General features: G+C 59.3%; 2 protein-coding genes across 2 annotated transcripts; both read left to right on the top strand.

The window, feature by feature from the left end:
* The first annotated feature begins 3,037 nt into the window (after positions 1-3,037).
* On the top strand, positions 3,038-18,038 carry TFAP4 (transcription factor AP-4). Its single transcript, XM_067306448.1, has 7 exons — positions 3,038-3,403; positions 10,819-10,984; positions 11,768-11,866; positions 12,455-12,625; positions 13,507-13,644; positions 17,254-17,412; positions 17,671-18,038. The coding sequence occupies exons 1-7, from the start codon at positions 3,039-3,041 to the stop codon at positions 17,863-17,865; spliced, it is 1,293 nt and encodes a 430-aa protein (XP_067162549.1). The 5' UTR covers position 3,038; the 3' UTR covers positions 17,866-18,038.
* Positions 18,039-21,524: 3,486 nt separating this feature from the next.
* On the top strand, positions 21,525-54,634 carry SRL (sarcalumenin). The gene is made up of 9 exons (XM_067306537.1): positions 21,525-21,588; positions 36,275-37,276; positions 37,370-37,597; positions 39,556-39,654; positions 40,595-40,690; positions 44,891-44,926; positions 51,407-51,523; positions 52,315-52,548; positions 53,619-54,634. The coding sequence occupies exons 1-9, from the start codon at positions 21,525-21,527 to the stop codon at positions 54,428-54,430; spliced, it is 2,688 nt and encodes an 895-aa protein (XP_067162638.1). The 3' UTR covers positions 54,431-54,634.
* The last annotated feature ends 13,650 nt before the right edge of the window (positions 54,635-68,284 follow it).

Raw genomic sequence — 68,284 nt, 5'->3', positions numbered from 1 at the left:
GCCTGCCGGGCATCTGCCACTGGCACCGTCTGGCGCCGGGGGTTTCGGCAGCTCCGGCCTGCAGCCGTTTTGTGCCTTGCTCCCGCAGGGAGCCTCTTCCAGAGCCTCCCTGTTCTGGCGGTTACAAAGCGGCTCCTAATTCCCAGCCTCGGCTCGTCGCTGGCCTGAGCCTCCCCGTTTGTTCTCGCGCCAACATTGTCAGCTTGCTTCGAGCGTCCCCCCGCCCCAATGCCTTGCGAGACAGCAGTCCCGGCGTCCCGGGCCGGGCTGACCCCGGGGACATGTCCTCCCCCGGGAGCCCTCTGCGCCCCGGCCCCGAGCTGGCGGGATGCCAGGGCTGGGCGCCCCTCCGGGCGAGCGGGGCCGCGCGCCGGCTGCTTTACGCCCTCGGCGGTGTCTCTGCCGGGGGCTGAGAGCAGCCGAGCCTCGGCGCGCGGCTCTGCGCCGGCCCGCTGCTGGGGTGAGGATGGGGCGTCTGCCCGTGTCCGTCTGTCCAGACGGCAGGTGAGCGGAAGGGGCTCCCAGCCCTGCTTCCTTGCCCCGTTCCCCCCCGCAGGCACGAGGAGCTGCGTAACGGGGCCCCAGCAAGGCTCCCGCTGCCCCTCGCGCACCGGCCTCCTCTGCGGCGCTAGAGCCGCTCCGGGGGCCGAGCCCCCCCGGGCTGGGGGCCGTCATCGGCGCCGTCCCCTCCATGCGTAACCCGCCCGCGCCGGGAGGCAGAGCGGGCGCCGCCAGTGACACCCCCCCGGGCTGCGCCGTGGGGCACCAGCTGCGGAAGCAGCCCCACGGCATGCGGAGCCGGCACCCGGCCGCCGCGGGGCCCGGCCGTGCCCGTCGCCCGTGGCAGGGCAGCCGCGTCCTTCGGGGCGGCCCCGGCGTGCCGGCAGCGTCTCCGCGCGGGGCTCCAGTGGCCCGGCGGGGGCCACGCGGGCCAGGGCCGAGGGTGGAGGCCTGTTTGCGCCCTCGCCTCTGGTATGCGGCTGATTCACTGCGCAGCAGCCGCGCGATGCCGCGGCCTCTCCGACATCTGGAGGGCTGAATTCCTGGAGGAGAGCGCCGAGCCGGCTGCCAGCGGAGCCGGCGGCCAAGGGCCAGCGGAGAAGCGGCAGGGGAGGAGGAAGGAGGAAAGCGAGGGGGGGACGGGAGTCCCCCACGTGCTCGGGGAAGCACGGCGAGGAGGGGGCCCGGCCCGCGGCAGGCCGAGGAGGGCGAGGAAAATCCGGGCGAGCTGAGCGCGCTGGGAGAGGCCGGGCAGAGCGCTCCACCGGCAGACGGGGCGAAGGGGCTCTGGGGCGGGGGGAGGCCCGCGGCCTCCTCCGGAGGGGAGGGCTGGGCCGGGGGCCCGGGCGGGGATGGGGAAGGGGATGGGCAGAGCCCAGGCGGAACCTGTCCCTCCAGCTCCGGGAGGGAAACGGGGCTGGGCCGGTGGTGGAGGCAGCCGGGCAGGGGGTGCCGAGGCAACAACGGGGCTGCACCTGCCCGCTCGCCCCGGACGGGGATGGGGTGCAGGCAGGGCGCCGGAGGCCTGGATGGCGCCCGGAGCCCCTGGGCCGTGGGGCTGGCGCGGGCAGCCAGAGCGGCTCCTCGGGGCAGGCGTCCCCGAGCCGAGGGGAGAGGAAGCAGGGGAGGAAGGGGAAGCTGGGGGGGGGGCAGTTCCCCAGCCAGGCCAGGCCCCGGGTGCCTGGGGGCTCGGACCAGCCGGCACGGGAAGGCCTGGCCATGAGGGGGTGCCCCAGCTGCTCTGGTCCCCGCCGGTGCCAAGGTGGGCCGGGACGGTCCTGCAGCGTGGGGGGCTGCAGATCCGGCCCCGGACGCGACTGCGGGTGCCTGCAGGGAGCCTGTCGTAGCGGGGGCCGCGGGGGGTCCCTGCGCTCTGCGCCAACGGGGCCGTTGGCAGAAAACGCCGAGCAGAGGGCGAAGACGCCTCCAACGAGCCGCGCCAGCAGCGGTGCGCGGCTCAGCCCCGTCGCCCGCCCGCGGCCCCGGCGGCTGCCACCCCGGGGCCGGGGCAGAGCTGGGCCACACAGCGGCAGCCCCGGCCGGCCCCGGCCTCCGGAGCTTCCCCCTGCGCCCGGAGCCCTGTGCCCGCACTGCTGCATCTCCCGATGACATCTCCCGCCAGCCCCGGGAGCCCTTGCCGACTCCGTTGCCGTAGCAGGCGAAGAGGAGGGAAGGCAGGAGGGAGCCCCCGCGCCGCGGCGGCTGCCCGCCCTGCGCTCCTCCGGCTCAACCGAAAACTACCGCAGGTTGAGAAACAGCCCCGCAGCGCCTCGCGCAACGCCGAGCGGATGCCGCCAGCCCGCCGAGCCCGGGGCGCACCCAGTCGGGGGGCGACCTCGGCTCCGAGCCGCGGCACGCAGGCCTAATCCTGGCGACACGGAGGGCGCGCTCGCAGGGCCGTTGCGAAGACGCCCGGCTCCCCCGATGGGGCGGGCTGCAAGCAGAGGCAGCAGCCGCAGGTTGCAGCCCGCGAGGGTCGGCTTGGACGTTAGGAGGCTCGTCCGCCCCAGGAGGGTGCTGCACCCCGGGTGGGCCCCCTGGGGGGGTCACCGGCTTTGGGGGTGGCGCGGGCTCTGCTGGACGACCCCACGGTGGCCCCACGTGGCACGGCTCCAGAAGCGCCTCGTGCCAACCTCTCGGCCCACGGCGCCGTGCTCGCCAAACGGGCTGCGCGCGGTCACCCAGGGTGACCCAACGCACCCAGTGGGGGCTCGCTGCCGCCCTAGTGGGGCCACGCCGGGCTGGGAAGGGGTTGGGGGCCTGGCGAGGGGGGGCGGGGGTGCTCGGCCGGGACGAGCACGGCTGCAAGGCGCCGCGGCCGAGCGGGCGGCGTTGCGTCCCCAGGCCCCTCTCCCCGCTGTCATCGGCGCGTTTCGCCCCGGCGGGCTTCCCCCCCCCTTTTCCCATTTGCCCCCCCCCCCCGGCGCCGGCACCCCGCGCCCCCCCGCGGGGCCCGGCGCCCCCCGCCGCCAGCTGCCGCGCGGCCCCCCCGCGCCCCCTCCCCTTCCCCGACGGGGCCCGCGCCGTCCTTTGTTTACATGGGCCGGTGGCTGGCGGAGGCGGCGCCGCCGGGGGAGGGAGCGCTGCGCTCGCACCAGCTGTTTCCCGCCTTGAGACACACACACACACACACACACACACACACACACACACACATACACATACACACACGCGCGCGCACTCACTCACTCACACACACACACACACTCACACACTCACACACAGACAGACGGCGGAGCCGCGCCGAGCCGCGCGGCGCGCAGCCCGGCCCGCCCCGTCCCGGCGCGTCCCGCACGCCGCCCGCCCCGCTCGGCATGGAGTACTTCATGGTGCCCGCCCAGAAGATGCCCTCCTTGCAGCACTTCAGGAAATCCGAGAAGGAGGTCATCGGCGGGCTCTGCAGGTGGGTGCCCCCGCCGCCGGCACTCCCGCCCGAGGGCCCCCCCGCGCCCCCCCCGCCAAGGGGAACAACCTCCGCGCGGGGCGGCGGCGGGCGCGGGCCGCGGCGCGGCGGGCGCGGCGCTGCCCGGGCACCCGGCGGCGGCGCCTCCATGGCCGGAGCACGTGGGTGCGCTGGCGGCGGCGCTGCCCGCGCGGCGCGGTGCGGTGCGGTGCGGCGCGGCGCGGCCGGGCGGCGGGCGCGGGGCTGGCGGGGGGGCGCGGGCCGGGCCGCGGCGGGGCGGCGGGCGCGGCGCTGGCGGGGGGGCGCGGGACACGGCGGGCGCCGCGCACATGGGCCGGGCGCGGCTCGGCGCGGCGCGGCCCCGCCGTGCGGCCATGCGGGCAGGCGGGCCGCGGTTGGCCGCCGGGGCCCTGCGCGCCGCGCCGCGCCGCGCCGAGCCGGGGGGCCGCGCCGGGGGCCGGGGGGCCGGGGCGGGGGGCCGGCGGCGGCGGCGGCGGCGCGGCGTGCGGCGGGGCGGCGGGGGGGTGTGTTTACTACCGGGCCTGGCCGTGACTCTGCAGCCCTCCTGGAGGAGGCGGGCCGGCCCGGGGCTGCCGGGACATGTAGTGCGGCGGCCGCGGCATTGTGGGCGCTGTAGGCCCCGCCGGGCCACGCCGCCCCGCCGCACAAAGCGGCGCCCGCGCCCGCCGCCGCCGCCCCGCGCCCGCCGCCGGGGCCGGGGCCGGGGCCGCGCCGAGCCCTGCCCGCCGGGGCCCTGCGGGGCGGCCCGCGCCTGCGGGGCCACCGCCGCCTGGGGGCCGGCCCGAGCCCCCGGGGCCCGCCCGGTGCTGTGGGGCAGCCCTCAGCCGGAGGGAGCTCGTGGGGCAGCCCGGAGCCACCGGGGCCGCCCGGTGCTGTGGGGCAGCCCTGACCACCAGGGCCCTGGGGGGCAGTGCTGACCTGGTGGGGCCTCTCTCCACCCGCGGGGCAGCCCTGACCTGCCTGGGCCCCCATGTGCCTGTGGGGCAGCCTGGACCTGGTGAGGCCCAGCTCCACCTATGGGGCAGCCCTGACCCACCACGGTACACCCCCTGCTGTGGGGCGGTCCTGTCCCAGAGGGGCCTTGGGGGGTGGCCCTGACTTTCTGGGTCCCCTCCATGTGCCTGTGGGGCAGCTGAGACTTGCTGGGGCCCTGTGGGGCAGCCTGGACCTGGTGGGGCTCACCCACTGCTGTGGGGTATCCCTGACCCCCTGGAGTCCCTCTGCACTTGTGGGGCAGCCCTGACCCACCCTGGTCTACTCGTGCCTGTGGGGCAGCAGTGACCCACCCGAGCCTGCCTGCTCCAGGGCAGCCCTGCTCCGTGGGGGCTTCTGTGGCCCTGCCACCCCCTCAGGGACACCCCATTCCACCCATCCCAGCACCAGGGTTCAGCTGCGGGATGGGGCCCCACGGCCACATGGAGCCAGGGCAGGCAGAGCCTGCAGCACGCCCTCACCAGGGATTTCCCTCCGGAGTAATCCCCGGCAGCGCCACGTTAGTCCTCAGGGCTGCCCCGTCCTGCCTGGAGCCGCGCTGCAGCGTAGCGCGGGCTCGTGCCTTGGGTGAGGAGCACCAGCGTCCTGCCTGGCAGCCCGTCGGCAGTCGCTGTAGGACTTGGCACACGGCACACTCTCCAGGATGCTCCTCCAGGAAACCCGGGGCAGGAAAATAGGAACCTCCTCTCCAGGCCTCTGTGCTCGCCCCAGGCATCGGCTAGTGCAGGGCAGAGCTGTACAGAGAAACTTAGCCTGTGCAGAGCTTGCAGGTCTGGTTTCCACCCACCCCTCGCTCGGGGACGCCCTGCCGCCTGTGGATCCATGTGTCTCCCTTGCTTGGGGATGCCCTGCCCCACGTGGCCACACTTCCTCTTCCCACCAACGCAAACTGTGGCACTTGTTCAGGACTGGTGAAAACAAGCTGGGGTGTCTGTGGTGGGTCTGCAGAGCTTGTCAACGTGCTTGAGGGAGAGAAGAAGAGAGGCAGGGTCAGACAGCTCTGTTACCTCCATGGTTTTGCTTTCCTTGAGATCTCGGGGAGCGTAATATCCCCTGCCAAATTGCACCTGCATGCCGGCGGGCAGCTTGGGAGGGAAGGACTAAATTCCACTTGCACAACCAAAAGCTCACATCCCTAGTGTGCCCATGGCAGAGAGGGCTGTAGAAACCCCGTGGCTTCTCTCTGCGGTAGCTTTTATGGCGAGAGAGCTTCCCGTGTCCAGGTGGACTTGCGCGGGAACAGCTGGAACCAGGAAGGGTGAACTTGAGTAACATGCCAGAGAAGTGAGTGAGTGGCAGGGTTACAGCCCGGAAGGCCGGCTACTGCTGAAGTCTTGTTATCATCGGTATCTTGTCTGGAGCCTGATATGCTGCGTAAGCAGGTCTCTCCTGGGGCAATGTGCTTAGCGTGTGGCTTTTGCAAGGCTGAGCTGAACTCGCTGCTCAGGAGTAGGGTCCTTCACACGTGTGTGAGCAAAAATTGCTGGTTTGGATGGATCTTCTCTAATCCCATTACAGCACAGCCCTGCTCTGCTGAGTGGCCCCTAGTGCTTGTTACCAGCAGGCACTTGATCCTGTGGTGAAGTCCACCAGGCTATGCTGGTGTGACTTGTTGGGCAGTGATGGGGGACCTGCGTGGTGAGTGCGACCCTCTCTCCGAGCCCTTTGCGGGTGTCTGCTCAGCCGGAGTGAGCAGAGACAGCGGTTCTGCAGGCAGGATCTCGGCTCGCGCTGGGCTGAGTTGTCTTCTGGCTTTTTCTTGTGCGTATGGGGCTGAACGTGAGATCAGCTGGGCTGCATTTGGCGGCAACCGCGTCTAAGTCTTCCCCCGGTTCCCAGCGGACGTAGCCCGAGGTACTTGGGTGTGTTGTTTGACTGCCAGGCCATCTTCTGAAACGATGCCTTTATTTATTCCCTTTCTGCGTTCAGCTCTGTCACTTTATAAGTCTCTTCCCAGGAAGAGCAGCTGGGGAAGGTTATGAGAGGTCTCCCAGTGAGGAAATGGGCTCTTCCTCCTTCTCTTGTATTTAAGAAACTGCTTCCTCACTGTCCGGCCTAAGATGTCTCTAATTCCCCTTGTGGGGCTGTGGCTGATGGGTGAAAATCCCTGAGCTGCCCTTGGAGGAAGCCACATGCAGCCACATGCTAGGGCCTGGAGAAGCATCGCTGCGAGAAGATGAGGGGCAGACCCTGCCCTTAAGAGGGGAACGGTGTCGTTATAACCTGCCAAGCTCAGCCTCTGGAGGGTTACTGTCTTGCTAAAGACAGGAACACCTGGGAGCCAGTAGCCGAATTTGGAGGGGCGGGTTTCCTTTGCCCAGCTGGGAGCTGGGCAGAGATCCCTGGCCTCTGGCAGAGCATCTTGGGCTGAGCTGGTGGGAGCTGTGGGGTTGCGGCGTGGGAAGGGACTAACCCTAGAGGCTGGGGCACTGGATGAGAGGGTCTCCCCTACCATATGGCAGGGCACCTGTGGTGCATTTTTACATGTTGTTTCCTGGAAGGAGAGAGAGAACCTTCACTCTCTGCCCCTGATCTGGGGGCAGCTGCTGGAGACAGGTCAGGGCTGTCCATCTCCTCCTGTTGCTTCTCCTCTACGCTCGTCTCTCCTGGTCCCAGGAGTGTTTTCCCCACCATGGCAGTGACGATGACCTGGCAGCAGTTCCAAATATAAACGTCAGTGCTGGTGGTCTCGACGGAGAGCCCTGGGCTGTGCTCCCCCCGCCACCTCGCTCTGAGCCAAGGTATGAACACGTGGCCCGGTGCCCTGGCCATGTGCTCTCCTTCGGGACGGGAGCAAGGGGCTGTCTCCCATGCAGGATGGTTCCTCATGCAAACGCAGCTGCAGGCTGCGACCAGAACACAGCCAGGCAGCCGTCCTCGAGGTGAGACTGGGATTTCTTACCTTGCTCCTTGCGCACTCTGGCTCATCCAGCTGCAGGGCGTTGAGGCGGCCGTCTGATATGAGATACTGGTCGCCTGATGCGATCCTGATGCGAGATTGCAAGGCCGGGTGTGGATACCCAAGGGCCTTGCCTGGCCTCCAAAGCATGGGCCTGGTGAAGTCAAGGCCAGAAGCACAAAGGTATTTGGGGGCTGATTTCAGCCGCCTTGGTTTGTCCCCCTATAGTAGAAAACTGTGGCTGCAATAGCCTCGTTGCTCTGGCAGAATCGCCATGTCTTCGCTGCGATTTCTGTTCCTACATGTATGCTCCTGCCCTGGTGATTTCAGGCCCCGTAACCCTTTCCCAGCTAGTGCTGGAAAGAGCAGAGGCTTGGTATGTTTTAACCCATGGGGGTTAGTCTTCACAGAGGTGTTTTGAGCGGCTGCAGGAACGCTGGCGAGAGCCATGAACGGATGCGAGCCCTGTGAGCTCTTCTGGGCTGCCCGGATGTCATGGTCTGTGCCAGAAGGCCACAATACCACTGCAGGCAGCTCTCAGCCCGTGGAGCTGGAGCCGGTGTGCAAGACAGCTGCTCTCAGCAAGTGGGGCAGACCCCCAGAAACCCATTACATCTCCAGACCCTCCCGGGGCACTTATTTGGAGCTGCACGGGAGAGGCCTAGTGCACTGGGTGCTCATCATCCTGTGCTCACCTGCACCATGACGCTTGGCAGTGGCAGATCAGGACAAGCGTCTTGCTCAGCCCTGCAGGTTGAGCTGGGATCCTTCCATAGGTGGATGGGGCTCGGAGGAATTGCAGTTTGCTCCCTGGCTGTAGCAGCCGATGGGTGGTCTGGGAGGGTCCCTGTGCTCCTAAACCTGCTTATGTCAAGACGATGGCAGTGAAGGCATGAGAAACCGTCCTGCCACGGCAGCATGAGCTGCAGCATTCCCAGCAGCGGACACAAGGCCTTGCTATCTGAACTGAGCATCTGTCATGTGCTGGGTGGGACGGGTCTAGTCTGCCTGTCCTGGAGCTGGTGCCCAGAGCCTCGTCGGGCAGAAAGTCCTCCCTTCTCCCTTCTGACCTTGAGCTGGGCTGTCTGGCGCACCAGCCCTGTTCCTTTCCTGCAGACAGCGTTTGGCCTCTGGGAGACTTTTGCTCATCCCAGCTGGCTCGGGTTATGCCAATCCTGTTAGAGGCTGCCTGAAGATAATCTGGTGGCCTCGTGCCTGCTTGGCGCCGCTGGCTGATCCCATTCCCACAGGGACCTGAGCGATCCTAGCGCTTTGCCCCAGCGCAGAGGAGGGGGTGAGATGCGGTCTTGGCTCATGGGGCCTGGGAGTCGGGGCGTCCCGGGGAGCGGCGTCAGCCCCTCGTACTGCTTGGCACCTGCACGAGTGTTACAAAGCAAGCTGGGGGCAAAGAGCCGTCCCCGCCGTCTCCAGATGAAGGCTGAAACCCATCTTATCTCACCTTGTGCTGGGAGGCTATGCCTTGTGTTTAGTCTTCGGTGTTTCGCAGCTTCCCCAGCCCCGGCAGTACATCCAGGCTTCACAACATGGTTGAACCATGTTATGGGGTAGCAGTGCCAGGGAACCGTGCCAGGACATCCCTGCGGGTGGGCGGTGCGTACCTGGGCCGGGAAGGGGCTCTGGAGGAGGCTGGGGTCCTTCTGGCGTTCAGATCCGTCCTGCTGGCTGGGGGCACGGGGACAGCGGGATGGCAGGTGGATGGATGTGCGGGTTTCCCTGCCCTGACCTTCCAGCCTGACTTTAATAGCTGTGTTCTCGTGGAGTCTTAATTATAGCATGTGCATGATAATGGCTTCTATACTCCGGGTAGGCTCTCGCTCCCTTAGAAATCTGTTTCTTGGTTTTTAATAGACTGGCTTCTAAACTCACGCCAGGAAACAAAAGAGAAGCAAGATAATCATCAGGATGGTGTGGTCTGTGGGTTGCGTTGTTTTGTTTTGTTTTAATGGCCAGCTATCTTGTGAACAGTCGGGGCTCAGAATTTGCTCGCCCGGCTTATTACTTGCAGTTGCCGGCTGCTGCCCGGCGTGGCTCGGGAGGGATCGGATCCCTCTGCAGTTGTCACCGGTCCTTCTCAAAGCAGCGGCTCCCCGGTTGCGCCGCAGGACTGTCCTCCCCAGCGCGGAGCCCCGTGCAGGCACCGCTCTCCGTCCCCGTGCCGCCCTCGTGGAGGTGGGGAGAAACGCAGGGCGGGCATGCTGCCCGCTTCGCCTCCCGGTGTAAATCCCTTCCCTCTTTATTCTGCGGATTTAACAAGTCTGTTGCGCGCTAGGATTTAGTCTTCCCGCTCCCCGCTCCGTCTTGGGGCCTCCGAAGAAGCTGAGCTTGGAGGAGGAAAAGAGACCCCCTTCGACAGGGGCTTTGCTCGGGTGCAGACGGGGACTAGCGCTCGGACCACGTGCAAGCTGGTGGCGGCCAGCCGGAGCCCGCCCTGTTGCCGCTCGGCAGCTCTTCCCTCCCCGCTGCCCGTCCCCACTTGCTGCCCGTGGCGCCGGGTCTGGGAAGCATTTCCCGGCCCATCTGCCGAGCGAGCGAGCGGGGCGTGAGGAGGAGGCGGCAGGAAGCAGGCGGGAGCTGCGGCTTCGGGTGGGACGGGGGCTTCTCTGCTGGGAGCTGTCATCTGGAAGCCATCAGCGGGAGTGGGAGGGAGCCGCCTTCCCGGGGCCACACACGCCGGCCGGCCCCGCCAGGACCGCAGCCGGCAAGCCCGCGGCCTCGCTCGCCCGGGCAGGGGGACCCGGACCCTCGCTGTGCCCCGTCGTCCCCTCGCCAGCCCGCCTGGGCGACGGCACCCGGCTCGCCGCGGGCCCCGCGCATGGGCTCGGCGGTGGTGGGGTGCGGTCCTGCTTTGCCGCCCTCGCGGCTCAGCCGGGATCGCCCAGGGGCCTCCCGACGCAGCGGTCGCTGTGTTCGCAGCCGGGACCGACCCGCTGGTGGGCAGTGGGTGGTAGCAGAGGACGCTCGGACACGGGGCAGGCAGAGGGGATGGTTGTGTCCGACTCCAACCAGGGCATCTTTGCTCGTGGGGTGTCCATGAGTCATCTCCTCTCTTTTTGTCTGGAGCTGCCCTACGGATACTGTAGGATTGCTGTTGGCCAGCTCCTGTCCAAGCCTGATGGAGCTGGTGGGCTGCACAGGGGCTGTGTTTTGGGTCAACATGTCCCCAAGCACTAGCTGAAGTTAGGATACTGGGGAGAGGGTGGAAAAAACCCACCTTCTCCCCACTGCTTTTTTACCAGCGTCTCAATCAGTGCCTGGAGACGAGGCACGGGCTGAGCCCCGCATGGCGCTGGGACAATCGTCCCCCGTGGTTTTTCCTGCCAGTCCCTTTGGCTGCTTGCCCCGTCCTTGCAAAGCAGGGCAGGAAACGGAGGGGGCGAGCCTGAGACACGGCGCTGGGGCTCCAAACGGAGAGTGAGCGGTCCCCGGGGTGCACACAGGGGTGCAGGCCCCGTCCCTCCCTAACTCCGGGTGTTTCTTGCAGCTTGGCCAACATCCCATTGACTCCGGAGACCCAGCGGGACCAGGAGCGGCGGATACGCAGGGAGATCGCCAACAGCAACGAGCGAAGGCGGATGCAGAGCATCAATGCTGGTTTCCAGTCTCTGAAAACGCTCATCCCACACACGGACGGGGAGAAGCTCAGCAAGGTGAGTGCAGGGAGCTGCCACGTGTGAGGTGGCATCTGCTCTGGGCTGCGAGGGACACCCAGCAGGGGAATTGGTTCTCCAGCACATCAACGATGTGCAAATCAGATGTCCGTCCTGCGCATTGAGGCTTTCTGCAATGCTTGTTGAGCAGGCAGGACGGGGCTGTAAGCGTAGTTGGGGATAACTGCATACGTTATTTCGCCGGTCGCTTCCAGGCTCCTTAGCGCCCGGGGACTTTAGAACTAGTGTTTTCATTGCGTCGGACAAAGCTGGTTTCCCCGAGGCCTGGTGGAGTTCCCTCTCTGGGGGAATTGCCTCTGTGGGGCTGTGTGCACGTTAAATACGGGGTGCGTATTTAACTCGGTGTCCCAGGGCCAGAGCGGAGGAGCAGTCTGGGTGCGTCTAACAAAACCCAGCCTCCCAGCGCCGGGACTGCGTGTGCCCAGGTAACGAGGGGGCCCTTTCACAGCGCGACTTTCTTGATGCTGCAGGAGAGTGGTGGGAGGAGGCAGCTCTAGGGAGTAGGTCAGGCACCATTCCTGCGAAAGATGGATCGGATTTAGTGCCATTCGTGTGGACTGGGTGGAGGGAAAGCCCAGGTGAGAGCACAGCCACAGGGTCTGGAGGTGAAGCAAAGCCTGGAGATGCTGGGGCCAGCAACGAGAGGTCCTGCTGCCTCCTGGGCAGGAAGGGAGCTCAGCAGGAGCAGGTCTCCTGCGGTTGGGGAGGGACCTTGCAGAAAAGTCTCCTGCCTCACTGGCCCCCCTCCCTGCTCTTCCCCAGGCGGCGATCCTCCAGCAAACGGCTGAATACATCTTCTCACTGGAGCAGGAGAAGACTCGGCTACTGCAGCAGAACACCCAGCTCAAGCGGTTCATCCAGGTAGTGCCTCCCTTCGTGCCCGACACTGCTGGGGTGGGGCTGGGCTGGCCAAGGAAGGGCTGGTTTCCTATGCCGCCAGCAACTCTTTCCATAAATTTGGGAGGCCTCAGTGCATCATTGCTTCTCCCCGGAGGTCAGGTGGAGACCCTCTGTCCTCCTGTGCCAGGGGAATGGAGGCATTTCACACCCTCCTGGCATCCAGAGGTGCCCAGCTTAACCTAACATCCCCTGCAGCAGGAGGAGAAGGGGACTAGGGCTCCCATTTCCCGTTTGGGTCAATGTATCCAGGCAGGACCCCGATCTCTCTTGCCCGTGGCACCTCTGGGTCTTGGGTAGCCCCACGGAGCTGCTCGGGCAGTAGGGCTCTGTCATGGTGTGAACTGGCAGGCGCTCCTGGAAGAAGTGGGTTTGCACAAGGCTGGGTTGGTGTGAAGCCTGGGAGGGTGGGCAGGCACGTCTCTGCCATCGAGGACCCTGTGGTCCTGTGCGTGGTCCAGATGGGGGGATCGGGGCAGCGGGAACAGAGGGGAAACTCCTGTCCTTCCCATACCGCCGGGTCTGGCCCCTGACACCACGTCCGTCCGGCAGGAGTTCAGCGGTTCCTCCCCGAAACGGCGACGGGCGGAGGACAAAGATGAGGGCATCGGCTCGCCGGACATCTGGGAAGACGAGAAGGCCGAGGATCTGCGGCGGGAGATGATCGAGCTCCGGCAGCAGCTCGACAAGGAGCGCTCGGTGCGCATGATGCTGGAGGAGCAGGTGAGGCCGGATGCGGATGCGGATGCGGATGCGGGGCGCCCGTGCGGCGCCGCGCCGGCTGTGCGCGGGGTGGGCTCGCCCTCTAGCGGGCAGCGCTCAGGGATGCTGGAGCGGCGCCGGAGCCCAGCGCACGTGGCCTGGCGGCTCCAGGCCGGCCTGCACCGTGCTGCGGCCCCCGTCCTGCCTGCGCTGCTCTCGCGCCAACCCTCCTTGGGCTCAGGGGGCCGAAGTCTCGCCTCCGAGCGGGCGGGAGCCCAGAGCGCTCCGGCCCGGCTCTGCTCTCCTGGCTCCCCTGCCCAGGGCTGCGCAAGGGGCCGAGTGGCACCGGGTTGCGTTTCGTAGCACCACAACCTGGCAGCCTGGGGCCTCTGAGGCCGATTTGGGCTGAGGCCCACCTCCAAGGCGCTGTCGCGGGCGTTTGGGAAGTCAGGACCTGCCGCTCCTGTGATGCCTCCTGTCTGACACAGGAGACCTGCAGGTCCCAGAGAGCTGCTGAACACCATTTTGGTGTCCCTTACACAGCGGCGGAGCAAAGCCTTGCTTTATCTCCTGCGCTGCTCTCTTGGTCTGGCACATCGAACGGCATCCCGATGGTCTGATCCGTTCTACAGAGCGGGTTCTGTTCAGGAGCAATTCATGGTTTCTCAGTCGCTGCGGGCTGCTTTGGGGTTTGCCAGTTGCCCCCTCCCCAGGCTCGGCGGTGGGCTCTCCCCAGGGTCTCTGCTTGGTCTGCCCCATGGCTCTGAGGACAGACACAGAATGGCGATGCCCTGCCCCTGGGTTTGGTGCTGGGGGGCTGTGTTGCTGCCGGATCGGGTGGACACAGGCGGAAAGCATGCTGTGCTCCAGCACCAACACATCCGGGCCTTCTCTGCCGCCAGGTTCGCTCCCTGGAGGCCCACATGTACCCCGAGAAGCTGAAGGTGATTGCTCAGCAAGTGCAGCTCCAGCAGCAGCAGGAACAGGTGAGGTTGCTGCACCAGGAGAAGCTAGAACGCGAGCAGCAGATCCGAACCCAGGTGAGTGCGTGGATGCCTCCCGGGGCCCACCCCGGCCGTAGCCCAGCTGCGGGGACACCCCCGCTGCCTCGTGTCTGAGCGAGCTTTTCTGCGAGATGTGCAGCCGGGCGTGCGGGTGGTGAAGTGCACGGGGTTGGGGGCAGCTCGATGATGTGGTGCTTGGCATCTCCTGTCCCTGGGGCTGGCTGCGATTGACAGGGATGTCCCAGCAAAGCTCTCGTTCTCAGGGGGTGGGGACAGGACTTGGTGTGCAGCCTCCCCATGTGCTTGTGTCCCGGCTGGGCTCCCTTGGGGACTGGAGCTGATGTTGCAGCCCACTGCAGAGAGATCTGGTGATGTGCCCCCATCCCGGGACACCAAGTTCCTTGTAGCCAGCTTGGCTGGCTGCCACGTCCTGTGTCTGCCCCGGGGAAGGCACTAGCAGCTGGCCCTGCCTTGTCCTGCTGCCAGCCTTGGAGTCCCCCAGAGGTGCCCCTGCAGGAAGGGTGGTGGGGAGTGTGGCTCGGGTCCTGGCTTTTCTGCTGATGATGCTGGCACCCAGAACTGCTGCTCTGGTCCACCCAGAAACGGGCCCACCAGCCCTTGTCATGGCTGGGAACGGGCTTAACGCCCCGGCTCCGGTCTGAGCTTGGATAGATTGTTCCCAGCTCAGGGCTGCTTCTCCGGGCTGTGGCCACGGAGTACCCTGGCTGGTGGCATGTGACTCTGCATCCCAAACCTCCCTGGGCAGCAGAGCCAGACACAGGATTTAGCCAGCTCCCCCATCCCACTAGCAGCACTGGTGCTTGGGCGGGTTGGGGAGAGTCTGGCCTTGTGGCAGGCTATGCCCAGGCCAAAGAGCCCTGCCTTACATGGTAGCTGCTCCATGGTGGCCACGGCTCCTTCTTCACCTGCTCCAGAGTTGGTGCTTGGTGCTCCCATCCTTGCCAGCAGAACCCCATCTTGCTCCGTGTGCCGCTGCAGGACTCCACCACCAGCCTCTCTCCATGGTCCCTGGTTAGCGTTTGCAGGTGCCCCTCGTGTTGGGGGCATTGTGGCTTGGACCACATCACAGCAGCTTTCAAGTGGCTCCATTCCCCAGCGCTGGCGGCTTTTGTATGTGGAAGATCGCTTTTTAGCTGGCAGTGATTCAACTTGGCGTTGGAGGGACCGCAGCCTTCCAAGGCCTTGCCGGGAGGCGCTGGGTGCGGCCGCCTCTGATTGCATCCCCCAGGAGCCGAGTTCCTCTCTGCTGAGCTTTCCCAGCCTGGCCTCTTCGCCGGGGGCTCAGGTGGAGGAGACCGTGCTCCCGCTTGTTGGCTGAGCTGTGGCACTCGCTCTGGCTCCCAGCCCTGGGCAGACTTCAGCAGGCACGTTTCTGTTGCATTTGCTGTGGCCTGGGCATGGGACAGGTGAGGAACAGGTCTTGGGCCCCATCCACGGGTGATGCCAGCAGCTGAAATGCTCTGTGAGCAGCTGATGCAGGTAGTGCTTCCTGTGCCAGAGCTGGTGGTTTGCAATGACATAAAGGTCCAACACCACCTCTGAAGGTTCAAGTCTCACTGGGTGACTCCAGCCTATTTTTGGAGGCCCCCAAACCAGCCCCACCATATGCAAAGCCGGGCTGGGGCTGGGGAGCAGGCAAGTCAGCAAGTGTTGCTGCCTGGCAGAAGTTGCAGGACTGCGGGTACTGGAGTCTTCAATCTTTACCCCTGCCAAAATCACATTGCTGATGCTCTGGGGAGCCTTATGTGTGCTTGGAGCAGAACGGAGGAGAGCGCGGTCCCTGCACTGGTGATTCCCTCCACTGCTTGTCACAGCCCTGACTTTGAGCCATCCCTCAAGCTCAGCCTTTGGGGAGACTCCGGCATGGGGAACTTCAAAGGGAGCGAGAAAAACTTCCTCTGTCGTTTGGCTTCTCCAGAGATGCTTCCCCACAGGATCCGTGCCCAGCCGCCTCCTAGGGAAGTTCAGCCTATTTTTAGGTGAACTTTCCTTAGCCTCCTGCTAGGGCGTTTCTTTGCATCCGCTATTTTAACGAGGATCTTTTAGGGGTGCGGCAGGTTCCCAGCTGAGCAGTTCAGAGTGATTTGAGGATTAGCACGCAGCGGTAGCTCAGATCTGGCTTTTGCCTCCACTGTCTTAAAAGCCAGGTCTTTCCCCCTTCAGGATAAAGGGAATTCTTCAAATTCATCCTGAGAGGCAGGAGAGCAATCCAGCATGTGTCTGTGCTGAAGGGGCAGTTACTTGTCTTTCCTCTGGTCCCTGATTTCTTTCCTCTCCGAACACGGGCTGGGAGTTGCCTCTTGCACTCCTGAAGTTTCTCCCGGGTTTGCACAACGTAATAATATGTTGGCCAAAGTCGGTGCTGGGTGCAGGGGAGGTGTTGCGCTGCAGCTGGGCAAATGGAAATCTGTGTTCCTGCACTCAGAGGAAGCTGGAACACATTTGTGGGTAGAGGTCTGGAGCCCTTTCAGCCCCATTTGCCTCTTGCTCTGCCAAAGCTAAGGCCACCAAGCTCTCAGATGGAGTGCTGTAGCGTCCGTCTAGGAGGATGCATGAACCTGAGCAGTTCGGCGGCTGTTCAAGCTTTTATTGTCTCTTGAAGAGGTCTGGGCTTCCGATGTGCAATGCTTTCCCCATCATCTCCTTGCCCAGGCCCAAGGGCTCTTGCCCACCTCTTTCCTCCCCTATGGGGTGCGTCTTTTCTGGTTCTCTTCCCCCTTCAAGGCAGTTACCCTACATTAAAACTAGGTGCAGAGAGACGCGGCGTCCTGTGAAAATGCTGCAGTGACCATGGGGATTGAGTTATGGGGCACATTTTCTTCCTTAATTACCTGCCTGTGCCTAGTTCTCTGAGCCAGACATCTCGCCAAGAGCTGGCGCTTCTGGGCACTTGCAAAACTCCTGTGCTCTCGACACCCAAACAGCCCAGCGCCTGGCCTGGAGAAGACAGATCAGTTTGACCCAGCCAGTGCCAGTCTGGCTGCCTTTTGCGGACCCTCTGCCCCCTGGGAAGGATATGGCGTGGGCGTGGGAAGGACTGGGGGTGCTCAATCCCCCCAGCAGTGCAGGGCCCACAGCCCTTGCTGGGCCAAGGGGCAGCAGGAGCCCTGCCGGTGTGCTCGGGGGAGCGCGGCCGCGAAGGCTGCCTGCGCTGCTGGGTCACTCCGCGGCTTCACGCTGCGTTGCGGTGCAGCAGCCTTCTGCGCTGGACGTGGCCGGAGGAGCGGATGCTCCTTCCAGGGAATGCCGCAGCCCCTAAAAGCCCTCTGAGTAAATCCCCCGTGGCCGAGAGGAAGAGTTGCTGAGCTGTATTCCTGAGCCTGCAGCAAGGACGTATAGTGATAGCTTCTTCCCCCTTAGCTTTTGTGGCTGCACGTGGGCTTGGAGGAGAGGCGAGAAGGATACGGCTCCCTTCGGTGTCACCACCCTCATCGTGGGCTGGGGTGTCGTGGGGTGGAGGGGCCCCCGGGGGTATCCGCTGCCCGGGTTGGCTCCCGGCGCCTGAGCTCGGGGAAGGCGATGTCGAGCTGCGTTGGGGTGCCAGGGCGTTGGGTGCTGCCGGCTGGGACCAGGTTGCCGGAGGGAGTTTTTCCGTGCTAACGGGGGTTTTGCTTCTCTTCCCAGCTCCTGCCAGCACATGGTCCCCCAGCACCCACCCACCACCCCACTGTGATCGTTCCAGCGCCGCCTCCCTCCCATCACGTCACCGTGGTCACCATGGGCCCGTCCTCTGTCATCAACACAGTCTCCACGTCCCGGCAAAACCTGGACACCATCGTTCAGGTAGGGGGGCCGGCAGCGGGAGGGAGCGCGCGGGAGCCCAGCAGGCGTCGGGGGCGCCCGGGAGCCGCGGGGCCGAGCCGGAGGGTGCCTGCCCGGCCGCGGTCGGGTTCGGGGGAGACGCGCGCCGCTCCCCAGTGCGCCCAGGCTGCCGGCAGCCTCTGGAGCGGGTCCCGGCCCAAAGCCAGCGGGGTGCCGTTGGGGGCAGCCCCCGTCCCTCGCAGCGGGGACGTCCTCACGGCCCGCGGTTCCCCTCGGCAGGCGATCCAGCACATCGAAGGGACGCAGGAGAAGCAGCTGCAGGAAGAGGAGCAGAGGCGCGCGGTCATCGTGACGCCCGTCCGGGCCTGCCCTGAGCCCTCCAACTCCGACACCGCCTCCGACACGGAGGGCAACGACAGTGACTCCATGGACCAGAGCAAAGAAGACCCCTTGGGGGAAGGGGAACTGCCCTGACACCCCCTGGCCGGCAGCCGGGGAGGGGACGGGGCAGGGGAGGGAAACGTCAGAGAATATGCTGAAATTTTTAAAAAATACAATGCGATTTGGGTCTCTTTTATGACCTTTTTCCTATACTGTAAATCAGAGCGCTAGCAGCAGGCAAAGTTCACTGTTCAGTTCAAAGCAAGCAGGGGGGACGGGGGGGTGCTGCGTTGGGGGCTGGCACCGGGGGGGGGGGCGGGCGGGCGGGAGGGCAGCGGCGTTAACTCGACACGGGCCAAAACTGGAACCTGGGCTCCGAGCTCAGCCGAACTGTTTTGGGAAGGGCATTTGGGGTCGGGGTGGGGTGGGGGGGTCGGATCCTCCCGAGTTTTGTTCAACCCCCCCCACCCCCACCCCACCTGCCAACCTGCGGGAAATCCTGCAAAACCAAAGCCAGTCCCGGCTTTCCCCGCTGGCGAGCGGGTGCTGTGCGTCAGCGAACGCGTTTCTGTTGGGACGGGGTTTTTCAGTTGGGTTTTTGATTTTTTTTTCTCCTTTTTTTTTAATTTTTAAAGTGTGGGGGGGGGGTTGCAAGGGATGTCAAGTGAAGTGACACTGCGTAAAACACAGCACCCGCTCGCGGCTGGGGGGCCGGGGGTCCCTCCTGGCTGCGCCGGGGTGCGCCGAGCCCCGCCGGCGCTTTCACTACTTCCCCTGCCACCCCGGCCATACCCCCGGCTCCGCGCCGGGCACGAGAAAAACACACTTAGCCACTTAAAAATAACGGGAATGAGCTCGTGTGAGCCCGGGCTGCAGGGCGGAGAGGGCGGGCGCGCACCACCGCCAAGACCTTTCGGACTCCGTTAGCCCCAACGAGGGGGATGGGGACGGAGTTTGATTTTTTATTTTATTTTTATTTTTATTTTTTTTGGTGACAGCCCCGAACTAAAATCGAATGGCAAATTCCCGCCTGGGTCCGGCCTCGGCGCTGCCCGGCCGGGGCACGGCGGCATCGCGCTCCCCCTTTCCTCTTTGTTCCCTCCTTTAAGCACTTAATCCGGTTTGCGGGATTTGTCAGGTCAGAAGAGCTTTTCTGTTTTGTGATTGTGTCGCTTCTGTTTTTTCGTTCTTCGGGGAGGGGGGGGTCCCATTTTTCGTTTCCGCCTCCCCTGCCTCCGCCTCCCCCTCCTGTTCGGCTGTAGGGTTTTAGGCCAGTCTTGTGTAGAGCCTTGTTGGTATTTGGTAGGTTCCTCCCCAGCCACAGCTGTTTCTCTCTCGGTTTCTTTCATTTTTTTTTGTATTTTTTTTTTTTTACGATTTTCAGGTCTTTGTGTTCATTGAGAAGCTATTATATTTTGTTAAGAAAGTGAAAAAAAAAAAGAGGCTCGTGCCTTTGTAAAGAAACAAAATAAAGTTTGTACTTTGTTTTTTAGACTCTCTGCCTCGCGTGACGTCTGTCGGGCCGGGAAAGGGGGCCGGAGCTGGCTGCCGCTCCGCTCGGATCCCGGCCCTTTGGGGGGGCCCGGCGGATCCGGCCGCCTCCTGGACCGGGCGGTCGCCCCCGGGGCCCGTTCGGGCGCCGCGGGACGCTGGTCCGAAGGCTCCGGGTGGAAGGGGAGCTGCGCGGAGCAGCCGAGCCCGGCGGCACGGGCGAGGAAGCCGGGGCGGGGAGGAAGACAAAGGCGAAAACGATCCCAGCCCTAGGGATGAGCATATTTTCCCACTGAGCAACGATGCCATATTTAAAGGGCTGAGCGCCTAACCCCGCGCGGGCTGGCGCGCGCCCTCGGCTTTACGCTGGCCCGTCGGCCTGGCTCCGGGGCCACGGGGCACGGTTAGGCGCCGAAACGCCCAACGTTGGGAGCCAGGGGCTAACATGGGCCCCTCCTGGTGCTGCCAGGGGAGGTTTGCTCCGGCCCTCCGAGGTGCTCCGGGAGAGAGCCGGTGGGTGCGTGTCCCAGCTGCTGGCATTGCCCACACGTGCTATGAGCGTGTCGGGACTCAGCTTGCCTCCGAAATGCCGCAGAGCCCCCTGCGACTGTGCTTAAAGACACAGTCCGGCTCCCGGCCGGGTGCCGTGGAGCACCGTGCCGAGGATTTCCGGGCCGCTGGGGACAGCGCCGAGCTCGGGGCTTGGCCCAGTTCTTGGCCCGGTGGGTTTCCACGCCGCGGTGGCCGGTGGCCGCAGCCTGGCCGGGCACTGCGGGGGCCAGGGGACAGGAGGCAGTGGCCGTGGCAGTGGCCGTAGCTGGGGGCCATACTCCAGCAGGCCCCAGCAGCCAGGACCATGTCCGTGCCCCCAGGCTGGGCGCCGGGGGGAACAGGGGTGCGGAGGCCGTGCGGCCGGGGCACCGCTTGGCTGGCCCGCGCACAGCCAGGCCCCCTGCGCCAGGCACCTGAGCCCCACAGGCACCCTGCGCCCCCCGTTGAGGGGACCCAGATGTGCCCCTGGCCAGGGGCTCCCCTGGCTCTCTTTGGGGCTCACCCTGTGGCTCGGGGTGCACCCATCTCGCCCCATGGCTCGGCGGGGGGCAACACTTCTTGTCCTGGCTCTCCATGGGGCACCCATCTGTCCCCATGGATCGAGGTGGGGGCACCCATCTCTTCCTATGGCTCTGAGTGGGGGGACACTTCTCATTATGGCTCTCCATGGGGCACCCATCTCTCCCCATGGCTCGGGGTGGGGGCACCCATCTCTTCCTATGGCTCTGAGTGGGGGGACACTTCTCATTATGGCTCTCCATGGGGCACCCATCTCTCCCCATGGCTCGAGGTGGGGGCACCCATCTCTTCCTATGGCTCTGAGTGGGGGGACACTTCTCATCATGGCTCTCCATGGGGCACCCATCTCTCCCCATGGCTCTCCACAGGGCTGCTGGATCTCCCCATGGTTTGGCGGGAGGGCACCCATCTCTTCCCACAACCCCCCATGGGTCCCCAACTCTCCCCATGGCTCGGGGAGGGGGCACCTGCTTCTCCCCATGGCTCTCTGTGGGGCACCCATCCCTCCCCATGGCTCTCCATGGGGCTGCTGCCTCACCCCATAGTTCTGGGGGAGGAGGCACCCACCTCTCCCCATGGCTCTGCGGGAGGCCCCCATCTCTTTCCATGGCTCTCTATGGGGCACCCACCTCTCCCCATGGCTCCGTGGGGGGCACCCACCTCCTCCTATGGCTCTCTACGGCGCACCCAGCTCTCCCCATGGGGCACCGCCTCTCCCCATGGCTCTCCATGGGGCTGCTGGCTCTCTCGGCTCTCCCCACAGTTGTGGGTCTCTCCTGGTCCGTACCCGCGCTCCGGCCCCAACGCAGCCCCGGTGCCCTCCGCGGGCAGGATCCGGCCTGCCCTCACCCTGCCCTGCCGCCCCCCAGGCTGGGGCCGGGGGCTCCCCCCACGCTCGCCGGAGAAGCCCGGCCTTCCCGGCGCTGGCGGTGCCTGGGGGTGGGTGACGGGCTCCCGAGCGCCCGGTCGGACAAGCCGTGGCGGGGGAGACGGTCGAGGAGCCGTGCGGACCGCCCCGGGGACGCCGGGCGCACGGAGCTCCGAGCCTGCCCGCGCTGCCGGGGGGCCCCCGGGAGCCGTGCGGCGGGCAGCGTGTGTGCAGGGCCGTGCCGGCGGCCGCCCACCCTGCCCTGCTCCCCGCCGCCGTATAAATAGCGGCGCGGCGCGGCGCAGAGCTCCTGGCAGCCACCATGAAGGGCCTCAGCGTGCTCTACTGCTGCGTGGCCTCGCTGCTGCTGCTCCTCGGCACCGCAGGTGAGGGGCCCGCGGGGCGCCCCGTGCACCCGGCCTGCGCCCCGGGGGGGCCGGGTGGGCGCCCCGGCGGGACGGGGCCCCCCGCTGCCGGGATGGGGCCGCGGGAGTCACCCCAGAGGGGGGCGCGGCAATGCGGGGGGCCGAGGCCGCGCACCGCGGGGACGGGGCTCGGGGGGGGATGCCGGGGTCCCCCCCCAGGTGCTGCCCCGGCGGCGGCGGCGGCGTGCCCGGTGTCGGTGTCGCCCGCGGGGTCGGTGTCGCCTGTGGGGCAGTGTCACGGCTTGGATTTGGGTGCGGGCGGTGGGTCAAAGCCCCAGGCGCTGGCGGGGGGCTGCTGGGGGTTCGGGACACCCTGGCGTTGGGAGGGGAGCGGGAGCTGCGGAGTGGCGGCTGCTCGCCCCGGTGCTGTGCCCGCAGGGTCTGAGAGGGGCCGAGGGGCGTTCTGGCTCGGGGTGGGGGGTCTTTCCCCCGCCGGTGAAGGCACCCCAAGCAAGTTAGCATTTCAGGTGACCCCCCCCGCCCCCACCAAGGGCCGTGCAGACCCCTTTCCCCGGGCCGGGCCGTCCCCACTGAGAGCCCCCCGTCCCCGCGGGCAGCACGGCCGGGCGCCCCGTGGGGCTGCCGCCTTCGCAGCGTGCCCGCGCCGGGGTGGCGTTGCCGTTACCCTTGCTTGCCCTTGAGTTAATTTGGTCCCGTTTCGCTGCCTGGCCGGGGCTCCGCAGGCCGGGCTGCCGGGCGGCGGCTAAGTATGGAAACAGCCTTGTAACGGGACACTGCGCTGCCCGCGCTCCGGCCTGGCCCACGCCGGCCCCGCGGCCTCCCCCCGCCGCTGCAGCCTGGCGCTCGGGCGCCCGCAGCTGCCGCCTTCTCGCAGCCGACCGCCGCCGCCGGCCCCGAGGCACCCACAGCCTTTTAAGGGCATCTTTTACCCATCTCGCGAGTGAAAGGGGCTCGGGGGCGGCCGACTTGGGGCGCCTCGCAGGCTCGGTGCCCGGCGGGATGCCGGCTCCCCGTGCCGTCCCGCCGCCGAGCTGGGCGCAGGGACGGGAGGGACGAGGAGCTCCTCTCCGGTGGCCGGTGCCACCACCGGGTCGGCGGCTGCGGAGCCATCTGGGAGCGGTGGCCAGAGCCTTCTCCTTGTTCGCAGGGCTTTCCTTGGTTCGCCTTGGTCGTCTCGAGCGAGGTGTGAGCGGGGCATGTCTCCAGCACGTGGTTTTGCTCCGGAGGGAGCTGGCAGCGCTTGCGAGTGAGGCTCGCTTTCCCTTTGGCGCGAAGCTGTGCTCGCAGACGAGCTCTCCTTCGGTTTGCAAGCGGCGGCTCTGGCGTTTTTCCACTGATCAGCTTATTTTTAGCAAAATTGAACTCTTTCAGGGTGGTTCCCATTTCCCCATACCTGGCTTTTCTGGTAACATGAAATGCTGCTGCTATTTCAAGACTTTTCAGGGATTATTTTCCCATTTAAAATGCCATCCCCTTTCCAGAAGGGGCAGGGGGACGCGGCAGGGAAAGCGGAGTCTGCCGGGGAGTTCAGGTCGCAGCTCCCTCTTGGCAGGCTGCAGTCGTGCCGGCAGCGGTGGCGAGGGGAAGATTTGGGGTGGCTCCTCCGGCGTGCGGGGAAATGATTGAGTTACTGCTCTCGGCCTCGTCCGTGGCGCGAAGAGGGGGACCTCTGGGCTAAAGCCGCTCAGGTTTTTTGCAGCGGGCGAGCACGAGAGCGTAGGGTTACCGAGCTGAAATGACAGCGCTGCTGCAGTTGCCTGCGAAGCCTGCTCGGCCCTGGCCCGGCCGTCGCGCTGGGCTCTGAGCGCACGGGCTGGCTCGCTGCGCTGCGCTGCGCGACGAGCTGCTGCTCTCCCGTCCCCTCCCGCCAGCCCCGACTCCCTGCGGCGCAGGCACCAGCTGCACCTCCCCGCCTGGCTCCAGCCTGTCCAGGCGGGAAGGAGGGGGCTGCATGGGGGGGGGGGGTGCTTTCTTTCCCCTTCCCTAGCTTCAGGGGGACTGCGGGGCAGGGGGCACTTGTGGCCAGATCACCCCACTCCCTGACTGGTGATGTCCCAGTCCAGGTGCTTCCCGGGTTCTTGGGGCTCCCCTTGGCCCTGGATGAAGGTTGGGACCACCCGGAACCCTGGGCCAAGCCAGCTTCCCCTCTGCTGTGTCCCATTGCTCTCTGGGGACCCAGGAGATCTGGCTGCCCCATGGCTCTGGTGGTGGACACCACTGGCAGAGACTGGGCTGGACATGGAGAGGAGGCTGGCATGGGAGGGAGACCAAATCACCCAGCTTTTGGAGATCCTTTGGTCACTGGAGCATTAGGACAAGAGAGCCCTCGGGCTCCCGGGGCCAGGGCTGCAGCACCTGGAGGGTTTGGTGATGTCCAGGGCTGCTGGGACCCTGCCACCGCTCCCCCAGCCTGTGCGGTGGGAAGGGCCCTGCACCCGTGCTCGTTCAGTCCCTGCCAAGAGGGCTGATGGCCCACGTGGCCAGGGCTCACGGAGCTGCTGGCATCTGCCCAGCAGTGCAGGCAGCACTGGGGAGCCCCGGCATGGGCCTGCCCAAGGTCAGCACCCATGGCAGAGTACAGGTGAGACCCAGGACACCCGTCTGCCACGAGACGGGGCCACAGCACCCGAGCAGCAACTGCCGGGGCGATCCCTCTGGGCAGGCGCTCACTGCTGCTCCGTCCCTGCTGGGGCGCATGCCAGGTTTGTAGGGGGACAGGACACATCCCGTCTCAAGCGAAGGCTCCCATTCCCCAAAGTGCTCAGCTTCTCCTCTGTGCCACCGGGCAGAGGCACTCGTCTTACCCCTCACCGTGCCCCTTTGCTGGGCCGGGACCAAGGGCAGCGCTGGCCACCACGAACAGGCTGCGGAGAAGCTGGCGGGAGGCAGCTCCTAGCTGCTGCACTTGGCAGCTTCACCCCAGGGAGATGTCTCCCACAGAGACCTGGGTGAATTGCAGTAGGGGGGCTGCACCGCTCCGCATGGCTCCATCCACTTCCAAACTGGGGCATGGGCAGCCTAGAGTTCAGGAAAGTCCTGGGTGCCCACTTTCCTGGGCAGTAAATGCAGAGGGCATTACCAGCCTGACACAGACCTCTCCTAGCAAGAACTAGCATGGGCCATCATCCATGGCCCCTGGGACTCTTTGCCCTGCCTCAGCCTGGGTGGCTCTGTCACCCAGGACATGTCACCTCAGAGTGGCTTCCACCACCTGAGATGTGTCATCTCAGGTTGGGCTCCATTACTCAAGACGTCATCTTGGGTTGGGCTCTACCACCTGGGATGTGTCACCTCAGGATGGACTCAGGGCCCAGGACACTGCACCGATGGGTGGGCTTCAGATTTGCCAGTCCTGGCCTCCCCCCATCCTTGACTATCCCAGGCAAATGCCCCCCAGGATGCAGAGTTTTTCCAGAGGTGCACGGCTTCTGTGTCCTCATGAAATCCCACCCAGACCCAGCTTTCACTTTCAGCATCAGCACAACCTCTGGGCACCACTGTCCTTTGGGCCTTGCTGAGGGCAGTTGGCTGCCCGGTTCCTATACGCCCATCAACGGCCTTGGTGGTTGCAGCGAGGCACAGAGTCAGGGTGCCACAACCCTCAGCAGATTTGGTTGCTAGGGCTGGCTACATGACTGGTACCTCACCTGGTGGAAATGCCACCCCCCTGGGTGCCCCAGCTCTCTCCCATGTTGTTGGCTGAGCAAAGCAAGGCCAGATGTCAGGCATGCTGGCTGCCTTGTGACACCCTTTCCTATCAGCCCCAGCATTTCTGGGAGCCTTCTTGGCCCTGTGTGTAGCTGATGCTGGGCTGGCCGGGAAATGTCCCACCAGTGCAGTGGGACCAGCGGTCTCCCCCGTGGCACCATGTGAAGGAGTCAGGCAGTGCTGGGGAAGAGGCAGGCTGAGCCTTGCGGAGGGCAGTGTTTGGGGAAATAGTCCACAGGCTGCACTCTGCCTGTGTCTCCCTGTCCCTGTGTCCCTGTTCGCCAGCCCACCTGCTCCCTCTACGTTGGTGGTGAGCAATGCCAGTCCCAGGGCACCCAGCAGAGACGGCACTGCTCACTCCGCGCCGATGCCAGCTACCTGCGATGAGGAGCATGGGCTCCCCAGGGTGCAGAAATCTCCGTCCAGAGGTGACCGAATCACTCGTAGAATTGCCCATTCTTCAGGCCCTGCATAAATGGCAACAGTCCTAGCTCCCAGGCCTGGTGGCTTGGCAGTGCTCCACGGGGCTATTTTAAGTCCACGGGGACATTTCCCTTGTAAGTGATAGCCCCCACACTGCTCCCAGGAAGCCTACGAGCTCGTGCACCAGCGGAGGCTGGCGGAGGGGCCAGGCTGCTGGGCTGGGGAAGTCTCCGAGCCAGGCCCAGGTGTTGGCACCGTAAGAAGGGCTCTGGTGCCAACAAGCCCAGAAAGTCTGCAGAGCCAGCCGGGCGCGTGGCTCAACTGTGCCGGGCCTCCCAGCTCGCTCTGGGCCTACATGTGCACACCAGCTATGGATAAAGGGATGCCGTCCTGCCATCCTGCCGCCCGGCCAGGAGGCTTAGCAGGGGTGGACAGTAGGAGAGGGGTCCCAGGGGACAGTGAGCAGCGTTTTGGCGGCTGAAACTCAGGGGAGAGGGTTATGTGTGTATGTGATGGGGGAAGGCATGACAATTTTGGGAAAATTACAAGACTGGTGTTTTTTGGAGTCTGCCCCGGGAAAGAGGCTGGGAGGTGGTAGAGCTGAAGAGGTGTCTTCTGTTGTGGGGCAGTGAAATACCTGTTGTTGAGGGCTGTGGGTGCCGTGTGCCTGACATAAGGACTTGGTGTGGGTCTCCAAAGAGAGGAACATGGCCTTATTATGGCTGTGGTCACCTTGTTCCATCTATCCCTAACTCTCTTGAGCTCTCCTCAGTGAGTGATGCCAGGGGAGGCATCACAGGCCCTGGGATACAGCAGGGAGGGACAACCCAGGCCCCCAAAACAAGTGTGGGGTTTGGATCCCCAACCTTGGATGTGCAGGGTGTGATGTGCCCCAGGGCCATACCTCTGCTTAGAGGCCACAAGTCAGGCCCACAGCAGGTTGTGTCTGTGGAGGAGCCACCATGTCCCTGACTGGGCAGAAGGAGCCTCGGGGGCTGCCTGCAGCCTTGGGGAGTGTTGCCTACTTGGCAACAGCATGCTGATGCCTGGGTAGGACACCGCAGATAGGCAGATGGAGCAACATCTGCACAGGGACAGGAGCCACACAATCCCATCCCTGCTCAACAGCTGAATTTGGATCCCCTGTACTGTTTGTGGTGGTTATGGGCAAGAGTGCTGGGGCTGGGTACTGCTGGTAATCACATCAGGACCTTCTGCTGGGCAATGTCTCTGCCTAGACATCCTCCAGTATTTAAGGATCTTGTGGGAGAAAGGATCATCAGGCATTAAAACCTGGGCTGATGAGTCCTGCGGGCTCTCCCTGTCCTGCCTGGGTGACCAGGAATCACTGCAAGGAGGTGGCAGGACCCTACCCCAGCACTGCTGGAGAAGTTGTTGGATTGTGCATGTCTTTTGGCCAGCGCCCCATCCCGATTGCCATCGGCAGGCTCTTCCAGCACTGGCAATGCTTCTGGGAGCACAGCAGGCTCCCCAGGGGACAGGGCAAATGCAGCCCCAGGGCTAGCACCCATCATGCGTTGCTGCTGGCCTGGCAAGCACTCGACTCTCCAGCCTCTCCTCCCCAGGGTCCCAGCAGAGCTCCCGGAATTTCTCACACTGGGCTGTGCCCCCTGGGCAGGACAGGGAGCCCAGGGCTGTGATTCCACCCAGGAAAACTCAAGTTGAGCCTAGGGAAGATGTCCCTTGGGGCAAGCTGGGAAAGCTCTGGAGTGGGCTGGTGAAGTCTCCCATCGCTGGAGGCCTCTGAGGACAGGTTCATCATAACCTCTCAGGAGTCAATCCTTTGGCTTTGAAGGGGATGCCTCGAGGATCCTTCAGCCCCATCACCCATGGCACAGCATTTCCCAGCCACTTTTCCATCTCTGCCCTGAACCCTCTCCAGTTTTTCAGACACCACAATAGGCGCTGCAGGCCATGGACCCTAGCACCGTGGCTGAGCCCCATGAGTCTGCACCATCATGCTTGCTGCCTAGTGTTCCAGCTATGCCTCCCTGCACAGCGGCAGCCTCACTGACCCTTACACCACCCCTGAAGATCACGTTCCCAGAGCCTTCCTTCTGCTCTCCCGTCTCCTCTGGAGTCACTGTCTGCCAGGAAAGACTCCTTGTTTCTCAAGCCCAGAAAGTCTTGGTTCCTCGACGTACAGTGTGACATCTGGCTGTACCAAAATGCATGTTGTTTTCTTGCTGTCTGCTCACTTGCAGATCCAGATCTCTCCCTGCCAGGGAGTTGTTCTCTTTTTTATTTTCCATTTCCCTGATCTTGGTGTCATCTGCAAGCCATTGGTCATGAGTTTGAGTTTTCTTCCAAGTCTTTGATAGAAATGTTAGGGTAGGCAGCCTGTGGGAGCGCAGCCAAAAAAACACCCCACAAAGATGATTCCCCATTTTATCTCTATATTTAGAAAGCTCTGAGCCTGGTTTTAATCCCTTTAGTGAATCCTGGTGAGATTTCTTTACCCTGCTTTCTTAATCAAAATATCATGCAGTTCTATCAGACTATTTATAGACATCAACAGTCTTTTTTTTTTTTCAGCTAAACTTGTAATCTCCTCCAAAAAATGAGGTCAAGTTAGTCTGAAAAATCTGTTTCCTATATCCTCGCTGCAATCTGCATTGATTAGATTATCTTCCTCCCTGGGCCTGCCATCCCTGTCATCCACGGAGAGGCAGAGCCGGGCTGCCTGGCCTCTACTTTCACACTCATTTATTTCTCCTTTGAAAAACGAGTCCACTGTGCACTTTCTGCTGGTGCTCCTGGAAGCATTAAAACCTCCAGGACGGGTCCAGAGGGCTCCTTGGCTTCCCGAGCCCCACTTTGGGACAATTCCTGGTCCATGAAGGTGCTGGCCTGGTCTGCTCCAAATCTGCTCTCGAGACACACTCCCTGCCTCTCCTGGAGCCCGCAGCGCTGCCTTGGCCATCATGAGCTGTCGAGCAGCCCTAATGCTAAACACATGGTAATAAAACACCAGGCGCTGCCTCTGCGGGGTTCAGCAGCCGCACCGGCCCCTCCACTTTGTCCCGTCGCAGCAGGCTCTGCCGGGGTGCCTGGAGAGCCGGCATTGTTGGTGCAACTGTGATTGCCTGGAGGGGGAAACTGAGGCACGGGAAGACTGGAGCGGATGGGGAGCAGATGCCATCCTGTGCTCCACTCGCTGGTGCTTGTCTCTGAGGAGGCATCTCTCTTCTGTAAGGCTGCCCCAGGGGTCTAGGAAGCTCTTTGGCGTAGCTCAACTACAACCAGCTCTCCAGGAGGCCTGAGCGCTTGCAGGGGCATGAAACAGCCGACCCAGGACACGCAGCACCGGCACGTTCCCCGTTGGGTCATGGCTCATACCAGTGGCTGTATGGGGCCACATATGAAGATCCAGCGAGCTCTGGCCTGCTCCTGCCTCTCTGCCAGACAGGAACCCAGCTCCACGCAGATGGAGCCGTTGGCGTGCAAGGCCATGTGCTGGGGCAGGTATCGCCCCGAAACGCAATGCCTGCTGCAATTACCGCAGGGCCGTTCGCCAGCGTGGAAAGGTCACTGCGGGATTCTTGCTCTGCTCTGTATCAGCCAGCGGGGGACTTTACACCCAGGGAAAGGGTGCTTGGCAAAGGAGTGGTGCCTCTCCCCATCTCTGTGCTGTGCAAGCTCCCGTTCTGCGTGCTTGCCTGCCTGCCGCGGGGTCAGCACCTGCCCCATGGCTCGGGGGGAGGTGCTCGGTGCAGCCGGGACCTCGAGGATTAGGGGCATGTTGCTTTTGGCCTGTGATAGCCCCCGACACAGCGGGTCGCCCTGGTCCCATGATGCAGGGAATGGGATTGCTCGGAGTAAAGGCACTTTGCACACATGCGCCGGCCACCCTGGCCATGCCGATGTGAGGGGCAAGCCCTGTCCCCGACGTGCTTCGCCCTGCCTCCTGCCCCGCAGCTTCAGGCGCCCCGAGCACCGTTGCCGCAGGGCTGGGCTGGGAACAGCGACGAGTTGCAGAAAGGTCAGGCGCACAAGGCTAATCCTCCCTGACTGACTTTTTCCAACAGCCAGACTGCTGTCTGGCAACAGCATGGAGCATTGTAATCTCCGTGCAATAAAATATCTTCCCTGGCGGACACCCACACAGCAGCCGATGGCCGGAGCGTCCAGAGCAGTCGAGTTCAGATGCTTGGCTGAGGCAGAAACAAGTCTCACAGGGCTGGGGCTGGAGCACCAGAGACCTGGCAAACTCATGTCAGGGCCTCAGCCAGCCTGAGCCCTGAGGCAGGCAATGAACTGACCAGTCTGAGATGATCTGGAGCTAATCACTTCTTGGGCCTTTCATGCACGTTCCCCTCCTTTCCTTCACGGGCCGTTAGCTGGTGGAGAGCAAGTTGCAGGGCACCCCGGGGACATCTCCTGAGCAGAGGCTATGGGAACCCTGCTGAGCCTGGTGGGCAGGGACCACTCTCCGTGGAGCAGCTGGGGAAGGCATTGCCATGAAACTGGGGGGATTCGCAGGAAAAGGGGCTCTGCTCAGAGGCCAGGGCTGCAGCTGAGGCCAGCCCCGTTGGTGACCTCGATGGAAAATCCTGGCAAGTGCCAAATGCTTCCTTCAAGTCCAGCCACTTTCCTGGATGTTTTAGAGGACTTTGTCAGAACAAAGCACAGACTTTGGGCTTAGTTCAGCCTTGTTTTTCCTCAAAAAGGAAGGGAAAGACAGGTTCGGGGGCTTCCTTTTGATCTGATAAAAAAAAAGCCATGGTAAAAAAATGCTTGCATGCTTCTTTCTTTCTTTGCAGAAAAGTGTTCCTCTAAGTCAAACAAGCCCATTTGACTAGAACACTTATTTGACCAAGCCTAAATAAAAATAATGACAGCAAGAAATACTCCTCTGACAACCGAGGGCTTGACTCAGCTTCCCTCAGCTTCGCTCTCAGCCTGAGCACTGGACAAGCCCTTGTCCCTCGTCCCAGGCTCTGGAGATGACGCCGTCTTGTTGTGGCTGTCGTTCTCGCTCGCGCGGGGAAGGGCACGGCTGGTGCTGCGAGGGGCTGCTCCCCGGGACCCTGCCCTGAAACAGCAGCTCCGTTGGCGAATGCTACTTCATAGGCACGTTTGTAATATAACCGCAGTGCGTCTCCTTTGCAGTAGTGCAACAGAAAGTGTCAGGATGCCATTTTGGGGTGGATTTACCAAGCTCTCATTGATTTGCAATGGTGCATTCCCATAGCGGAAGTTATTTTTGCATAAAATGATCCCTTGCACCTGTTCCTGGAAAGGGCTTGAGTTTCCCACTCCTTGACAAAGCAGAAGGGAAACCAAGCCTGGGCTAATCTTGGCTTTTATGGGTCCCCCTGTTGGGTATAATGTGAGGGAGGAAGGGAGCCCTTACGCTGAGCACCCGTGTGGGGGCCGCACGGGGAAATGCCAAGTTTCCCCTGTGGGAATCCCAGCGGGGCGGGCGGTGAGCACCACCCCGGCAGGGATGGCACAGGCCCAGGGCATCTGCTCTCGAGGTAGCGCCGGGGCTACGGGGATTCGCAATCGCAGCAGGATTGGTGCTGTGTGATGCCTTCCACCCCGGAGGTACCACGGGATTGGGTTTGTGATCTGCTTGGGAAACGTTTCCTTCTCCCTGAGGTTTCTGTAGCCCCTGTTTGCTTTGTCCTGGCAATTTGCCAAATCCAGCTGAAATCAGCAGTCGCTTCAGCTCCTGCTTTTTGGTCCCATTTTACTAGCTGGCAACAAATTGCCCTGCAGTCCTAGCGTGAGCCAGGCCCCGGATGCCTTGCTGCCAGGACCCGTGGCGGCCGATCCTCCCGAAACCCCAGCTCTGCAGCCTCCCCTGCTCCTGCTTCTCCATATTCTCCCACAACCTGGGGCAGTGGCAGCAAACTGCAAAAAATGTCCATCTCTAAATCAGCCGCTGCAGACAGGAATACTTTCCCTGCACGCCGCGAGGGCCCGGGATTTACTCAGAGGAAAGGAGAGTGCGAAAGGCCGTCCTCGCTGTGCGGCGCATTGCTGTCCCCACGCTCGGGGCTCCTATTTCGGTGGGAGGGGGAGAACGCCTTCCCAGGGCCACCTGTGCCCATCTGTCCCTCTCGGCTGTCCCCTGCCCTGGCGCCGCTCTTGGGAGAAGTTCCTCTCTCAGGCTCATTTCGGCTCCTTTCAGCACCACGGTTTAACATGGCTCTTTGCGAGGATGGAGCGGGGGCAGCGTTCCAGGCATGCGGTGGGGAAGGGTCACGTGCGTGGTAGCTGCTGGAAGGGGTCACGGCGCGGTGCTAGTGTGCTGGCTCCAAGGCTGGTTGTGGGTTGGAGACATGGGGAATGGCACTGAGTCGATCCCACCAGCATTCAGCAGGGCTGAGGCTGCCGCGTGCAGGCAGGAGGCAACGGCTGCTCCTCAGGGTTGTGTTTTAGCTGGAAATCACATTCCAGCTTTACAGCCTTTCTCCTTGCGGGCTGGTGGGGTGCTGTGGCAAGACCCTGCTTGTTTTCGGCAGCCCTGGCACCGCACAGCCCCCTTCCAGCAAAGCCACAGGGTGGCCCTGGTCCTGAGCATCCTGCCAGAGCTGCAGGATTCCCTGTCGCTCCGGCTGTTTGGGCCTGGGTGACTTATCGAAGGCTTGGAGCTGATGACTCCTTAGAGTCAGTGAAGTTGGGATAGCCTCATCCCCCTTTGTATAACATCACCTTCTCCAAGCCCTAAGCTACACGGTAATAATTTCCCAGCAATTGCAGGTCCAAAGATGCTCAGTTGCAGGCCAGGCTCTGACCACCGAGACTTGTGGTGAGCAAGAGACCTGAGCCATGGTCCCTGCTGGTATCTGAGCTGGTGGACAAGAACAGCCAGCCTCCCCTTTGCCTCTAGGAGCCATCCCTATCCTTTCTGCAGGTTTTTTCTGCACTAACATCCCATCGCACACAGAGCCCTGCCGTGAGACTTTGATCCTTATAACACGTTGTTCCCCAAGTTGCTGTTTCAGCTTTGGAAAGGCTGGTGGCATCCCCCGGGCAGCTGGGAGGGCAGGGCAGCACTCCAGCCTCGGGCAAAGAGGCGTGAGACTCACGTCACAGGGCGACGTGGGCAGGGGCGGCCCGAGCCTGGCGCCCAGGATCCCTCTCAGAGGCCAGGCCCCAAAGGTGAGCGGGGCAAGGTCTCTGCCTTGACGCCGCTCGGCTGCCTGGCACATTGCAGGGCACGAACGTGGGGAGCCCCCGTGTCGTTTTACAACGGGCTTGCACGGGGAGGCTGCTGGAGGCTGTCCCTGCTCCCCTCCGGGGCCCGCGAGGTCCCACGGGACAGGCCCCCAGTGTGGACGTCACCCTCGGCTGGCAGGCCGCTACCGGGGCCGAGCGGCTGGGGCCGAGCGAACGGGCGCCAGCGGCCGAGGGGGCTGGTGCTTTGCTTCCCGTGCTCGGCCGAGCAGCTCCTTCTGTTCCCACCATACAGTTGGTGGCCGTATTTTTAGCCTCCGGAGGACATGCGGAGGGTGTTAAGCCCATAACCTTCGGCCCATTTCGCAGCGCAGCACTCAGCAGCCGGCCATCTGCAGATCAGCACAATTTGCCTTGTGGTGTATTTGGAGACCATGTAGGGGAAAAAGGAGGGCGAAGGAGGTGGAAAGGGAAGGGCGACTTTATATAACACCTTGAAGGTCACCGGAAATGAAGCCCGTGACTGAAAGACCATCAGGAATATCCCAGTTTGAGCACTCCGGGAATATTTCTCTTCTCCAGCAGGTGCTGGCTTACGGCTGGGTGCTGGGTCTGGCATTGCACCCAGCTGCGGTGGGTTGCTACTGAGGGGCCACCTCTGCCTGCCCTGCCTTCGGTTAGAGGTGACACAGAGGCCCCAGATTCCTTGGAAAAGCCCTGCGGCACTGGCCCCACTTTGGGACGAGTGGTGTCTCCTCCTCTCCGCTTCCCTCCATGCCCTCCAGGTCACTGGCTATTTTGGGGCCAAGCTGAGACTATCCCTGTCCCCGTCCCCCGTCCCTCTACCCCAGGGGGATAGAGGCATGCCTCGCACAGGCTGGACCTGGCCACCCGGGCTTTGCAGGCCAGAAGCCACGCGTTCGCCTTCAAGCAGCTCCCAGCAGGCTGGGCGCCTCGCGAGGGGGTGACGGCTGCCCCCAGCTCTGCCGAGGTGGCCGGGCTCAGGAGGGCAAGCTGAGGGAGCGGGCGCTGCGCTCCGGGCAGCTCCCTGTGTGGGCGGGAGCTGGGGGGGACCTGTCTCCACCCGGCTTGGCCAGCACGAGCTGAATTTGGAGCCCGGAGGCACCTGCGAGCTGTGTGCCAGGAGGTCGGCAAGGGCAGCGCGAGGGTAACTGGCGCGTCCGGTTTCGGCAGGGTGCTGGGCCGCGGGGACACCAGCAGCTCCGAGCCGCTGTGCTAGGCTGCACGCGAGAAAGCCTAGAAACTCTGGCACTCCGGGACAGACCTGGTCCCTCGCAGCTGCCCCTGCTGGCATGCCTCGTCCCCCGGCGCCAGCCCCGGGGCGGCGCGTGACTCCGGGCGAACAGCACATCAGCCCTGGCGCAGCACGGCCAGAAACGCCGCCGCCGGCTCGGCGCCCCGCTTTGCAGAGGCACGGCAGCCAGCCGGGGCCAGCTAATGCCTCCGGCTGGCAGCAGGTGACGTGGGGCTGGGAGCTCCCTGCGTCGTCCTCCCTGGCGCGGCTCCTCCCTCGCTCACTCATCCCGGTGCCCCCGGCCTCCCACCCGTGTCCGGCCCTTCCTCTCTCATCCGGCTTCTCGCGCCCTGTTCCCCTGCCCCGTCACGCCGGGGTGCCCGACCTGCCCCTCTGCCACCCGGCTCCCCGCAGCAAGCCGCAAGCTGCTGGAACGCCCCAGGGCCCTGCACCCTGCTTCTCTTAATCCCACGGCATAACTTGGGGCCTGTGTCTGGGGAGTGTGTGCAGAAATGCTCGAAAATCAGGTCATTTTCTTCTCCAGAGCTTTGCTCTGCTCATGCAGCACCCGAGTGCCAGCTGCAGGGATTAAACGCACAGTGGAGGCCACGGGGATGCCAAGCCCCAGCCGCAAAGCAGAGGGCCCGCTTGCAGAGTTTTGAAGAAACTCCTGTCCTCCGCAGAGGGGCCACGACGCACCTGGGACAAGGCCGGGGTCCCAGGGCCGAGCAGGACCGGAGGAGGGCACCTTGCCCTCCCCACGCTTGGGTACTGGCAAGGTCTGAGCGTTTGGCCTGGCTCGGCCGCCGGGCAGCACAAGCTTTTGAGGGCGGTTCAAGAAAAATGCCGAAGCGGTGCTGCGGGGGGGCCGGTGGCTGGGCCGGCCCCGCCGCTCCCCCTGGCACAGCCCGGAGGTGTGTGGCCGCCGGCAGCCGTCGCACCCCGTTTGCCATGCCCGCGAGCCGCGCAGCGCTGCCGGGTCTCCTCCCCGCGGCCGGGGTGGAGATGGCATTTTTTTTCTGGTTGGCATCTGCTTGCCAGCTGGAGTACAAAGGAATTATTTTCCTCTGAAACGCTTCCCTGGTATGTAGGCATTAGACTTTTCAGGGGATTATTTAGACTAGCAGCAACTGTTTGTAACGGAGACAGTATAGCTGGTGATATTTTATTTTTGGCATCTGTTGACTAATGTTAAATTACAGTCAGAGGCCCTATGGAAAATACAGATGACTTCTCCCGGACTGCAGAACAAATTCATTGTGTTCCAGCCAGTTACACAGAGTGGCAAATGTTTTCCTAATGAAGGGAAAGGCACAATAAATAGCTCTTCTCGCGCTGCCTCTGGGGTCAGGCCGGGTGCGAGGTGGCCCGGCCAGGCCCTTCCTGCAGGCTCCCGGCGCTGGGAAAGGGAGGGCCCGGCACCTCGGAGCGAGCTCCCCACGCAGCCCGCGGCCAGGCGGGCGGACGCGGCGGCCTGTCGCCCCTTCCCTCTCCTTTGCCGCCTGTCTGCAGGCCCGTCCCGGCCAGCCCGCAGTGACTAAGGTTCGAACTCTCCCAAGGAAGGGCTGGGGAAGGACCGTTTTCACCTGCCAAGTGCCCGAGGCCTCTTGCACCCGGTGCTCTGAGCTATGCTCTTCTTTTTTTTTTTTCCTTTCTCTCCAGCTGGGATATTTTTCCAGGGCCGCTTCGCCGGCTTCCCTGAAACGTTACGGCGCTTCAACGTGCTCTCGATGCTTCTTTGGCAAGCGTGGGCGAGCCAGTGCTCTAGCAAACTGCATGACCCAAAGGAAGCGATCGGGGGCCCAACTTTCTGGGGCCGATTTCCTAAACACTGCCCGTCTAGCCTAAGCTCTTCCCTCCCCCAAACAGCTGCTTGCGGCCAGCTTCTTGCTAGGAGCCTGAGAAGCAAGCGGCCATCAAAGATGGTTTGTGAGCCAGCAGGGCTAGAGTTTAAATCTCTTGGTAACGGCCTCGAAATCTCTCTTTGCAACCCGCCCCCCGGCTCTCCCTGGCGCCGTGGAGGGCTGGCCCCACGTCCCCGGTGAGGTGCGGGCGCCGTGGCCCCTCCGCCGCCCGGGCTGGCACGCGCCGGCCCGCGGGAGCAGGAGCAGCGCGCAGGTAAAACTGACTGACCCTGTTCTCATCGTTTAGAGCCCCACGCTTCCACCCCCCGCGGCACGGACGATGTCAGCCGCCTTGTCGAAAGCCACTTGGCGGCCGGAGAGCCAAGCCTGGAGGAGAAGGACGGGGTCCTCCGCACCGACTCCGCTGCCCCGGAGAAGACCGTGCTGCTCCCGTACGTGGCCGGCAGCGAGGCAGCGGCCCCAGGGCAGCCGCGCGGCGCCCAGGCAGCCGCCGACGTGAACGCCCCACGCTCCGGCTCGGACAACAGCAGCCCCGAGGAGGACAGAGACGCCGGCGTCATCAACGCCTCCGCCCCGGCCACCGGCGGCGAGGAGGAGGGCGGCGAGGGGGAGGAAGAGCCAGCCGGCGGCCTGAGCGAGGCTGCGGGGCCGGGGGACAGCCGGCCGGAGGAGGCGGCCGCGGATGAGGCGCGGGGCTCGGCCACGGCCCCCGCAGAGGGGCAGCCACCCACGCCAGACCCCCAGGCCCCGGAGGGAGCAGGGCCGCCGCCAGGGGAGGCCGCCAGCGCGCATCGCCATGGCAACCGCCGCCCCAGCCTGCAGCGGCGCCAAGATGGCTTCAGCGCCGAGGAGGGGAGCAGGCCTGCGGCTGGGGCCGAGGAGCCCGAAGCGGGCGCCAGCCCTGAGGAAGGGGCCTCTGAGGAGCAGCCTGAGGAAAAGGAAATGGAGGAGCCTGGAGCAGCATCCACTCCCGAGCAGGGAGAAGAAGGGGACAAGGAGAGCTCCGAGGAAGATGACGAGGAGCAGGGAGAGTCCGAGGAAGAGGGAGATGAACAAGGAGAGTCAGAGGAAGATGGAGACAGAGAGTCTGAGGAAGAGGGGGAGTCCGAGGAGGAGGGTGCTGGCGCAGCGGGGCCCGAGGAAGGAGCTGAAGGAAGCGACAAGGAAGCGGCCAGCGCTTCGGAGGAGAACAGCCACGGTGAAGCCACAGCCGCCAGCGAGGGAGAAGCCACAGCTGGCTCTGCCGGCTGCCACCGCCCGCCCTGCGGAGACAGGGAGCTGGACGCTGGTAGCAACAGCCTGAAAGCAGTGGAAAACCCACCTGCAATGGAAAACCCACCTGCAATGGAAAACCCGCCTGCAATGGAAAACCCGCCTGCAGGAGAAGACCCGCCTGTAGGAGAAAACCCACCTGCAAGAGAAAACCCACCTGTAGGAGAAAACCCACCTGCAAGAGAAAACCCACCTGCAAGAGAAAACCCGCCCACAGTAGAAAATCCGCCCGCGGTAGAAAACCCACCTGCAGACGAGCCGTCGCTGAGGGGAACGGAGAGCCTGCCTGGCCATGGCACCCCTCCTGCTGCCGCCGAGCCCCAGCGTGGCCAGATAGGTTGGACGCTTTTGTTGTCGGTGTGCCTGTAGCGTAGCGAGCAGAGGGCGGCCAGAGTGACCTACTATCAACCCGGCGGAGCTGAGCTTGGCCCATTAAACTGCACCTAGTGCATGGCCCTCTCCTAACGCTTGTGCTTCCTGCGCCTGCCCCTAACTGCTGCACGGCTGGGCCAGCCGCCCCGCGGGCTCGACGGCGCAGGCGGGAGCCCACGTGGGCCTGCAACGCAGGTGCTATTTGCAGCGATACCAAGGCTGGCCAACACTTCCCTCGCTGCGCTTAAGCCCATCATTTCTCTTCCCATCTCCTGTGGACACGGATGAGAATGTCTCCCCTTCCCCCAGGCCCCTTGCAGCATCTACAGACCTGTTAAAGGACCTGTAGCCTCTTCCCTCAGGCTCTTCCAGACCAAACCCCCGGTGCTCTGGGCACGCGGGCAGGATGCTGCCTGGGCTGGTGAGCTTCTCGCCCATTGCCCACAGGCCCTCAGCCGTTGCCTTCACAAGGAAGGTGCTGAAGAGCTAATTCAGACCACTGTTCTGGCCGCGGACAGGTTGCGTCCCGTCATGGAAAGGCAGGCTAGCTAAGGAAGAACGAGCCCCTGGGTTTTACTAGAAACACCTGTGGAATTTGGCCTGTGGGACAGGCAGCAGCCTTTGGGCCCGGCTGATTCTTTTTTGCTTCCTTCTGTAACATCCCAGCTCAATGAGTTCACGTCTGTGCCAAAAGGGAAACCCAGCTCGGTCTCCGTGGCTTTGCTTGGCAAGTCAAAAAGGTCTTCCTCAGCCCGACACTTGGGAAAAATTCAGAGGAGGCTCTTGGGCCTGTCCCAGAGCTGGAAGGTGCCCTGTTTGGCCAGGGGGCCCATAGCCCAGCACAACCCAGCAAGCTGGGGACATCTGTTCACAGACCTGCTCAAAAACCCCAACTCAGGCCCAATTTGCCTCCTGCTATCAAAAAACACTTGGAGCTGTGCTGGGCCCTTAGTGTGCCAACACCTCCACTAGCACTCCCAGAGCGAGGACCCCTCTCTCCCCACATCTCCGGGACATGGGGGTGTCTATCCTTGGTGGAGGCAGCTGCACTGTGCTCCCGGGCTTTGGCACAGAGCACCGCGGTCCCCAGGACCACTTTCCCACTGTACCGTGCAGAGGCAGGGCCCCAGCACACAAGGCAGACCCCAACCCCAAAAGGGCTTGCAGCCTGACAGGAGGCAGACCTGAGGTGGGAGAAGGGGAAGGGAATTACCCCCATTTACAGAGGTGAGACCGGGTGAGGCAGCCTGCCGTGGACCAGGCTGGCAAAGGCAGGGTTTGGTCGGCTGATCTCCTGAGAACCAGCCTAGGCCTTGCATGACCTTACATCTCCATCTTGATGTGTAATTTTGGGGGGATGGACAGGAGAGGCAGAACAGAGAAAGCCCAAAGTCGAGGCTTAGCCGTGCTCCCGTGGAGAAGCTGTAGCTGGGGCGCAGGCAGCTGCCAGGTGAAGCGCTGGAGCGGCTCTGGTGTCTTTGGAGCGCTGGGAAGGGCAGAGGCTCCAGTGGCAGCAGGTGCAGCGCGTGCTCCAGCCGCCTGTTATGCAACGGCCCGAATCCTGAGAACCCCTTCCAGGCACGTCCTTCGCATTCCCCGCTAGCAGCACTCCCTCGTCTCCACCTCGGGAGACACCGCGTGGTTCCCTTGCTGGCCCCTCCTCAGAGCCAAACAGTTGCCCACGACACTTCCCCTGACTGCCACGGCCGTTGGCAGCCTCAGCGAAGCCTTGAGGAGCGTTTGCAAAACAGAAACTGAGCAGCGTGCCAAAGCCGTCAGCGGCCAACGCGTTCGGCGGGTCTCCAGGCTTGGGGTGGGCATGCTCCCCAGCGCCCTCTCCCCGGCAGTAGCTTGTGTGAGCTCCCCTGTGGACCCTTCCCCTTTGGATCCATCAGTAATGTCTCCTCTTGCCTTTTCCTGCAGAAGAGATTGAAGAAGCCGGTGAGACGACCAAGCGAGACCGGTCCCACTTGGAGAGCACCCTTAAGCTGAATGAAGACAAACCCGCTGATGATTTCTCAGGTAAGGGAGCCGGGGGCTGAGGCAGGCAATGGGCTTGGGCAGCATGGAGGCAGTGTGCCATGCAAACCCTGCTCCTTTAATCCCAGAGAACTCTCTGGGACAGGCTTCTCATTGCTGCAAAACCAGGTGAGAGCTGAGCTGGCAACCTGCTCTGCTGCACCAAAAAACATGGATGGGATTTTCCTTCCTTAGGAAGGAAATTCCTTCCCTTTTTGTTTTGGTTTAGTCTTACTTCTCACAGGTCTAGCAATATTCTCAGGAACAGCCTTTGCCTTTTCAGTCTGTATGCTTCTCCTGGGTTAATGTACTTTAGGTAATTTAAAGAGTACCCCAAGGATGTTAAAGAATTAAGAGGCCAGGAGGCAGGAAAACACAAGTGATGAGTTGGCCCAGGCCAACCCCACTGCTGCCCGCTATTCAGAGAAACTTGGGGCAACTTGTAATAGAGGGTTTGGGTTTTTTTTTTTTTTTTAATGTAAAAGTCTTCTGCTGGTCTCATTGGCAATCAGGACTAGAAATGAAATGATACAAGCTCCTGTGGCAAAAGCTCTTTTCTCCTTTATTTTAGCTAGCAGGATGGGGGGCTGTGCTGACTGTGGCAGGGAGTCCCGAAATGCCATGGTGGAGGGTTCTTTGGGATCATGGGTGCTGAGTGCTAAGCAGCAATAAGAGATGTTTCTTGACTCAGTTGCTGGCAAGCGTGTGACTGGCAGCAGCCGGCGACAGTATTTAGCAGGAAATATTAGTCATGGGAGGGGCATCAAGATTTGTGACTGGGATAAGTTGGGCCAAGATTTCAACCCAGAGCTGGAGGTCCCTCAATCTGCGGATGAGTCACACTGAAGATCTGCAGAAAATGTCCAGAGGCCTTCCTGGGAGGGCTTCCACCATGTTTAGTGGGATTTGCCTTTCACCCGTCTGCATACTTTTGTTCCTGAAGGAGTACTGCAGCGTCTGAGGAAGATCTACCACTCCTCCATCAAGCCCCTGGAGCAGTCCTACAGATACAACGAGCTGAGGCAGCATGAGATCACAGGTAATGCTGTGGGCACCGGGAATCCCTAGCACCATCAGGTCACTGGGCTGCTTTTAGACAACAGCACAGAGACAGCAGATTGTGGAAAGGCTCACATAGTTTGTCTTTCTTTACAGCTTCCCAAGAAGGCCATGAACATGCTGGGCTTAGAGAATACCCCCTAGTGAACCCAGCACCCAGGTGCACCCTGTAGTAGGCATTCCTACATCTGCCTTATCCCCCCTGCTGTCAGGACCATCTGTGTAGGCTGAGCATTGAAACCTGCCAGCTCTGGGTCCTCCACCTGCTCAACATCAGTGCTCTGTACCCATGCCAAGTAGAGATCATGACCCAGTGAAGCAGACTTGGCAAGAGGGCTTAGGATCTCTCAAGGCTGGGGATGAGTTCCCTGGGGGTTGTTGGAGCTGGCACCCTTCCTGTTCAGTACAGGACACAGCCATGAGGGCAGGGTATCCCTCAAGCTTGGCAGCTTTCACTGGTCCTGGGACCTAGAGATCCCACCCCTTGGCCATTACAGACATTTGATCAGGTGAGCAGGCCTCTGTGATTATGGTCATTGGCTTGCCCTGAGCCCCAGTGATGTATGCATCCTTCCAGAAGAGGTAAGTGCAGCCTTGACCCCAAGACACTCACAAACTTCAGGAGACTCACGTGATCCATATAATATAGGCAGCCCCATCTCGCAAGCATAAATGGGTCAAGCCCAAGTCTGAGGTCCCCTGCTTGAGCACCATCCTGAGCTGGAGTCAGAAGGACCATGGGGACCAGATATCCCCCACGGCTGCACCTTGGCAGGCTAGGGAGGGGATGTCTGTGTCCGGTGGCTGCATGCTCGCATCAGCCACCTGTTGGGGGAAGCTCAGAGGGGGCCATGCCAGGGTCCCACGTAGTACTAGGGTTTTGCTTTCCTCCCCGACTGTACTCACGGCTTTGGCCTCACACACCCTGGAGCAACACTCCCTGCTCCTGGCGCAGCAGGACCCAGCTCACCCTCCACACCACACAGGCCTTCCCTTCGCAACTGGGCTCCTCTCCTCCTTCAGTGCATGAGTCCCAGGTTCCTATCAGAGGCCCCATGGGACACAGCCCCATAGAGGGTGAACCCCCTTAGTGCCATTTTACAGGCACCCCTATTGCAGCCCAAATGCAACTCCTAGATCAGCATCAGACTTCTGACATTCTGTCAGTGGGCTTGAACAACTCCATACCCAGCTGCTCCATCTGCACGCAGGGTCCCATGTTCAGCTTAGACCCAGCAGGGAGCACAGGGTCCCCTCTTTATACAGAGCACCCTGGATGTTGGCACCACCCACCGGTAGGGATTCTGGAGCTGGCATTAGCAGGTCTTGTGCAAAGCATGGGACCTGCATAGCTGCCTCCCGTAGCCGGCTCTGTGTTGCTGCCTTTGCGATGCCTTGGCCTGTCTCATGCCGTGTGCTGCTTCTGGCAGTTGGGGGCCACAACCCGCTTGCTGTGTGGGAGGGTAGCTGGGAGGGGGATTGTCACAGCATCACACCACGCTGCAGCTGGCATGGAAGCGGTGCCCCCCCAGAGCCTCACCCCACAGCTGCTCCATCACCCACCCACCATGCTAGGCCTGTGCCCCTCCTCACGCTCCCGCCACAACACTGCCATGCGCCCTGGGAAACGAGCGCCATGAGCCGTAGCGTTGTTACCCCTGTACCCTGGTGTCCAGCCCCACAGCCTCTTGGGCAATGATACCCGAGCACCAAGGGCAGCGCAGCCATGACCTGTCCCAGCCATCTTCATTCTGGAGTTCACAGGTTGAGCAGCACCCCAACCTCATCCCCAAGCTGCTTTTGTCCGTGAGGGTGGCCGTACCAGCATCTGCATTTACTGTGAGCTCATATTGGGGCACTGTGTTTAGGAGAGAGTTTGAAGTTTCAAGTACAGATTTTGGGCTCCAAGCCCTTCCCCTTCTCTCCAATGTTCACTTCCAGAGGACACAGCCCCCAGCCCCGGTGCACAGCTACAGCCTATTTCTTTGCTCACAGTGTCCCAATCTGCACTTCAGCTGTCCTATGCCCAAGCAGCCACCAACCTGCTCCCTCTTGGGAGCACCCTGACAAGTGTTTCTCAGGCCCCTGCTGGCTTCTTCCCTCCCAGTCCATGAAGAAATAACCACCAACCCTTGTGTTTTACAACCCGGAACCCCTCTCAGTCACATCTCCTGATGAGGTTTCACCACAGACAGCAGCTTCTGTTGTTCCTAGCAGCACAACAGTGCTTAATAGCCCATTCAACTTCACCGCAAAGAACTGCACAACACACCTCTCAGGCTGACAGTCCCCCAGGTCAGCTCCCAGCTTGAGAGCCCAGCCCAGCACCCTCCTGGCACCACATACGTGGTCACAGAGCTAGTTACTCATGGTCACTGCTTCCAAGATGCAAGACACACAAACTCTGCAAGCTGGGGAAGGATATGTGGACACTGCATTGCCTGCAGTCCTTGGTTCAGCCAGCTCAGCACTTAGCAGCTGTGAGAGGCCCTGACCACGATCCTGCCAGAGCTGTTTTTCCTGCCACCAAGTTTCTTGAGAGCCTCTGACACCCCAGCCCTGGCCTAGCAAATAGAACCAGACTATGGAGACAAAACTCAGCAGCTTGTCTTTAATACCCACAGACAAGGCTTTTCTCAACTCCTCATTAGTAGGGTAGTTAGAGCTGCCTGCAGGTTAATTAGAGGGTTGGCCCATGGAGCCCCCTTGACTTTGCAAGCCCAGTGAGAGCACAGTGGGGCAGAGGGAGCCTTTTCACTGGCTTCCTCGGTGTGGTGGGATGAGCCCCTGTCCTGCCTGTGAGCTGAACAGGTTTAAAACAGTGGTGGTCCCCCCACAAACAGGGAGATGCCCCAAGCCTCTCCTCCTGCCCTGACCCCCCCGTCTGCAGGGGAGGCTGGACAACACAGAGCTGCCTGCTCAGCTGGCCGGAGAGGAGCAGGACAGCTGGGACAGTCACAGGGCAGGAGTGTCATGGAATATGTATGACCTTTGAAGGTGTAAGTCAATATAGAGGGGTGCTGTCACAAGCACCTTTGCCCCTCCATTACACGGCAGCCCTCCATTTTGTCTCCCTTCCCACAGGCTCTGTTCTGGCCTCCTCTCCAGGGCTGCAGCCGGGTAGGCCTTAGCTAGGGTTTGAGCTGAATGAGCTCCTTCCGGCCACGCACACTGGCCAGCGTAATCCAGTGAGCCCCTCTACTGCACAGCAGCTCTCAAAAACACCAGCATGCATGAGTGTCACCTGCCCCAGGTGGGCTGTGACTCACACTGTGAACCTGCCTGGGACTCTAAATTGTAGGGATGCTTCTTGTTCAGGTGCATCCCAGAAAATTCACCTGGAAATCCTCTGCTTACAGTATGCTTAACCCTGGCAGGTACCATCTCCTTTCCTCTGCGTGCCACCCTCTCTCCTGTACCCACGAAGCTGCTGCATTTGCCTGGCTTGTGCTGAGGCGCGTCTCTGCTCTGCCATCATGCTCACGTGCGCTTGGGTCTCTCCAGTCGGGTCTGCCTGTGCGCTTGGTCACTGTGGAGTCACCCTGTTGGCATTGTCCCCAGCTCAGGAGTGAGGGAGTCTCACAGTTTGGTGACAGGAGCTTGCTGTGAAGTCATGCCAACTTGTGGTACATGCTGGAGACCCTAGTTATTGTGTACATGCCAGTTAGCATGCTTGTATCGGGAATGGCCTCCTACCTGCCACCTCCAGGCACTCTAGGGATGGATACAGGTAACCACATTCATTGGGGACAGTCAGGACACTTGTCTAGGTTTGTTGCTGTCCTGTACATGGCTTGTTCAGCTCTGTTTGCTTGGTGGATGTGGCTAGGAAAGGTGATAACTCTGCTAAATGAGGCAAGAGCTTTGGGAATGAAGGAGATCTCAGACAAGTGCTAATGTGCGAGACACCTCTCTCTGGGCTGCTCTTACAAGCCACATGGCCAGTGTGCAGGGCAGACTGGGTTTTAATTCTTTTCTCAGTAGCTGCAGGTCTTGTTGCTCACAAACTGTAACTCCTCCTTTCCTGCTGGACATTGTGGCTGTCCGCTGGCTCTTTCTGCCTACAAGAAGGCCATGGCCAATCTTCATCCCCCTCTTCAGCCTGGGCCAGACCCAGCCAGCCAAATTCCTTCTTTGACTCATGGTACCTTTTCTCTCTCCCCGTGTCCCCTGCTAACAGCTTACCCTGGACGCACCCTGGGCTCCTCCGCCACAGGTTGGTATTGCTGCCTGCTACCTGCATGCTGCCAGCCACCGCCTAATCTCTTCGCTGGCCTCCAGCTTTCCTATTCACCTGCCCCTAAAGAGCCCCACTTCTAAGTCACTGACCAGATCCCTGTATTCACCATCCTACTGTACCAGGCAGAGCCTGGGGTCCTCAGCACTTTCCAGAGCTCAGTGTGTGCATTGCTGCACTTGCCTGTCTCAGCACCAACTCTGCCCAGCAGCTCTACATCCCAATTGCACCTTCGCTCCATAGAACATGTGCCTCAGGGTAAGCCAGAGAAACTTTTTGGAGGTCCCCAGCCTGCCCAGGCCTTCAAACCTTTCCCTCACAGGTTGTCTCAAGAGGCTGCAGTGCAAGTTCCTCTAGTGATGGTTCAAAGGCTTTTGGGGTGGTCATGTAGGTGGATCTCTAACACCAAGGCAAGAACCCAAGCAGCAAGCAGAGAGCCACCAGAGGCAATCTGTTCCAGCTCTCCACCCTCCTATGTGCAGAAACTTTCCCTAATATCTAACCTTTATGCCCCTGGCTGCAGTTTAAGCCAATGACCCAGCAGCAGCTGTCCCAGTAACATGGCCTGGCCCCTGCATGACAACCGCACCCCCTTCCAGAGCCAGAGCTGGCTCCTCTCTCTGGGTATCATGCTGTCAGGTCCTCCTGGGAGAACCAGCTTGGAGAAGCAGGGGATGGGAGAGAGGCCGAGCAGGGCCAGCAGATACACAGCCGTTCCCCTGGGACCAGTGCTGGACCTTGGGGACAATGTTCCTGCTGCAATATAAGGCAGTAAAATGACAGGGAAACCTCAGCTTCTGGCTCTTGTGCCCTAACCTGCAGCCCATGCTCATAGGATCCTGCTGAAACAGGCTCCTCCAAACCCTGGCCCCAGACATGGCAGAGCCCCACCAGGGCCTGGAGGGCCCCTGGCTCCCAGTCATGCCAGTGTGCTGGCACTGGAGAGGACTGTCGCTATATAGGGCTTATTTAGATAGCTATATTATCTTCATCCCTAGCTGCACACACACGCACACACACACACACACACACTTGCGCGCATGCCATATGTGTACACACACACAGGGAGCGTATGCACAGAGCACGACACAGATGCGAGCACAGACAGTCTGTATCCATGATATCTACGTGTAGCTTCTCCCTCCGTCTGCAGGCACACCAGTACCGTGCAGATAGATGGGTGGCTTTTGAAGCTTTCAAAAGGGAGCTGGCCAGCCCTCGGAGGGCTGCGGGGTGATGTGTGCATGCAGCAGGCAGAGTGGCCGACAGCATTTGGGATACAGGGATGGGTTCGCTGGGTGTGTGATGGCGAGACACTGCCCAGGCTTTCTAACCTTCCCAGGTGGCCTGGGGACAGAGCAAGACCTTTGTGCCTCTGGCTCAGTCCAAGCCAGGAGAGGAGGGAGGTTTTGCCTGTGTACTCCGCTCTGCTGTGCAACCTAGGGACAGACCACACAACAGGATCATCATTGCCCCAGCGAGGGTGAGCTGATGTCAGGGCACTTCTTCTGGGCTTGAGGATGAGGCAGGAGAAGACCTGGCCTGGGGCTAAGCCCAGGCCCCCGGAACAGCAATGTTCCCACCTGAGGGCAGCCTAGCATTGCAAACAACATGGTACAACCTCCCATGAAGCCACTGCCTTAGGAAAAAAAAAAAAATCCCTCCTTGAGTGAGAGAAGCACTTCTCTGTCCTCTTCATCAGGGTGGTAAACCTCCCAAGAGCAGAGATCCCGTATCCAAACTAAACCAGCATGGAGAAACCACGACTTAGTTGTCCAAATTGCTCCGACCCCCAGAGCTGGACAGTACAAGACAAATGCAGCCTCTGCAGAGGGAGATGTGATCTTTCTGGCCTTGTCTGCCAGGTGCTTCATGGTACCTCAGCATGTTCCTTACCTCAGAAACCCCTGAGCTTAGAGAAGCAGCTGCTTTGTTTTAAATAGGACCACAGATGAAACACGATGGGCTGCAAGGCCTGAGGAAACCCCCTGCGCACATGCAGGGCCTGATTGTGCATCAGTGTGAGTCTGGTTCTGCAGACACCACCTGGATGTGCTTTCCCATAGACATGGCTTGAGCTGGAATGAACATCAAACTGTGAGCCAGGCTGGGCTGGGAGCAAGCAGCCACAGGGTGGCTGGAGAGAGCCACAGTGATGAAGCTGGCAAGATTCCTGCCTTGGAGCTGGCAAGGAGGGAGTCTCTTTTCCCCTGGACAGGACCATTAGGGTGATGCAAACTGGTGCTGAATGGACATAGCAGGGGGAAAGGGCTCCAGGTCAGCACCCTCCAAGGTGGGAGACATGCTCTGCTTCTCCAGTGGCAAGGAGGGTCTGTGCATGGCCTCACATCCTCTGCAGCCCAGGAGCTGCTGTGGTGGCCCACTGTCCAGAGAGCCTCAAGGATCCCTTGCCCGGCACATCCCGCACAGTCCATGGGGGGGCCAGTGCCCAGAGCAAGGGAAGGGAGGGACTGGCTGAGCTGTTAGTGACCCTGCAGAGGGGCTGCCCTGCAGAGCTGGGCTGCGTGCCCTGCTGCCCACTACGGCACGGTGTGTTGCCTCTCCGGCACATGGGTTAGGGCAGGCATCAGGACTGCACTAAACAGTGCATGTTGCACCCTGAGAAATCCACACGATCCATGAACCAGAGACCCAGGGATCACTCGCTGCCTGCATTCACACAGCCACACCTGGAGAGGAACATGTTATGAAAGAATGCACGGGGCCCGCCTCAAACCTCTGGCACAACATCACACATCACAGGGGATAATAATAATAATCCGAAACCCAATTAAAGCAGGCAAGTGAACAGAGCAGTAGTGACACAGTGGCACAGAGGAATGATTAATAACGAAAGTCCAAGATTTCAACATTTGTTTTCGTCCCACATGAGAACACAAAGTCAGATCCCAAAGCTTTTGGGGAGACAAAACCAGGCAGGTTGTGCCTTCCCCAGCCCAGCTCAGCCGGGTGGAGGGAGAGCTCGCGGGAGCGCATGCCGCCAGCCAGGCCTGGCAGCAAGCGCAGTTCTGGAGAAGCCCACACCGCTGCTCCCTGCGGCACTCCCAGCAAGCCAGCATGGGCATGGCCCTTCCAGGAGTGGCATATCCCTGTCGTCAGTGAGCTCGGGGAAGGGGCCCTGAAGGGAGGAGAGGCATGGTTTTGATGTGATTGATATCTTGGTTATTTCCACCCTGCTGCATTGTCCTTAGGCTGGTTTTGGCCAGTGTTGGCCAGCCCCACAGTTCGTGGGCAGGGTTCAGAAGTGAGCAGGGGTCAGGCCATTCCCACTAGTTTGGAGGTGCCTGCTCTGCTTTGGGGGAGAAGAGCGTTTAGCTGTATGGACACAAGCTACCCCGCATTTGGCATCCATCTGGAGAGCTGTCCACGGCCTGGTCCCTCCACCAGTGGAGACCTGGTGCCCAGCCTGGCCTTGCGACATGCAGAGCTGGGGAGGGGGGTGCTGGCATGCTCTGCCCAACTCCTACACCCATGGTCAGGTGGGTTCGGTGCCGAGCCACCATGCAGAGCTCTTCAGCACCCTTGGGAGCTGGAGCATAGCGCCATATGGGCTTTGCAGCCCCCCCCTCCTTGGCAATGGATCCCCTGCTTGCTGGAAAGCTTCCTCACCCCTGAGTGGGTGGTAGCCATGGAGCAGTGACTACGGCAGCCGCCGCAGTGCGGTCCCTCGACCATCGCAGGGAGAATAGCTCTGTGCTGGGAGCGGGACTGAAGGGAGGGATGTCGAAGGCAGTGCAGGGTCGCCCAAAAGCATTGCCTCACCATGGCCGAGGGGGAAGACTCAGCTCTGGATGCTCCCAGCTCCTCTGGTGCCCTCCAGCCCCCCACTCCATAAAACTCCTGCTTGCAGTGGTGGGATGGACCCTCGGCCATCTTGAGTGCAGAACTGGGATGGGGAAAAAGCAGGGCAGTGGTGGAAAGGTCTCTGCGGGCAGCGTAACATGTCTAAGGGCAGGAATACAAAACTGCTCTTCCCCTGTTTTATCCAATTCCCCTTCTGCCGCCCTGCTCTTGGCAGCATGTCCAGCTGCGACAAGACACAGGGCAAACACAAGGTGTTTCCCAAAGGCCAGCAGCCAGGAGTGCCAGCTCCCATTCCCATCCTCCCCCAGCTCCCAGGGCCAACGGCAATCTGCAGGTGCCTCGGTTTCTCCATCGATAGCACCCATGCCTTCCACCCCTCCGGGCACAACAGGTCCCCCTCCCTCGAGGTGGAGTCCTAGGCAGGGCCAGGGGATGGTGAGCATGATCCCACTCGCACATGCTGGGGAAATATCGCGACACATCTAGTAGCAGAATTGGCTATTTTAATACACTCCTTGACTTACTTCACTCAGGAGTAGTCATGCAGACCTGTTGCCTGTGTCATGCATCCAGAATAGGGTCACAGCCACCTTTTGCAGGGCTTTCACTATTACACAGCATCGTGGACTGGATTTTGGTTCTTGGTGACAACATGTAGCACCCCAACACCCACGCAGGAGCCTGGCAGGCCCTGAATGAAACCTCTGGGGCCTGCCCCATGGACAACCCCCCAGGAGGACATGCAGCTGCAGGTGTCTAATGTCTGCAGAGGTGCCAGTACTTCTCCCGGTGCACCTCTGATGTGCATACACAAACCTCTTCCTGCAGCACTGCATCCCTCAACAAGGCAGAGAGGCAGGGATTGAGTCTCAAGCTGTAGGCTCCCGCCGCTGATCCTGCCTGTGTCCAGCTCCTCAGCCACAGCACGTCCCTGTCGGGAGCAGACACCCCATGTGCTGCGTGGGGGAGATGCTGTGGCAGGGTGACTGCAGTTTACTCTGGTCTCTGGCATATACAAACACGGCTCTCCCGGACCGCTTCCTGCCCAGACTGTCTGGCTACGTCTGTGCTGGTGCATGAAACAGGGACAGGAAAGGTTCCCACGATTGGGAACTCATTTGTCCACTTACTACCTCTGTTTCTGGCCTGATTGGGACCCGAGCTGACTAGCAGGCTCCCAACCATCCTGGTCACAGTTTAGGGGCTGGCATGGGCCAGGAGCTCCTCGTGCTTGGCCAGCTGCACGTACAAGTCCCCGGGGCTGACGGAGTTGAGTGGTGTGGCTGTTCTGTGCCAGTTGGCCCCAGGGCCAGGAAAAAGCATCTCTTCTTTGGGCAGTGGTTATTTATGTGCAGGGCTACAGGCAGACCCTACATGTGGGGCCAGGACTGGCCTCACAGGGTCCTCGTGGATCCAATGCCAGCCCTTACCTGCAGTCTTTGAACCCTTTAGCAAACTCCAGGACTTTCAGAGCGTGGGATGGGGCTGGTAGTTAATTCTTCTGCTTTGTTCCCCCATACCCAAAGCGGGGCTGTTTGCCCCATTGCCTGAGTCTGCACTCCCAGTGCCTGGACTGGTGCCTCGCTGCCAGTTCGCATGACAGCAGGGACCCTCTGCTTGGTTACAAGGCTGGGAGCCACAACCTGGGGGGCAGATCCTTGGGAGGGTTTGGTGGAAACGCAGCTCTGGCAAGCAAGCGCCCAGCACAAGGCTCAGGCCTCGCTTACCAAGCGCTGTGCCATGAGGTTGCCCCCCAGCTCCTTTTGCACGAGGCATTGACCTAACTGCAGCATGGCCACGTCCTTTGCATGTCCAGGGAGTGCTTTGCAGCGTCCACCTTCAAGCAAAATCCCCCCTGGAGCCAGCCCAAAATTCACCCCAGCTAAACTAAAGCCAAATCAAAACAAAATTTAAAAGGCCTTCAAGTGCTCCCATAGTCTAAGAAGGGCCAAACCTCAGAGGACATCAGACAAGGTTCGACCTCACTGCGGGAGCTGGAGAGGAGATGGGGGTCTCCCCCAGTGCACGGCAGCTGCGGGCTGCCCTGGTCCTACGCTCTCGTCCTGACACCATCTGGGGCTGCAGCCAGGTGCGTCTGGCAGAGCTGCCCATGGCCCCGGGCTCCGGGGTGCATAGAGGCACAGCCAGACGGTTGGACATGCAGTGATGCAGGCTGCCCAGCTGGCAGGCAGCAAGCGGGGTGTGATACCCCCCCGGCAGCACCCGGGCAAAGTTGGGTCAGAGCCTTTCCGCCCGCTCCCGAGCCGCTGCTGGCGCTGATGCACTGCCGGCGGCTGCAGCTCTCCCCAGCACAACCTTGGCCATGAGCTGACACTTGCGGGGCGCTGCGGGTGGGCGACGGGCTCTGCCGCAGCACGGCGAGACGAACCGTGTGCGCACGCAGGTCTCCGGCCCTTCGCTGGGCCGTGCCTTGGCTCAGCGCAGCGCTCGCGAATGGCTAGCAGCATTGGGACTGGGAAAGCGTCCCCGAGGGGGGATGTTTAACCGAGCCCTTGGAAACCAGCAGCGCTGCCGCGTTTCTCAGATGGGATGTTCATTACAGCAGGGAGTTAAAAGTGCGGCAGCGACGGCTATTGTTTGTTCACTTCCTCTTGTTATTTCCCCTCTCCGCAGATGGGGAGATCACTTCCAAGCCGATGGTGCTATTCCTGGGACCGTGGAGCGTCGGCAAATCCTCCATGATAAACTACCTCTTAGGGCTGGACGACACTCCCTACCAGCTCTACACAGGTATCTCACTCACTGCTCCCGCGCTGTTCTGCCAAGGCATGCTGGCGCTTGCTTTTCCGCAGCCACATGGTCAGCGGGTGACAGCAGCGATTCCTGGTCGCTCCTCTCCGACAGCCCCCAGCTATGACAGGGAGGCTGTGATCCAGCACTGGGTTCATGCCACTCAGCTCCAGGACCAAGTAGAGAGCGAGGCAGGGCAGGTCTGCGCTCTGGCCTGGGGCCTGCCCATCTCCTCGGCGGAAGAGGAGAGTCCCTCTCCCTGCAGCATCCCCCCTCCTGCAGCCCAGGGCTCACCGCCTCCAACCCGTAGGCACAGTGCAGCAGGCAGCCTGCAAGGCCCCAAGAGCAGGAGTCTTTAGCAAGGGGAACTCACCCTGTCTTCTCCCTCCTCACATGGAAGCAATTAATTCACCCTCCAAGGAGAAAAGCTCTACCCCTTCTGTCCTTTCTGCTCCCACGGGTCTCACCTTGCAGCTGAGGACAGATTTCTGCAGCCCGCTCAGTGCTGGGGTAACGAGGGCTCCTGGGAGCTAAGCAGGAGGTGGTTCTCTAGGGCACCTTAACAGCCAGGGCACGTCCAGAATGGTTAGTCCCTGCAGAAAACAGTGCTGCTGTCATTTTCTCAAGAGGCTTGGCAAGAATTTCACGGCCCTGCTGCCTGCCTCCTTCCTGCATCTCTTGGCAAGGCAATGGTGCTCCTGAGTTCCCCAGCTAGTCCCAGGTGAGTCCCTGCAATTTCCACTGAGCAGCATGGATTTTACAGCTCTCTTGTTCCTCTTGTTGCTGGGCAGGGGCAGAACCCACCACCTCTGAATTCACTGTCATCATGCATGGCCCAAAGCTGAAGACCATTGAGGGCATCGTGATGGCTGCTGACAGTGCACGCTCCTTCTCGCCCCTGGAAAAGTTTGGGCAGAACTTCTTGGAGAAGCTGATAGGGATAGAGGTGCCTCACAAACTCCTGGAGCGAGTCACCTTCGTGGACACGCCAGGCATCATTGAGAACCGCAAGCAGCAAGAACGAGGTAGGGATTTGCTGTGTTCATCTAAGGGACTCCAGAAAAGAAGCTATAACAATGTAAGATAACAAAGAAGACTGAAGTGCAGTGAGGAAGAGCCCTAGGCTACAAAAAGGGTGTATTCTCACATTGGAGGGGATGGCTAAGTTTGTCTGTGCATGGCTATGACAGTAGCAGCCAGGGCCTGGGGGACATACCTGATGATCATCAGCTAGAGCCGCCTCTTTCTGTCATTTGGAGGTGTGACAGACAGGAGTTTTTGCAAGATGTTTCTGGGGGATCGTCACGCTGTTGATTGTCTGCCTTGGCCCATCATTTAGTATCCTGTTTGTAGCTCTTGGAGACAGGCTTTGCCAGTGGCTTGTGCTACAGCAGGACCCAGAAAAGCACCATGACAACACATGCCAGGGTAGATTTGCAGGGCTTGCTGACCCACTTACTGCCCACTGGGGAAAGCAATGACATGGTGGATATCTGCTCATAGGAGCAGCAGGAATCTGTGACCAGCAGCAGGGAGAAAGGGAAGTTTGGAAGTGTCTATGAGGGAGATCAATTCCAGGTGAGGAGGAGAGCACCTCTTGGAAATGCCCTCCATTCCCACTGCTAGGGGAAAGCAGCCTCTGGGAGCAAGTGTGGGAGTGAGGTGCCCATCAGTGGAAGCTTTAAATTCTCTCCTAAAATCTTGTCATTCTCTGAATATAGCAGTGTATTTACTCCTTAAAGCAATGGAGCCATCTTCACCTCACAACTTCTGTCATTGATGAAGGGGGAAATCTTGGTTCCCTTGAAGGCAAGGCCAAAAGCTGCACTGACTTTGCTGGGGTTAGACCATGAATGAAGGTCCCAAGATCAGCATGCAGTCCCAGTACACCAGCTACACAGGGATGGGTCTCCATGTGTTTGAAGTGTTCTTTGCACTTGAGAAACAGATTCTGTGCTGTATGGAAAGTCCAGATAGGTCTGGGTTGGACAGGGTGTGAGACATAGCAGGCTCAAAGTTTATCTATTCTTTGACCTGAAGACATTCAACCAGTACTGGCCATTTCTGCTGGATTTTTCTCTCTCCTCTCCCCAAGGTTACCCATTCAATGATGTGTGCCAGTGGTTCATCGACAGAGCTGACCTTATCTTCGTTGTCTTTGACCCTACAAAGCTGGATGTGGGCTTGGAGCTGGAGATGCTGTTTCGCCAGCTGAAGGGCCGTGAGTCTCAGATCAGAATCATTTTGAACAAAGCTGACAGCCTGGCTACCCAGGAGCTTATGAGAGTCTACGGTGCCTTGTTCTGGAGCTTGGCTCCTCTGATCAATGTCACGGAGCCGCCCAGGGTGTATGTTAGTTCCTTCTGGCCCCATGAGTATCAGCCAGAAACCCACCAAGACCTGTTCCTTAAAGAAGAGATATCACTCCTGGAAGATCTCAACCAGGTGATTGAGAACAGGATGGAGAATAAGATTGCCTTCATACGCCAACACGCCATCCGGGTGCGCATCCACGCCCTTTTGGTTGATCGTTATCTACAAACCTACAAGGACAAAATGACCTTCTTTAGCGATGGAGAACTGGTGTTCAGAGACATTGTGGAAGATCCTGACAAGTTCTTTATTTTTAAGACCATTCTGGCAAAGACCAATGTCAGCAAATTTGACCTCCCCAACCGTGAGGCTTACAAGGACTTCTTTGGCATCAATCCCATCACTAGTTTTAAGCTGCTGTCTCAGCAGTGTTCCTACATGGGAGGGTGTTTCCTAGAGAAGATCGAAAAGGCCATCACTCGTGAGCTTCCTGATCTCTTGGGAAGCATCGGCTTGGGGAAGAAGCCCAGCATTCTCTCCTGCGACATTACTGGCTGTGGTGAAACCCCAAAGAATCGCTACAGGAAACCGTAACGTGTTCTGTAATATAACCATTCATGTGTTCCTACTGGTGAATGAGCTTATGTCTTATCTGTCCAAGAAGCCATGGTTTATTAACCCTTTGAGTGCCACACTGGCAAAGGCTACTGTACGATGAGGACTTTGAGTCATTGACATCAATGGCAGGGGAAGTTGGGTGGGCATAAGAAAGAGAATAAAAACTGTGAATTCCTGACATTTATCTTTGTTCTTTCAAATAGAAGGCAATGTTTAAGCTGTAAGTATGAGCGATGCATGGTGAGCTAGAACTGTAGCTGCTTTTTCACTGGTGCCGAGATTCACATGTGTGAACAAGAATTTCAACCTCTGCAAGCACTAAGCCAGCAGGGAACAAGAAAGAGGGCATGACGTGAGGGCACAGAGGAGAGTGGTGACACAGCAATCCGGGAACCACCGGCAGCCCTGGGGGGCAAAGCACTGGGCAGGGTAGGAGAGGCCAGGTCCCAGCTGTTGTTTTCAGGCACAAAAATCCCACAAATCTCTGCAAATATTGATCTTGTTTTCCTTTCTAAGACTTTTATGTCACCCCGTGGAGTTCTCCTTTCACATAACAACTGAGCTTAGCTCTGCAGCCTTCACCTAGGTGTTAGCCTTCTCCTGCATCATGAAGGGATTCAGTCCCCCAGCTGGCCATTTGCAGGGGCATTTGTAGCTCCAGACAGATAGCTGCAGTGGGATTTGCAAGTCCACGTCAGAACAAGAAGTGGGCTGGAAGCAAGCCCTCAGAACTGGCTGAGTTCTGCTTAAGGAGCAAGGGAAGCACCCTAAGTCACAAAGCCCTGCAAAGAGCCATGAGCAGGTCCCCTCTCTCTGGGCTGGCACAGAGGCAGGGTGTTTAGTGTCCGCATGTGCCATTAACCTCAAAAATCCCATGCTGGCAAGTCAAGCCTGAGTATCAGTAGGGCTCAGAGGGTTAATTGTTTGGCAGTTTGACCTTGTTTAAGTCATTGTTGCATGCTTTCTCCAAGTCAGATCCCTGTGGTTTTTTGCTGTTTGAAGGGAGAAGGGAATGCCATTTTACTAGCCATACCCTTTTTCCCCTCCGCTAATCTGTTCCCCTTAGGATATTACCAGAAGATTCTATGGATTGTTCTCTGTATTTCACCCATTTTTAGCTGTGAAGCTGTTGACTCATTTCTGCACATCAGCGCTCAGTCCTGTGAGTTGCAGGCAAATGACTATTGCTTCAAAAGCACCAGACCAGGGTCAGGTTCCCCATGGACAGCCAACCTTGAAACCTGGCAGCGAAAGCTGGAGGATTGTGGGTGGCCTCATCACCTAGCTCGCACTGCTGGGATGCACTGCCCCAGCACGGCTGGCTGCTGAGCCAAGTGCAAACCGACCAAATAGGTACATATTGCCCTGGATGGAGACCGGTACCTTAGAGCATGCCAATGACCTGCTGAACAGCATTTCTCCTTCCTCCTGCCAAACATACCACAGCTAACTGCTCTCCAGAAACCTCTGGAGCAGAGGAACTTACTTTGACAGGAACAAGAAGACATGGAGGTGCCAAGTGAGGCAAGAAAAAGGCAAAGGAAACAGAAGAGTGAAAGAGAAAGCTGGAAATGGAAGGCTCTGTCATGATGGAAAGGGTTGAAGGGCAGCACCTCTGGCTTCCATGTGCCTGATGGGATGTAGGCTAAGGCTGAAGGTTGATGCCACACTCTGACTGCAGGGTCCGCATGTCCCCAGCACTGAGGCTGGGTGCTGCAAAGAAAGATTCCCCTCGAGCAGCCCAGGTGAGTTTGGGGGGATGCTGCCCCAGGGACTTCCAATGCTCTTTGCCTCTACTTTGAGGTAGGACTGTGCATTTGGGCTAATGAAGAGAAGACACAAATCTGTGTTCAAGTACTGGGAAGGGGCAGGTTTTGTGCAGAGGGATTTTGCACACAGTGCAGAGAGGACTGGAGGTAACTAGTGAAGGTAGGAAGAGTTGTCAGAGAAAGCAGCAGCCAGGATAGCACGGAGAGAAGTGATGCACTCATGAGTCAGTGCAGAGAGTTCTCAAACTTGCCCCAGAGCTGCTGCCTCCTTTCGCTTTTATTCTTTTCTGTTTCTTTTACATTACCCCTCTCCTCCTCATCCCTGTCTGTCTGTCTCACCCACTCCTTCTCGCCTCTCATTGTCTTTCGTCAACCTAGTTTGCATGGTTTTCTTAAGAGCTAATGGAACAGAAACACCAACAGAAACGTGCTAATATTGCTGCAGTTCCTGCCATCACACTGTGTGTCATTGTCACAGTAAGCAAAGCCCAACAAACTTTTCTACTTCTAAGTGCCTTATTTTTCCATCTCATTTTTTGCTGTCTTGTCCCTCCAAAGCCAATGGGCTCCATCTGGGGGCAACCAGTGAAAGCGCCCCCCCCCCCCCATCCCATGAAGGAGCTCTAACTCTCCATTTGGGCCTTAATCTTGAAGGCATTATCAACCTGCTCTCAGGTTGCTCCCATCTATCTCCCAGTCACTTTCTTTTCTCCTTTTCCTTTGCTTTATCTTTTTTTCAGCACTCATTGTCTTCCCTCCCATTTACACCCTGCTCCGTTTTTCCTTCTCTTCTTCTTATGAGCACCCTGTGCAACAGTCAAAAGCAAAGCACTAATGCAAGAGTCCTCGATGGGGCTCTTATGTGACTGTCAAAACCTTTTTCCCACCTAATATTGTATGTTAGGATTCTCTTTCCAACATGATGCCCTGCACGCAACCCTGCTCGAACCCTCACTCACCTGACCACCTCCAGGCAAAAGCGATGGCAATGGCAATCAGAAGCAGGGGGACAGGCTGGGTGCCATTTTTTGCTACCTGTGAAGCACGCTGACTCGAGTCAGTGCTGGCCAGCTCTCCTGGTTGTTCAGGAAGATGTCAACACTTAGATGCTTTCTTTCCCATGCATCTTAGCACACAACTGGGGCAGCCATGGCAAGTGACTGTTAGTCCAAAAAGGACAGTAGGTCCTTACCCACCCCATGTGGCACAGCCTCAGACCAACCCAACAGTCTCTGAGCTTTAATAGGAGAGCTATGGGATGTGAGTGAGAAAGAGATGAGCTGCAGGAAATGCATTGGGGTGGGTGGGAATGGGGAGTATTTTTATTTTGCTAAGAAATCCCAACCTGACGCCAGGGCTGTGAGCTTCTTGTGTAAGAGCATTCCAGACAGACACCTTCCAAGGAATGACATAGCTGTGACATATGCCCAAGTAGAAGCCCATGTTAATGTGCATTTGGATAAAACTGTCAGCCTGAACATCAACCTGTCTAATAAAACCTGGTATTTTCCAAACGCACTCCTTGGAGATGTTTGTTTTGTTTCTCTCACCAGAGTGGTGCAACTGCCCAGACTGGCTCTGGGCAGGGCAGGGTGGGTGTTCAGGGATGGATCGGCGGGTGCAGCGCTGAGGCAGCTGCGCGTGGCTCTGCCTCCCCATGGGAAGGAGGGCAGCGGGGCTGTGGGCAGCCTGGTGGAGGCTGTCTGATGGGCTGCAGCTGTGGGGAGCAAGGCCCGAGCCCCAGTGCCTCATGGAGCTCAGCAGAAAGCCCATGGTTGGTGGGGAGAAGTGATGGCAGTGGGAGGGCAACTTTCACAGAGACCCAGCTCAGCATGGGCCAACAAGGAGAGTGGTGCAGCCTGGCAGAGCACAGGCAGCTGGGACATGAGCGCCCCCAGGCATTTGGGCCACCCCCACCGTCCCTTTTCCCGCTCTTCCAAGCAGAGGAGCTCCTCCCTGCAGGGCCATCATTCCCATGGGGACCTCAAGGAGCCCAACATTGACAAGAGGGTCAAATTCAGCCCACACTTCACTGCCATAAACTCCTGTGCCTGTCCCACATATCCACCCTATGTCCCACCCGGTGCTCTTGGTGCACTAGCTGTGAAGGATGGGTGCTAGCTGGACAGCCTGCTGGGGGGACTGGTGGTGCTGGGAGCTCTGAGCTGCTGGGGGCCCAATGTCACCTGGGGTCCCTCGGGGACGGGGATGTGCTGACTGGCTCTGGATTGCATCCCCAGGGTTAATGGTGCCCTGAGAGCTGCTGCAACTGCTGAGAGGTCCCAGTCCCCCTCCTCACTGAGGACCTGGGGTTGAGCCTGGCAGGTCCTGAGGGAGACACCACCAGGGGCTGGAGATCCTGGAGCATGGCCCTGCCTGAGCTAAGCTGGCCTGACCCAAGCTGGCCTGACCCAGGGCCCAGGCCCCTGGGAGGGGGATTCCCTCCTCCTGGTGTCCCCTGGCTCTCACCGGGACAATTTGTAGGAGGACGAAGGGGCAGCACTGCAGGCACGAGCCCTGGCCGCACGTGGCTTTGCGCAGGGTGGACGTGCTCTTCCCCACACCCCAGCTCGGCATACCTGCCCCTCGCGAGACACTTGCCGGGCACGCCTGAGGGATTTCGCTGCTTTTCCCTGCCTGGCTTTCTGCGGCACGAGCGCACATCAGCAAACCACAGCCGCACTTCTTTGCTTTGCACTTCACTGAGCTGAGAAGGGCAGCACGTCCCTTTCTCGTGGGACAAGCCGTTGATCTCAGCGGCATGGAGAGGTGCCCTTGAAATCCCCTCTGTGTGCATTCACCTGGACCCGGTGACGGGCCCTCTCCTCCTCCCCTTGCAGGGGTCCCCGCGGGTGCTGAGCACAGGGAGAGAAAAGCAAATCCTCCCCTCTACCCCTGGGAACCAGAGCCTCCCCGGGGCCCGCCACAACGCGGCTCTGATTCACCCGTGGGGGCTCGCGGAGAAAGCCCCAGGGACGCGCGTGCACTGCGGGGCCGGCGGTGAGCCCCAGCAGCCTCGGGGCTGAGTCACCGCTGCGGGCCCACGCGCACCGCGGTGGCGAGCACGACGCTCCACGTGACTCAGCCTTGGCAAGGCGGGTGCTGCCGCGCCACTCGGGGCGCAGCTTCAGCAGTACCTGCTTTGCACATCCGCGCCTTCTCCCCCGCTTCAAGCATCGCATTAGCACCAGATCTTCCCCGGCTTCGGTCCAGCTCGTTCCCGGATGCTGCCGGGGGACAACCCCCCAGGGATGCCTTCTCTGTGCCCTGCAAGCTGCTGGCCATGGGCTCCATCCTCGCGCCGCGGCGAGGGCAGCGCACCCACAGCCAGGCAGGAGGAAGGGGCAATGCACCCCTCTGCGGCCGAGGAAGGGGCGCGGGGGCCTGGCTCCCACTCCCATGCTGGTGGCGCGACGAGAGGCGGCTGTGGGCTGCCAGCTCTCCAACTATCTGTCTAGTGAGCTAGCTGATCAAAAAAGGTCGCTCCAAGAAAGCTGGAAGAAGAGAAGGAATGTCTCGCTTGGCCGTGACTTCCTTTGGAAAGTCTGGAAAAACTGTGGCATCTTGAAGCGCGTGAAGGTCTGACTAGTGAAAAGCATATTTTCCTTCCAAAGCTACTTTATAGATGTGAATCATGAGAAATTAATGCTCCTGGTGGAAAGAAAGCTGATCCCACCGAGACGTGGTGCTGGCAGCAGCTCTGGCATATCTCTTGGACAGAAAAGAGAAGTGTTTATCTTAGAAACATTGCTGGACGAAAGCAGCCCGTGCTGCTGGCTGTCACCTGGCACACAGATGTGGGGCTCGGGAGGGACTGGCCCCAGCGTGGAGGCGGGGAAAGGCCCAGGGGCCTCAACGTCGGGCAGCCAGGAGCAGCTGGAGGCACTTCAGCTGCCGAGCGTCCCAGCGAGAGGCAGCTCAGGCAGGTTCCTGGAGGTTTCCGAAAGCCCAGCAGTGGTATTGCCAACACTCAACCAGAAGCAAATGGGGTTATGAGTCCTGCTGCTTTGTTCACCTGTGAAACACAGCAAGATGTTGGTTATCATCGCATGGGGACTGTCCGCCCCGGGGCCGGACACATGGACCACCACGGCACGTGGAGGGCTCCCGATGCTCTCCCCATGGGGAACTCTCGGTTCTTCCCTCTGCAGCTAAATGACCACAAGTAAAACAGAATATGGGCAACGCTTATTCCATATTTCCATAGTGCCTACTGCATCCCAGATTTTCAAATACGGTGAAGGCCTCATCTTAAGGTTTTTAGGTCCTTCACAGGAGGAAGGTCAGGAGTATATATTGTTGCACGTCCACAAAGCAGTAATCCCCATGCAAGAGCCTGGTTTGGGATAGTTTATTCCAGTTTAGTTTATTCCAGTTAGAGGTAGTACAGTAAGATTAGATTCTCTCCAGATACTAACTCACAAGAAGAAATTAGGGCTCTGAATCCTGAATCAGCTCAATCAAAAAAAAGAAAAAGTTTGGATTTTGCCTATTAAAATGAGTCATCTGTAACCTCACCATCCTCCACAGCATCTCTACATTTCAGGCATAAAAATACCCCAGCCAGTCTTTTGCAAAGATGTAGACTCAATTTGTAATTTCTTTTTTGACAGTCACATTGTGCATTGCAAAGAGAAATGTGAGGAGGGAAGGCCTGTAACTAGACTGATTTTTCCTACTGCAAACATAAGGTAAATGCTTCTTGTTGTAATGTGTTAAAATATACACCTCTCCAGTAACAACTACGCCCATGAAAGAGCACATGCCTTTCATTAGCAGCAATGGCATACGGATAATGTAGGAATTCATTGCATTGCTCACCAGAAAAGGACCTAAAACCTTTCGAAAACTATTTGGAAATGGTGCAACTGCCAGGCAGTGCGGAGCCACATCCTTGCGTGTCACTTCTTCACTGCCCACCAAATTTCTGATGGCCACTGGGCAAAACATGGGGTCCCTTCTCCCCTTGTGGGAGTGAGCCCTGGAGACAGTGTGAGGCACAAATGCATCTTCTGCTTCCTGCTTGCCATGTCCCGTTCGGTCTGATTCAGCAGCAGCATGGAGGTTTTGCAGCCCGTGCACCAATGGACGCATTCGGCCACCCCAGGCATGACCCCGCACTTGCTGCCAGCCTGCAGGACACCCAGGGGCCCTCTGACAGGGACTGAAGGACAGTGGCAAAGATGAACTCCTGGGCCACGTTAGCTACAGGGAGAGTTATCCACACTACCATAGGCAGCTAGCTCTCCTTGAGACAGCCTGAAAATATGAACATACCAACCCCTGAGGGCATGGCTAGCTGTATGGATTCCACCTCAGAGCGGCCCTCTGCACCCAAGGCTGTAGATTCACTATGTGCATATGAAATTAAAAAGTGATTCATGTTGATGAGCAAGGTAAAATGAGACCCATTAAGATCAGATCCAAAGCTGGAGCAATTCTGGGACATAACAGACAACTTGTTTCCAATAGTCTTAAATGTGGTGCCTAAAGAAAATATTGCAAATTGCCCTCCTTCTATTATCCTATCAAAAAGGAGAACTTTTCCTGCGGAATAGCACCCAGGAGGGAGATCATTCACCACGGGTAGGGGCAAGTTGCAGGCCCTGGAGTCCTTGGCCATGTGCCATCAGTGCGGCACCAAGACATGTTATTACATCTCCTGCCATCACACCCCTTGCTGTGCTTGATCCCTTATATGAGTCTCCAAGGCATATTGCTTCCATGTAATGCTGGCACGCCCCAACCATGAGAACTGAAATAGCTCGTGCAATGCGAGCTGCAGACCTTGCAACGTCCCACTGATTGCCCTCCACCAGCAATCCCAACCCTAAGAATAACATTCTGCTGCTGACCGGGAAAGCCTGGGCTGGTTACATCCAGGTCATATAATTTTCATGCAAAACTGAGAGCTAGAAATGCCTAAATGCAAATATGGGCACAAGGCTGTAGGCAATCAGCTCTGAAAGCTGTGACCTCTGTTCCGATCACGGGTCTCTCTGCTCTTCAGCTGAGGATGATGATGATAACGCCTGGTTGGCTGCCAGCATCTGTATAAGAGCAGTGTCCCTTCACCTTGCTGAGGGTCTACCTTGTTAAATCAGAATTACAGTCAATGTTGGCTGAGGAGGCATCTTGTAGAAGGGTGCTGCACCCATTGAAAGTTTTTTCCAGGACAATATCCTAGCTGTTGATTATTTAATTATTATTTTTTTTAATGTATTAATTGTTAATGCCTGTTGAGTCCATGGTGGATAACAGAAGCATTGGGCACTTACAGGCAGCTCCTAGCTGCTCTGGACACCACAGGCTCCATATGCAAGAGGTGAGTGTCCTGGGAGCACCCTGCCAGGATATGTGACTGTAGAGATTAAGAGAGAGGAGTCAGAACATGATGCTCAATATTTCTCTGGGTCTTATGCTCAAGAGAACTGAGACTTTCAGTTCAAGGCAGTGGTGATTGGTGCTTCAGGGAGCACAGGTTCAACCCCTGCTGCTCATTGCCTGCCCGGAATATCCAGTCACAGTCATCATGTTGTGGTGTGTCCAGCAGATGTGTTTTGGCTGTGTTTTCCATTACACCTTAAAACTGGTGCTTTTGTGAAGTCCTTCTCAGATGGAACAGGAGAGTATAGTGCCTTGAAAGGTAAGATACTATATAAGGGCCGGATGGGTCACCTCAGCTCTCTTGTACAGCCAAGCTCTTCTTAAGAGAAGAAACATCCCCAACACTTAAGACTCACATACAAAGCAGGATTCTGTAGTGACACCAGTGGGTGCTTCTTCATATGATGAAGATGTTAGAGGTGGCTGAAAAGCAGTGTTTCCAGGTCACAGAAGACTTTTTTTTAATTTGATTTTGGTCCAGTTTGGGGCTGAAACCAATTTTTTTTCTTAAGATTTCCTAGGAATGGGAAATTCTAAAATAACTGAATGCTGGAAACAATGAAGCAGTTTCTTTCCTAACTGCAAATAGCAGTGACATGAACAAGCATATCCGCTTCATAGACCTGGAAGTGGAAAGTTGCCTACTTTGAGCCAGTCCTTCAGGAACCCCAAATGTCTTTCAAGCCCTGTCTCAGATACCACAAACGAGTGCCAAAGCAGGGATGTTTAGAACAAAATTTTAGACTCAAGAAGCTGCCATTTCCAGGTGGGCAAGGTCTTCTTGGAGACCATGTGAGAAGTTCTACAGCTAATACTCATGGGGCCAGCAAAAATTCCCTCGTGGTTTTAGATAACCAGGTCTGCTATGGCTGCCACATCAACATCCTCACCTTCTGAGTTTCATATGCCTTGAACTTATCCTCACTTTGGACTGAAATCAAAGTGTGTTTGTGTGTGCTCCAGCTGTGCGAGGTCTTTGCTCTGTGCAGGTGCTTCCTGCTCATCAGCTGAATCCAGGAGCCACTTCACATCCAGCAGCACTTGGGAAATCTGGGGCAACTGATTTTCCCAGCTGTCCTCTTCCACCAGCTAGGTCAGCATGTCCTCTGCTGCTCTCTGGTTACAATAGTGTGTCCTCCATCAGGCAGAAAGGGGAGTGGGAGCACCACAACAGGACTGCTGCTATCTGCAATGTTGGAAAGAGCCTTGCTGGAGAGCGGCTGTTCCGGCAAGGTTTGAGTGAGTAGGAGGTGCACTATTTGTGAACAAAACCACACAGGTTCATTTACCCACAGCTGCTGATCTCCTAAGGGCAGGAACAGAAGAGGGTCTGCTACCAGGGTGATGTGTGGGAAGCCAGTCAGTCCTTCCTCAAGCACCCTGGCCAAATCCCCCCTCACACATCCCTGCCAGAAACCATCACCTGTGTGCCGAGGGTAGAGGACAACGTGAGGATGAAGACTATCATGGGGGGGTTGTAAGTCACGCTGTATAGCTACCAGCAAAGCTGCTCTGCGTGACACGGGGGAATGGGATGATTGCAGAAGTGTGAATCCCATATTCCAAGGAGGCGGGTTTTAGATCTGTGATCACACATAGGTAACTTGCTGAGAGACGTGCGAGACGGGTCCAGCGTGCCAGCCCCTGGAGGAGGTGATGTTCTTAGACTCAGCCAGTTGCAGTGAATTGTTCATTCAGTTCTATTTAGGATTTTCTCCTTAGTCTCTCCAGGAGGTTGGAAACGTTCCTGTAGAGCCAAAGTAGTCTCTTATCTGTACTTTGTCCCCATGCTGCAAACAGTAGTGCACATGGGATGATCTGTGGGCATCACGTGGGGAATGATGTATGGAGAAGCGTGTGGTCCCACAAGGGCCTCGCATGGTGTGGGAGCACACCCCATACCTGCTAGGGCCCAAAACTCCCCTACCTGCCACTCTAACAAACCTGCATGCCTGAAAAATGGCCTATGCTGCAATCATGAGCTCCCTGAAGATGTGGCACGTTTATGAAGCTGCTCACTTCCACTGAGAGCGGACCCTAAAATCTGCCTTTCCAATTCCCTGGGACATTTGGAGCGCTCAGCCCTTGCCTGGCTCGCTCCAGTTCTCTCTCAGCCAAAGCTGAGGGCTCAGACTGCTGAAAATCCTTGGCATTTTCCTTTCTCCAGCTCTCCTCCTTCCTGCCTTGGCAGCCGGCTCCACACTCGCACCTGCTGGAGGACACCTAGGACTTCACCACCTCCCCCTTGATTTTGGCTGATGCGGCGTTCAGCCCCCTGGCAAAAGCAGCAGCAACCGTGATCTCCTCTAGCTCTTCCCCAAAGCACCCTGGGACAGCAGGACTGCCAAGGAGCTGGGGTTTGGGGTTCAGCTGCTTGACTGGAGGAGGAAGACCGATGCTGCTGTCCTCCCCATTGCACGGTCTCCAAACACGCACGCGTGGAACTGCGCTGCATGGTTCTGGAGCTGGATTTCATTCAGTGCAAAGTTGCTTCTCCAATGCGACTGGATGTAAAGAAAAGCTTCCACCCCGTGAGGTAAGTCAAGCGTTGTGCTGGTTGCCTGGTGAGGTTACACAGTCTCTGTCCTTTGAGGCTTTTAAACTCCAACTGGATAAAGCCCTGAGCAACCTGGTCTGATCTTGCAGCTGACCCCGCTTTGAGCAGGAGGTTGGACTAGAACATCCCAAGGTCATCCCAGCCTGAATTGTCCTATGAACCGTCCGCTGTACCAAAGTCAACAGTCACAGCTATGTAGTAGAAAAGCAGCTAGTCTCAGCTGGTTGTCTACAGCTTGCCTGACCTGCTCAAGCAGACTGTTTACAGACGCCAGAGCAAACAAAACATTCCTTAAGTGCAAGTCCCTCCTTTTTGGGACTCCAGGTTTCTGCAGCTCAGAGGACAGCTGGCAGCCTTGCTAAGAGGCCATCCTCTGTCTTCAGACAATTGCTTTCTAAGGGTCCCCTGGCAGGGACTGGACTCAGATTTTTGTCATAACTCACTTTCCTAGTCGTGGCTGGAGGAGCTCCAGGGTTAATCTTTTGACATTTGTGTTCAGTGTCATGGACTCAAATCACCCAGGCTGAACATTGCAGCCAGTTCACTTCTGCAAAGAGCCCAATAATCAATATGTTTTGCCTAAAACATATATGTGCATGATACTGAATCATTAAGGCAAAGACATAAGCCTTGCCCTGAAGATCATACAATTCAAACAGATCACAACACAACCACCGTGGGAGGGAATAAGGTGCAAAAGGGACAAGGGGAAGAGGTGAGAGGGAGGTGCACGGTAGAGGCCAGGACCCTGGAGGGTTTTCTTAAGATAGAGGAGAGGCGGGACTGATTTTTCCCTTTATAGGATAAGACTCTATGGATCCCCAGAGCAGATACCTGTGCTGCTGTTGGACTACATCATGGACAAAATCACTGCACTGCACTTTAGAGGAGGATTCGCAGAAAAGGGGATCTACTAGAGACCAATAACAGAAACAAAAGGCCCAGCTGTTAGCTGGCGTGAGCTGGCAAAGTGCTTTTGAACTCAAGGTTACAGCAGTTCAGCCCACCTGTAGATAAATTTGGAGACCGTTGGTATGGGGAGGAGCCTCTTCATAGAGACTATTCTCTCGTAACATTGAGGGAATTTGCTATTAGTCTCCAAAGAGAAGGAATGACTCCTGAGCAGCATGCTGCAACACGAGCCGGTTCAGACGGCTGCGTCATCCTCGCAAGAGCACGGCACCGCTGTCTCTTGGCCAGGCAGACGAAGAGCTCATGCAGGAAGGGAGACAGGCTAGTAGTAAATTCAGGTGAAGTCCCACCCAGCTGTCATTATGTGAAACACACTCTCCTATATGTTCAGCTTTTCTCCTTCCTCCAGCACCCGAAAACAGGAGATGAGATAGCCGTGCACCTGGGAGCATCGTACAGAAGTTTGTGCACTTAAACACAGCAACCAAAACCTACCGCATAGCTCATAATTAGCAATCACACAGTAGCATTCTGTTTCAGATTATTTCATTCAGTTGCTGCTTTTATAAGGCGCTTGTTAGTGGGCATTTATTACAGAATGCAAAAATTAGCTGTTCCAAAATACTAACATGTGTATGCAAAATATGCAAGGAGCAATTAATACTACTAATAATAGACGGAGTAGCAGTAGTAATAATGGAAAAATAAAGCAACTTCACAGCAAGCCTGAACTCTACTCTTCCAGCTAAGATTGTATAATCTTTAATTACCACAGAGACTGTTCAGGACACAGAGAAGAGCAATGTTTGAGATAGCTTTGACAGAAAATGAAACATGCCTGGGTGATCTAATGGAGATCTTCCATTTTCTATATTCAGGTGTCTAGAAATGTCAATATATAACTGGCCTGGTTCGGTTCTTGTCTCGGGACTATTTCTTTGCTTGCGGCCAGTCTTTGCAGCGCTGCGTGCGCCCCAGTTCAGCCAGGCCACTGGGTCACTGGGTCGCAGCTGCATTTAGAGCCCCCCACGCGGACGAAGAGCAGTTTCATCGGCCCTGATGCAGAGCAGGATGGCCAGCGTCCTGCGCTATGCGAAGGTGGGTCTCCCGTGGCGTCGGGGTGGCTGTCAGCACGCGGATGGGATCACCAAACATGCTTTTTGCTGGTGGTGCTTCCGCATTTAGTGACTCTGGGTGAATTCACAGCTTTTATCCGTGACTTAGGAGCTTAAATGCCATTTATAAAGTGACTTAAGTGACTAAATTCCTCTGCTCGCCAGAGCACCACCCTGGTTTTCCAGGATGTCCTGCCCCATGCAGCTAGCAGCAGCAGCATTTTCACTCATATATTCTTAGTCACCACTGGGATTTCTAAATTCAACCCAAGGGGGAAACCCCTTGTTGCCTGGCTACTTTCTAGTGCCGCTCACCTAGAGCCAAGAATTAACATGGTTGAACACATGAACCATATACTCCAAGACATGTTTTGAATAGTGTTGCATGGTTCCCTGTAGCTACGATTAACTGCTGCTACTGTTAATTCAGTGCCTTTACGCAGGACAGAGAAGTCTTTAGCTGGAAGCCCAGCTCTTGTACTACCTGCTGTTAAAAAAAACAGCGCAATTGTGCAGTTGTGGAAGGAAATAAGAATAAATGCATCCTCTAAGTGCCTTTAGCTTTCCAAGTACATCTGTCCTTTACCATTTCCTTTTGGGGGGGCTGGTGTGTTTTCTGTTTTCCCTCTTCCCATGACCCTTGCATCGCTTTTTCTCCTTAATCCTGTTTGCTGTTCCTGACGGTGGCGTTTGGGAGCAGGCCGAACGCTGCGGCGCTATGTATAGAAGAGAGGAAAGGCCAGCAGGAGCCACAGCTGCTTCTGACCAATTGTAACCTATGGAAATTTTGTGTAAGCTGCAGCTGCAGGCTGAGCCCATGCCAAAATAAGGGCTGTGTTACAGAGCCAACGTACTCCAGGTACTGGGTCACCTCTTGAATACGATACTCTCTTCAGGCCTTTGCGCTCTCGCATTGAAATTTTCTAACACTGGAGATGGGAAACTGTTAAGCCAGAGGAAAAAAAGGGAAGTAATAGGCAAAACAACACGTTTTCATTATATCTTGTCTGTGCCGCTGACTAAGTTCGGTGGAGCAGGGACTTTTCTATATTTGACTCCTACGCTTTGCCAGACGCACTGCCAATGCTGT

This window comes from Apteryx mantelli, chromosome 16 (assembly GCF_036417845.1).
Source record: "Apteryx mantelli isolate bAptMan1 chromosome 16, bAptMan1.hap1, whole genome shotgun sequence".
NCBI classification, from domain to species: domain Eukaryota; kingdom Metazoa; phylum Chordata; class Aves; order Apterygiformes; family Apterygidae; genus Apteryx; species Apteryx mantelli.
The sequence above is the reverse complement of the archived record's forward strand: the minus strand, read 5'-3'. Positions and strand labels throughout refer to the sequence as shown.

What these genes read in the sequence shown, in the direction of transcription:
- TFAP4 (XM_067306448.1), top strand. Translation starts at nt 3,039, where the DNA reads ATGGGCCGGTGGCTGGCGGAGGCGGCGCCGCCGGGGGAGGGAGCGCTG. An exon ending in GTCATCGGCGGGCTCTGCAG is followed by an intron (nt 3,404 to 10,818) that starts GTGGGTGCCCCC and finishes TGTTTCTTGCAG; the next exon opens with CTTGGCCAACATCCCATTGA. An exon ending in AGCAGCAGATCCGAACCCAG is followed by an intron (nt 13,645 to 17,253) that starts GTGAGTGCGTGG and finishes TTCTCTTCCCAG; the next exon opens with CTCCTGCCAGCACATGGTCC.
- SRL (XM_067306537.1), top strand. Translation starts at nt 21,525, where the DNA reads ATGAAGGGCCTCAGCGTGCTCTACTGCTGCGTGGCCTCGCTGCTGCTG. An exon ending in GCCCCAGCGTGGCCAGATAG is followed by an intron (nt 37,598 to 39,555) that starts GTTGGACGCTTT and finishes CTTTTCCTGCAG; the next exon opens with AAGAGATTGAAGAAGCCGGT. An exon ending in ACCCGCTGATGATTTCTCAG is followed by an intron (nt 39,655 to 40,594) that starts GTAAGGGAGCCG and finishes TTGTTCCTGAAG; the next exon opens with GAGTACTGCAGCGTCTGAGG.